General features: G+C 31.9%; 2 pseudogenes; both read right to left on the bottom strand.

Moving 5' to 3' along the window:
- Positions 1-22,948: 22,948 nt before the first annotated feature.
- LOC146872124 (rab GTPase-activating protein 1-like) lies at positions 22,949-25,456 on the bottom strand (annotated as a pseudogene).
- Positions 25,457-25,591: 135 nt separating this feature from the next.
- Positions 25,592-34,657, bottom strand: LOC146872123 (rab GTPase-activating protein 1-like; annotated as a pseudogene).
- Between the last annotated feature and the right edge of the window lie 37,432 nt (positions 34,658-72,089).

The following is a 72,089-nucleotide window of genomic DNA, read 5'->3' as shown; positions in this document are numbered from 1 at the left end:
AAAGCACAGAGACAGACCTGATGAATATCAGTGCAAACGTCACGCAATCCATTTCTCAAATGACCTGTCCGAGAATTATATTTAATAATTTATAAGCGAGTAGATGTGAAAAAAAATAAATTACAAGTAGAAGTAGTGATGAAAACGAAATAAGTGCGACATAAAGGATTTCTAAGAAAATGTTTTAAATTAGCAATATATGAAAACTTTTATCTATTGAAGTATGATTAGCAATATGATAGTTACATACATCGATATATTCGAGTTAGAACATGATTCTATAATATTTCTGAAATACCGCAACTATGTATAGACTCTACAAATACAGACTCAACAAATCGTATGAGAGATGCAATTGTTACTCTTACTGATGCTACGAACTAAGTAGAAAATTACAGATTGCTAGAAGGCATCTAAAACACATGAAGACACATCTGAAACAAGTGAACACACACCAGTCGCAGAAAAGACACAATACAGACGCAAATCACAAATCAACTCCAAACGATACGCAACTCAGTTATCAAAGGTTCTACACGAGATATAAATAATTATTAATGGGAGAGCAAGTCGAATAAATATGAATGACAACGAAACTAGTGCGATTGAAAAGTTTTCTAAGAATTAATTAAAATTTTACTATTTCATCTATTCATCTGTTGAAGTAAGATTAGAAATTTCAAATGAACGTACACCGATATATTCGAATTTGAATCAGATTCAAAATATATTCTGGAAGCAACGCAACGCAGACTCAAATTATCCCATGTAAAATACTTCTATGACGCATACAGACGTAAGTAATACGTAATAAAGTGTTAACAAAATAGCAACTGGAACGGACGCAGATTCAACAAATAGAATCAAGCGCTTCCCGGAAGCAAACCAAACGCAAACATGACAAACCTTATTCCCTAATTTTCTAACCGAAACTTATAAATAATAATTAACAGGTGAATAAATAAATATAAATTCGAATGACAACGAAATGAAAGGGATGGTAAAATTATCCTAGAAATTATTTTATTATTTTCGTATATATTTCATACTTTCATCTTAAAGAATAACTAGTAATGTAAACTACATCTACTTCGACATATTCAAGTTGGAATCAGATTGAAAATATAATTTTCGCATTATGCAACGCGGAAAAAACCAAGGAATGTAAAATCCAAAGGGAGGCTTAAAGTAAGAAGAAGGTAAGAGCTATCCAAAAGGTACTTGAAATGCATGCAGACACAAGTAATTCGATAAAACGAACAGCTGAAACAAACCAGATGAAGACGGAGAGCAACGCTAAGCACAAAGCTCCTACCCGAAAGTTACAAATATTTATAAAAAGAAGAACAAATAAGAATAAATAGGATGGCCAAAGAAATAAGTGCTATAGAAAAGTATTCCAAGTATTAATTTGCAAGTAAACTATGCCATATACTTTCATCTGTTGAAATATGATAAACAGTGTACTATATACGTACTTCGTTACTTTCCGATTGGAATGAGATTCAAATGATACTCTTGGAAATAAAGGAACCCACGCAACCCTGGCTCAACAATTCGAAAGTAAAATGAAACTAAGACAAAATCTGGCTCATCTAAAATGAAACTAAGTGGTGAATAAAAGGCATCTGGAACGCACGCAGACAAAATTATAACAAGCGATCGCTCTTTAGGCGCAAACCAGGCGAAATCCTGACTCAAACCATAGGTAAACCTAACGCAAAAACAGTGTAAACCTATTTTCAAAGTTCAGCCTGATATTTATAAGTAATAATTAATAAGATAGTAAATAAGAATATAGGAATAATAAAGAAATAAGTGCGATAGAATAGAACTCTAAGATATTATTTTAGAATTCCACTATCTATTACATCTATATCTGCGACCTGTTTGTACGTCGGTGAAGTTTGAAAATACGTGTAAAATATACGTTCTTACATATTTTTGAGATTGAGTCAGTTTTTAAACTTATTTTCAAAATAATGCAACAAAGAAGCAAATCAAACTTAATCAATCGATTGTAAAATACAAAAGGACGCTCACCGATGGAACTAAAAAGAATCCAAGAGGTATCTAAAAGGCAACAGAAACGCATGCAGACAAAAATAAAGCAACACACCTGTCGCAAACCAGACGCACACATGTAGTAACCCTTTTCTCAAAAGTCCCACCCCAAACTTACAAACTATAATTAATTGAAGAATAAGTATGTTAATATAAGAAAGACAACAAAATAAGTAGGATAGAAAATTTATCTGAGTAATCATTATGGAATTCTTCTATTTCCAGCATGTTATATGGTTAGTTATGATTATCTATGAAAAATGTTAAAAGTATAAATGGATAGTATATAATAGAATTCTAAAATTATTTCTTAAAAGATATTTCTGTCATTTTTATTTTCTTCTCATTCATATTTACTACTATTATTTAATACGTATAAGACCTAGAAGATCCTATGAGAACAGAGTTTGATCACGTTTTGCGTTTTGCTTGCGTTTGGATCGTTTCTAATTTGCGCCTAGATTGGGTTTGACAGAACTATTTGTACCTGCGTACGTATCAGTTGCCTTCTGGTTACCTCTTAGTTACTTCTTAGTTGCGTCTGGAAGTATCCTGATAGCATTTTACATACTACGGTTGAGTTCGATTGAATCTTTGTTGGATTATTTAAATAAAATTTTTTTTAAAAATCGAGATTTGATAAAATGAGATTTGAAAATCATATTCAATTAATTCATGAAATAATGCAACGAATACGATCTGAAGTGATGTACAATTTTATCATAACAGAAGAATTAGTAGTAAATAAAAGGCAACTGATGTGAATGCGGAAGCGACTAGGTACAAACAAAACTGAACACAAAAATCAAGCTAAACGAAACTAAACGCAACCGTGACGTAACTGTTCATAAAATCCTACCTGCAATTTATAAATAATAATTAAATACTAGAAAATAAGTGTAAGTTGGAATGACAACATTTTAAACGATATAGATAAGTTTTCAAAGTTTACTTTAGAATTCTACTATATCCAACCTCTTTATCTGTTGGAGTATGATTAGCAGTGTAAAGTATAAACTTTTTATATTTTTTGTACTAGGATCTGACTCAACATATATACTTAAAGTAACGCAATGCAGATGCAATCTAACAAATATAAATGCGACTATTATCTTTACAGAGGCAACTATGAAGTTACTAAGAATTAGGAGAAAGGCAAGTAAGACGCATACAGGTACTACTTAAGCAAGCAAACAAACTCCAAAATATGCAAAACGTTGTTGCGAGAAAGACCTCAACTAAACGCTACAATATTCTCAAAAGTTTTCAAAAAGACTAATAAATAATAATAAATAGCAAAAAATATAAAAATATACAGAAAATATAAATCTGTACGGTAGAAAGTTTCTCTTAGGAATTATAATAAAATCATAATACATCCAATCTATTTATCTGATGAAATATGATCAGCAACGGAAAATGTACGTACATATATATATTCGAGTTGGAATCAGGTTCAAAAATAATTTTTAACCCTTTACACTCAGTTGTCCCATCTCAGGGGACATCGTAATTCTAGCGTATCACTCGGATGTCCCCTCTCGTGAGACATTAAATTTGATTAGTCATTACGGGTAATTGAATTATTTCAGCGCAACTTTTTAAAACATTCATGCATCTTTGAAGTTTTCTCCTAAAATGGCACAAGAAATCAAATTAAAATATAATAAAATTACTAACATATATACAAAGAAATGTCAGCGAGTTTTATGTCATTCGAGAACGCGTTATGCGTGCTCACTACGGTCCAAGCACTTCAAGCGCCACTTGAAAAAAGGGATAAGGCAAGTTTGTAGAAAAAATGTCGGTATACAAACATAGCACGCACTGTAAAGTGAAATTTATAATCATAAATATGATATCGTCCAAGCAACAAGGCGATGAAGAGCGTGCATAGATATCGATAGAGACGAAAGTGGTACGGAAGAACACACACCGCAACATGACGGATTTCTTGGGAGTTGGAAATGTGTGTCATTAACTCATACATTAATTATCGTATCTCAAAACAAACAAATTATGAAATGCCAATTACGCACCACAAGTTTGTCAAGGCCAGTTGAGTGGTGATTTTCGTGAATCGAGAAACCCGTCCATCCACATCGTCTGTAGACAATAGATTAGAGAATAAACTACATATTCCTGATGTGGGGCAAAAAAAGTGAGATTACATTGTTTGTTCTGATAGGAAAACATCTGGTGACAGGGGTCAAACTACTTATTATTGTCAAACGTGCACTAATGAGCCTGCAATGCATTTTTGGAACAGTTGTAAAGTTTATCACACTGTACAAAATTATAACAAATAAAATATTAATTGTTTTGCAAATATACATTTCTCGATTTCAACCAATTCATGTAAGTCCAATGTCATTATAGTATGTTAATTAGTACCGAAACCATACTAAATAATACGAGGGTCAGTAAATGCACATTTCTGTCACAAAGTATCGCTGACTAACTGGTAGCTAACGTCCAGAATTGTTCGGAGTGCAAAAGATTAAAATAAAAGAGCAGACACAATTTAGAGTCAACCAATCGGATGCAAAATGAAACTGTGTTGCTAACTGGCGCAACTAAGGAGCAACTATGAGAAAATTAAGAGGCAACTGAAACGCATGAAGAGAAAACTAATCCAAGCAAACACATATCAGACACATAACTGTCGAAAAAAAATTGTAAACATATTCTCAGAGCTCCTACCCGTGACTTTTTAATAATAATTAATGGGAGAGTAATTAAGAATAGGTAGGAATGGTTACGACATAAGTGCGATAGAAAAGTTTTTCAAGAAATTATTCTAGATTTCTACCATATCCAATCTATTTATCAGTTGCAGTATGATTAACAATGTAAAATGCACTTACTTCGTTATATTTCAGTTGAAATTAAATTTAAAAGAAATTCTTCAAGTAATGAAACAGAGACGCAATCCAGACTCATCATTTTAAACATAAAATATAACCGTGACGCTAACACACGTAATTAAGAAGTGAAAAAGAAATAATTTAATAGCAACTAAAACGTAGGTGGACACAACTAAACCAAGCAAACACACACTAGATGCTAATCAATGGCGAACATGTCGCAATCAAATTTACAAAGGTCCTACCCCAGACTTATTAATAATATTAACCATTTGGCTGCTGACGTATTTTTTCGGACAAATGCCAAAACTGCGGCACTAATTGCGCGTGTATGGGAAAAAATGTAAAGCACTTTTCATACAATGAACTCACTTCTATTGCAGTCCAACAAGAAAAATTATGAAATACCATTTATTTACATAAATTTGTTCTAATTAATTTTGTGATTAAAATTGGTAATAAGCTCTTATAATTCATCAAATTAACACAAAAAATTTCCTATAATCTCTTGGCATAAAAAAATTCTTAGCATTTTTGGCACAACATGAGTAGAGTGCAAAAGCATTTCTCAGCAGTCAAACGGTTAAATAGGACTGTAAATAAGATTAAATAGCCATGACAACGAAATAAGTGCGGTAAAAAAGTTTTCAATGGGATTATTTAAAATTACTACTATCGATAAAGTATTTATTTGTAGAAATGCGATTAGCACTGTAAAATATGCGTACTACAATATATTCAACATGAAATCAGACTAAAAATACCTTATAGAAATAACGCAACGCAGAAACAAGCAAACAAATGTAAGTGTAAAAGTGACACATCTAGACTCTCCTAAGGAACATTTACGAGGAAACTAAATGGCAAAACAAACGCACGTAAACATAAAAGTAGCAAGCGATAGCACACCAGACGCAAATCAGACAAACAAGTTGCAATAATATTCCCGTAGGTCAGAACCGATACACATAAACAATTATTAATAGGAGAGTAAATATGAATATGAAAAGAAGACAGCGAAATGTATTCGACAGTATAGGTCCCTAAGAAATTATTTTAGAATACTAATATATACAATCTATTTATCGGTTGAAGTATGATGTTCACAGCTATGTGTAATGTGTGTTCTTCGATGTATTCAAGTTGTAATCAGACACAAAATATATCATAAGAAGAACGCAATCCAGATGAAACAAAACGGATGTGATGTGTAACTGTGATGATTCCAGACGCACTTAAGAAACAATTAAGGGGTAACCAAAAGGCAACTAAAACGGATACTGGTACAGCTAATACTGGCAAGGCCATTCCAGTCGCCTAAAAGATGCAAACTAAACGCAAACACATTCAAACGTGATGCAACCCTATTCTTATAGATCCTACACGAGATTTATAAATAATAATTAATAGGACAGTAAACAAGAGAAAGTAGGGATAACTACGAAGTAGTTGCGTTAGAAAAATTTTCTGAAATATTATTTAAGAATACTACTATATCCTATATATTTATCTGTTTAAATATGATTAGTAGTTTAATATGTACGTACTATTATATTTTCGAGTTGGAAGCAGATTCAATAAATATTCTTAAAATAAAGCAACCTAGATGAAACGGGACACAGCCATTTGGATGTAGAATGCAAATATGACTCTAGCACAAGCTAATACGAAGCAAATTATACATAACTATAAGCAACTGAAATTCATGCAGAAACAAATATAGCAAGCTATCGCAGAACAGATGCAAATCAGGCGCACAAATGTTGCAATTCTTTTTCAACGGTTCTACTGGAGAATATGGTCCTACTCTGGTACAATTGGAAGTAAAATGTAACTATGAAGCTTTGAGACGCAATTAAGAACTCACTAAGAAGTAACTGAAAGACACCAGAAAAGCAATCAGACAAAACTACAACAAGCGATACAAAACCAGACGTAAATCAGACGCCAATCAGACCCAAAGAAATCGTTACCCTATTCACAATGGTTCTATCCGATATTTAAATACAATAATAAACAGGTTAGTAAATATGAATGATAAAGAAGTGCATACGAAAGTGTTTTCTAAGAAATATATTTAGAATTTTACTATACCAAATGTATTTATTTGTTGAAATGTGATTAGAATATTTAAATGAACGTACATTGATATATTCGAACTAGAATCAGATTCAAAATATATTATAGAAAATGCCATGTATACACAAATAAACGGATGTAAGATGTAACTGTGAGGATTGCAGACGCAAATGAGAAGCTAAGAGGTAACTGAAAGGAAGCAAACTCATGCAGACATAATTAATATGAGCAAACGCACCCCAGACGCAAACTTAACTCATACAATATCCGGATGAAAACGTACTACAGACGCAATACTGACGTAAAAGTGACGTAACACTATTTTCAAAGGATTTATCCGAGACTAATAAACAATAATTAAAAGGTGACTAAATAAAACTGATTAGGAATAACAACTAAATAATAGAGAAAAATGATTTAAAAGATATTATTTTAGAAATCTACCATTTCTAAACTATTTAGCTTTTGAAGAATGCATAGAAATTTTTAATATATATCTTTTGATATATACGTGTTTGAATAAGACTCAAAATATAATCGTGAAATAATGCAACCTTGAAGCGATTAAATGTTTGTAAGATGCAACTGCGATTTTTAGAAACGCAACTGAGAACCAACTAAAAAGTAACAAACAACAACTGAAACTTATGCAGACAAAGATAATACGAGCAAGCGCACACAAGACGTAATTGTGACTCATCCCTATTCCCAAAGATCCTACCCGAGAAAAGTATATAGTAATTAATAGAGGAGAACATAAAAATAATTAGGTGTGACAAGGAAATAGTGCGATAGAGAAGTTTTCTAACAAATTATATTAGAATTCTATTATATCCAATTTATTTATCTGTTGGAGTATTATCTGCATTGTAAAATGCGAATTGTAATTATATTCAAACTCTATTCTTAATAAAACGCAAACCCGACGCTACCCAGACGCAAATTTGTCACTACCATATATTAAATAGGTAATACCCGAGTCTTATAATAATAATAAATAAGTTAATAAAAAAGCATAGAAAGGAATGACAATTATATGAGTGCGATAGAAAAGTTTTTTAGTAAATAACTTTAGAATTCCTTTATTTTCATTCTATTAATCAGTTGATGATAGATGCAAAATATAATTACTTGAATATGTTCGATCTGAAATCATATTCAAGATAAATACTAAACATAATTCCATCCTTGAGAAACTCTAATGAATCCCAGATGCAATTCTGAAGCTACACTATCTCAACACTGATGCAATCCTGACGTATCCGAGACGCAGAACTAACAAAAACCAAGCGCAAATGATACCCAATACTCAAAGTACTTTCCCGAGACATTTAAAAAATAATTAATTGAAGATAAATGAATAAATGTGTATGACAAGGAAATAAGTGCAATAGAATTCGTAAAGTAGAAGCAGCCCTTCCCTCAAAAGTCCTACGTGAGAATAATAAATAAAATTTAATAGGGTAGTAAATATGGAGAAATTAGTTACATGGAGAAGCTTTTTAAGAAATTAGTTTAGAATTCTACTAAAGCACATCTATTTATTTGTCGATTTTTGATTGGAAGTGTAAATGTAATGATTCTATATATAGAATATGAGTCGGTATGAAATTCAATGAAAAACTTACAATAACACAACACAAATACAATTCGGACTCAACCAAACAAATGTAAAGTTCAACTATAACGGTAACAATCGCAACTAAAGAGCAAGAAAAAGGTGATTAAAATGCAACTGAAATGAACCCAGATATAATTATAGCAAGCAAACGCACACACCAGAAGAAGCACAGAGACAGACCTGACGAATATCAGTGCAAACGTGACGCAATCCATTTCTCAAATGACCTGTCCGAGAATTATATTTAATAATTTATAAGCGAGTAGATGTGAAAAAAAATAAATTACAAGTAGAAGTAGTAATGAAAACGAAATATGTGCGATATAAAGGATTTTTAAGGAAATGTTTTAAATTTCCAATATATGGAAACTTTTATCTATTGAAGTATGATTAGCAATATGATACTTACATACATCAATATATTCGAGTTAGAACATGATTCTATAATATTTCTGAAATACCGCAACTATGTATAGACTCTACAAATACAGACTCAACAAATCGTATGAGAGATGCAATTGTTACACTTACTGATGCTACGAACTAAGTAGAAAATTACAGATTGCAAGAAAGCATCGAAACACATGAAGACACATCTGAAACAAGTGAACACACACCAGTCGCCGAATGGACACAATACAGACGCAAATCTGAAGCAAATCAACTCCAAACGATACGCAATTCAGTTATCAAATGTTCTACATTAGATATAAATAATTATTAATAGGAGAGCAAGTCCGAATAAATATGAATGACAAACAAAACTTGTGCTATTGAATAGTTTTCTATGAATTAATTAAGAATTTTACTATTTCGAATCTATACATCTGTTGAAGAAAGATTAGAAATTTCAAATAAACGTACACCGATATATTCGAATTTGAATCAGATTCAAAATATATTCTGGAAGCAACGCAACCCAGACTCAAATTATCCCTTGTAAAATATTTCTATGACGCATACAGACGTAAGTAATACGTAATAAAGAGTTAACAAAATGGCAACTGGAACGGACGCAGATTCAACAAATAGAATCAAGCGCTTCCCGGACTCAAACCAAACGCAAACGTGACAAACCTTATTCCCTAATTTTCTAACCGAAACTTATAAATAATAATTAACAGGTGAATAGATAAATATAATTTGGAATGACAGCGAAATAGAAGGGATGGTAAAGTTATCCTAGAAATTATTTTATTATTCTCGTATAAATTTCATACTTTCATCTTAAAGAATAACTTGTAATGTAAACTACATCTACTTCGACATATTCAAGTTTGAATCAGATTGAAATTATATTCTTCGCATTATGCAACGCAGAAAAAACCAAGGGATGTAAAATCCAAAAGGAGGCTTAAAGTATGAAGAAGGTAAGAGCTATCCAAAAGGCAATTGAAATGCAAGCACACACAAGTAATTCGATAAAACGATCAGCTGAAGCAAACCAGATGATAACGAGGCGCAACGCTAAACTCAAAGCTCCTATCCGAAAGTTACAAATAATTATAAAAAGTAGAACAAATAATAATAAGTAGGATGGTCAAGGAAATAAGTGCTATAGAAAAGTATTCCAAGTGTTAATTTTCAAATAAACTATACCATACACTTTCATCTGATGAGATATGATAAACAGTGTAATACATACATACTTTGTTACTATCCGATTGGAATGAGATTCAAATGATACTCTTAAAATAAATCAACTCACACGCAACCCTGACTCAACAATTCGAAAGTAAAATGAAACTAAGACAAAATCTGGCTCATATAAAATGAAACTAAGTGGTGAATAAAACGCAACTCGAATGCACGCAGACAAAATTATAACAAGCGATCGCTCATTAGGCGCAAACCAGGCGAAATCCTGACTCATACCATAGGTAAACCTAACGCAAAAGTGATGTAAACCTATTTTCAAAGTTCAGCCTGATATTTATAAGTAATAATTAATAAGATAGTAAATAAGAATTTAGGAATAACAAAGAAATAAATGCGATAGAATAGAACTCTAAGATATTATTTTAGAATTCCACTATCTATTACATCTATATCTGCGACCTGTTTGTACGGTGAAGTTTGAAAATACGTGTAAAATATACGTTCTTACATATTTTTGAGATTGCATCAATTTTTAAATTTATTTCTAAAATAATGCAACACAGAAGCAAATCAGACTTAATAGTTCGATTGTAAAATACAAAAGGACGCTCACGGATGCAACTAAAAAGAATCCAAGAGTAATCTAAAAGGCAACAGAAACGCATGCAGACAAAAATAAAGCAACACTCCTGTCGCAAACCAGACGCAAACGTGTAGTAACCCTTTTCTCAAAAGTCCTACCCCAAACTTACAAATTATAATTAATTGAAGAGTAAGTGTGTTAAAATAAGAAAGACAACAAAATAAGTAGGATAGAATATTTTTCTGAGGAATCATTTTGGAATTTTTCTATTTCCGATATATTTATATGATTAATTATGATTATCTATGTAAAATGTTCAAAGTTTAAATGGATAGTTTATAATAGAATTCTAAAATTATTTCTTAAAAGACATTTCTGTCGCATTTATTTTCTTGTCATTCATATTTATACTACTATTATTTAATACGTATGATACCCTAGAAGATCCTATGAGAACAGTGTTAAGTCAGGTTTGCGTTTTGCTTGCGTCTGGATCACTTCTAATTTGCGCTTAGATTGGGTTTGACAGTACTATTTGTACCTGCATGCGTATCAGTTGCCTTCTGGTTACCTCTTAGTTGCTTCTTAGTTGCGTCTAGAAGTGTCACAGTTGCATTTTACATACTACAGTTTGAATTCGATTGAATCTTTGTTGGATTATTTAAATAAATTTTTTTGAATAAGATTCCAAAACGAGATTTGAAATCATATTCAAAATAAATTCATGAAATAATGCAACGCATATGATCTGAAGTGATGTACAATTTTATCGCTAAAAGAAGAAACAAAGTAGTAAATAAAAGGCAACTGATGCGAATGCGGAAGCGACTTGTACAAGCAAACGAACTCAAAAAGCAAGCCAAACGAAACTAGACGCAACCGTGACGTAACCCTATTATTGAAAATCCTACCTGCAATTTATGAATAATAATTAAATACTAGTAAATAAGTGTAAGTTGGAATGACAACATTATAAAAGATATAGATAAATTTTCAAAGGATTTATTTTAGAATTCTACTATATCCAACCTCTTTATCTGTTGAAGTATGATTAGCAGTGTAAAGTATAAGCTTTTTATATTTTTGTGCTAGGATCTGACTCAACATATATACTTAAAGTAACGCAATGCAAATACAACCTAACAAATATAAATGCGACTATTATCTTTACAGAGGCAACTATGAAGTTACTAAGAGGTAGGAGAAAGGCAAGTAAAACGCATACAGGTACTACTTAATCAAGCAAACAAACTCCATATTAAAACGTTGTTGCGAAAAAGACCTCAACTAAACGCTACAATATTCTCTAAAATTTTCAAAAAAATTAATAAATTATAATAAATAGCAAAACTTTTAAAAATACAGAAAAGATAAGTCAATATGTACGGTAGAAAGTTTCTCTTAGGAATTATAATAAAATCATAATATTTCCAATCTATTTATATGTTTAAGTATGATAAGCAAAATGTATGTACATATATATGTTAGAGTTGGAATTACATACAGAGAATGTTATCAAAATAATGCTACCAGGTGCAAGCCAACCTCTGTCAATCGGATGAAAAATGTAATTGTGGCAAATACAGATGCAACACCGTAGTAACTAAGAGTAACTGAAACGCGTGCTGATACTAATAAAATATGTAAACGCACACCAGTAGCAAACTTGACACATTCTATACGCAAAAGTGATGCAAACCTATACACAAAGATCCAACCTGATACAAATAAATAATTATTAATAGGATAATAATTTAATGTACATAAGAAGGACAACTAAATACGATCGATATAAAAATATTCATACGAATTATTTTAGAATTCTACTATATACAATTTATTAATGTTTTGAGATATGATTAGGAAAATGTACGTAAATATATGAATGTGAGTTCGAATCAGATACAGAAGATATTCTTAAATTGACACAATACAGATGGAATTGCAACAAAGAAGCGACTGAGAAGAAAAAGAAATGTAAGTGTAACAAACCGGACACAAATAAATCAGGCAGACGCACCCGAAACGCAAACCAGATGTAACCCTATTCTCGAATATTCTAACCGAAACGTATAAATAATTGTTAATAAAAGAGTAAATAAGTTTAAATACGAATGACAACGAAATAAATGCGATGATAAAGCTGTCAAAAAAATTAATTTATTAATCTACTATACTTATTCTATTTACCTGTTTCTGTATAACCGGAAAAGTAAAATGTATGTATTTTGATATATTCAAGTTGGAATACGATCCAAAATATAATCCACTGATTACGCAACGTATACATAAACAAGTGATATAAAATACAACTGTAAAGCTTAAGACGCAACTAATAAATGATAAAGAGTTTTCCAAATGGCAATTAGATAGCATGCAGACCCAAGAAATTCGGTTAAACGTAGAGCAGACGCAAATAAGAAGCAAACAAGATGCAACGCCACTCTCAGAGGTCCTATCCGAAAGTTATATATAATTATAAAAAGGAGAAAAAATGGGAATAAATTGAATAGGAAACGAAGTAAGTGCTATAGAGAAGTTTTCTGAGGATTAATTTAGAAATCTAAATAAATATCCAAACCTTTTATATGCTGAAATATAATTAGCAGTGTAACATGTTCGTATTTCGTTATATTCGGATCGTACTCTGGTTCAAATGATGCTCGTAAAACAACGATACACATATTCAACCCTAAATCAACAAATCGAAGGTAAAATGCAACTATGACGTTTCTAGGATCATCAAAGAAGCAACTAAAAGGTAACTAATATGAAACTGAAAGGCATGCAAATACAACTAAAGCTGGCAAACGCACAACAGGCAGAAAATAGACGCGAGAATGAGGCTAATCTGATGTAAAATAAATGTAATCCTATTCAAAAAGATCGTACCCGAGACTTTTAAATAATAACTATTGAAAGGGTAAATAAGGATAAACAGTAATGATAACGAAATAGGTGCGATAGAAAAGTTTTCTAAGAATTTACTTTAGCATTCTACTATAATCAATTAACTTATACGTGGAAGTAGGCTCTGGTCTTCTTCTTTTCTTTGTTTTTTTTCTATTTACACTTAACGCAATTATAAAAGATTCACTGTCACATCTTTGTTGGAGAAAGGATGGTCTGGCTTTAACGAAGGGTGTCTCATATCCTGCATGGAAAGCGTGTTGTCACGTATTGTTTTATTAAACACATATTACACTTCTTAGTATCTTTCGTATTGCTGAAATTAAACAAGAATAAAATATGTACTAATTATTGCATTTCTATTACGAGGTCTACGTGATATTCTTCTCAATTGGAAAAATGTTCAGCAAACCGATTACATTTTCCTGAATATATTTTAAAAGCAACCATGTCTAAATTTGTGATCGTAACTTCTTATATGTTGTGTGCTTAACTACGAATTGTTATATGAAAACTGTTTATAATGGAGCAATCTACCAATTAGTTGAAATCATCGAGGACGGCACAAATGCTTGTCAATCTGGTATCCAATGTACGAATATTTATCGTTGCTTGTCTATTCTCTGTACACCGCAAAAACGTCTGGAATATTATTCACCGTGCATACTCTCGATATATTTCTCGATAAACTTCGCGCCAATATTTTAATGTATGTAAATATCTAATATAATTAGAAATAAATACTATTTAATAAACGGTTATTCACTGAAACCATGTAAGAACGAACAAATTTTAGCGAAGGTAAAAGCAGAACATACGATTAATAAAATATATATGATTATGCTGAACACTTTCAGATAAGAAGAAATGTAACGTAAATGAAAAATTAAATTATCAGTACTCTTCGGCAAAAATTCGAAAGGTGAATATTAAGAACAGCCGTTGACAGGGTCAAATGCTGAACACAACTGAGAACGATGGTAGGTCATATTCATTCTATGTGGCAACAACCCGAGCGTCGAGCAGTCTCGTCTTCGCTTTTCGTTTCTCTTAACTTCGTCTTATTCTCTCTTACACCGATTCTGAAAGTTTCATTATCTAGTGTTGGTGAAAAAGAGATGGTCGTGCTGTGACAAAGGAAATCTTATTTCACACAAGGCAAGCTTGGAGCAACGTTTTGTTTTAATTTTTTCCACAGTGGTCCTTTAACGAAATAATTTTTTATACGATCAAGATATTAAATTAATTACTAAGATAATTAAGAGCACATTAAAATGAATAAAACTAATAAGATGACGCAACTTTTCAGAGTATTTATCTAAGAAGTTATTTTACAATTCTTTTGCGTTTAATCATTACTTAACTTAATGTAATATGATTAGATTTGTAAAATAAGAGTACTTTAATGTCTCTTAAGATATTAGAAGGAAAAATTATGAAAACGCGTAATGACATGCAACCATTGGCACGATAGTACTTTCATTACATAATTTACGATTAGATTTCCCAAGAAATAACGACGTTAATCTCACTACGTGTATGTTGCTTTATATGGAGTTTCACGCGCTAACGCTGACTCAACTCTAAAATCCACCTACCGCGATATCGATGCTCGATGCCTTTCTGATTGGGGTGCTTTCGATTTGCCCTACTAACAGGAAATGTAGTGGACCGCTCTTTCTGATAGCTGTCCGATATCCTCACCGTCAGATATAACGGATTATTAAGCACGACCGTTCGTGCTTTTCGAATTTCAGGCAATGAAAGTATAATCCTTGTTAGGATTTTTAAACACTTCAGCGATACTGACGTGTGTGTTAAAATAAAGCTGACTCTACTATAAAATTAGCGTTGGCGAGATAATCTAATCGAAATTTCAAGGAAATAAAACGAAGTCCACGATAGATCCTTCAATCGCATCCGAACGCCCAACCGATAGTTACAATAATATTGATTCTACTCCATAATAAGCTAATAGTAAAACTGAAGATAATAATCACCATTTATATTTGGAGACATAATAGGTGATGAACTTGAAGTATATTTTAGGGAATATTGCGTATTTCTGAAAGGATCTGTAAACAATGCGAATAATATGATTCAAGACATTGGGAATAAGATAAATATCGTTGTTTTGAGTTAGTTAGCAATTCGTGCCATTATGTCGTACCAAAATTCGCACAAGCAATCATTATTTAGCAGAATTTTCTTTTCCTAGATTTGTATTGAAACATTAATTCTATATTTTCTATCGTTTTAACATACTATGAATGAATTCTCATCGTGACTGTGATAGAATTACAAAATTCTCTTTGTCTCATCGTATTTATTTACCTCCAATGAATGTCGAATCCTACACCATAATGTTTCATTATGTTTTTTTATGGACTTTTAAGCCTAAAATATTAAAATTCTGTCTAAATAATTAGGGAGTTATATTATCACCATGTTCGAGTAATAATATAAATAGAGGCATTTCTCTTTGCCCTGTTTTCTTCCACTTTTATTCATTTTTTTACATAATATTTCATTTAATTCCAGCCAATTGAGCGTAATGCTTTATCTGGTTTTACAATGTGAATATAATATGTAGAACACGTTCATTCCAGATATAAATATGTAGTTTAGTATTATTGTCAAGACTGTGGAGTCAGTTGGTAGCAGCGATGAATAGGAATTGTTGAGTTAACAAAGTACAATGAACGTTTCTAGCCAAACCAATGTTAAAAATTGTCAATAACAAAAATTTCGATGATCTGCAATATAATCTTCATAAGGTATGAAAAGAGAGTTAATCATAAGAAAAATTACAAGATATATGATTATTTATTTACTCATTCAAATGTCTGAAGGTGTTAAGGGAAGATTCAATAAAGGTGTGTAGAGATTAAAATGTAACGTATCCTGTTCCACAAAATGATAAGAAAGGTGAGAGAGGAAATTTTATAATGTTAGTTCCTGTATAAATGCTACAGGAATGCAAGACTTTATGAAACCAAATGATTTTAAAGAGGCGGAATGGTAGTATATGTATTTAATCTACGACTAAGCAGATTCAGTAGATTTGATATAGAAGTAAATTTAAACATAGCAAAAGGAAAATATGTTTGTTTTAGAATTATACAAATTACAGTATGATCAACAAAAATGCATAATTTTCAATCGTGATACGTTTCTGGGAGCTGTAGCAGTGAATGCACCAAAATCATAAAGTGAAATACAACGTAATATGAATATTTAAAATGCCGAACAATATCTTAAATTGGGTATCAACATTTCAGTCTTTGTACAAAGTAGGTCCCAAGGAACTTTTTAGGATAAAAATTCGATATGCTAAAGATGAAAATTGAAGTGGAAGTTCTTTTTTTAATTACGATATAATAAAACGTACTTTACCATTGATTAAAATACATAATTATCTTGTTTTTTCTAGTTTATACGATGTTGTCATTTAGCAAATAATTGCCCAATATGAAATAATATTAATTTCATTTTATACACGTGGAGAAAGTTACGGAATTTGTCCCGCGTGCTTTGCTCTCAGATGGGCTCATTGTAAAAGCGTGGAAACTGCTATTTATCAATATCATGTTTTTAGTTGTGATATACCAAGCGCAGTAATTGTCATATTAAAATCAATTTCATTGCTTTTCTCGATTACCACAAAATCCATTATTAATTAATCATTTGTACGCAGGATGGACAAGAGTCAGATTCTTTTTTTAAATCCTTCCACTGAACACAACGATCAATGATAAATTCATTAACAGTGATTGACCATAATAATTATGACTCAGGCGATGAAGCATTTAATTCTCATGTATTTATTCATGAAATTATCGTGGAAGTAAAGGGGGAAGATGGCAAAAATGAAGTAGTACAGTTCCTAAGGATAGGAAGTATTTCAAAGGTAGGATTAATTTAGTTACGCATAGTTGTTTGATTATACAACTAGTATCCAGTAAGCAACGCTGTATAATTATTGTAGATGAAACATTTATTGGTTTTCCTGATAACACTATACATGAGGTGAAACATAGCAATATGCGTTAATTTGAAATGGTATACAGTTTTAATATGACAATAAATTGATATAAAATTGATATAAATAATTATACGACATCAAACCATTTCTTCTGCCTGTTTATCTACTAAATATTTTTAATGGACATGTATATCGTATTTATAATAGTTGTTGTTGTTACATCAAGTTAGCACTGACTCATCATTCCAGGATCGATTTTACCATATATGTGACCAGGGAGATCCAGCTAACCCAGTTTTGGAAACTCTTAATATAGGGTTATCAAGAGAGGGCAAAATATTCATTAAAATAGCAGTTGATTCAGTTATAAAAAGTACCAGGAAATTAGTTTGATTCGATTCTCCTGTTGAAGTATTTCCAAAAATGATAGATTTTGGTACTTTAATAAGAGATATTTAGTACAATAATTGTTCTTATCTCTAAAAACGTAAATTGCTTTTCACATCCAATAGTATTCTTATCATTACACGAATTATTAGCATTATAAATTTTTTAAGACTGACTTTTTTCATACAGATAATATCTGGCGATGGAATTTCATTACGACGTACAAGGTATAGAAACATCAGAAGAATTGATTAGGAGCAGAAAAAATATTGCTCTTTAATGAGCTTCAAAAATATGCGTCGTCACATTAAATCTCACGGTGAGAATAAATTCAGGTCTTTAAAATATTACGATATAGTATTCAAATTTTATTATAATATAATGTAATAAAATTTCCATAATGTCAAAAATATATATTTTTATTTATGCACCCATAGATGGAAATGAACAAATGTTATGCTGAACAGGAGAGGTATCGAAAGATTTTTCTGCAGATGAATTGGCAAGCCGTGGAGATGTTGGAAAAAAATGATAACCGACCGATTTTTTAATATTACTTACAAAGCAAGGAATTTATGGAACATAACGCATAGAGGTATGTCAACTTTTAAGTAATTGATTCAATTCCCAAGAGATGATGTACAAATATAGAACGATGATTACTAGGTTTATCATATTAGATTAATTTCCCACCATACTCCACCACTTTGTTTTTACCTTGTTAATGAGACATTATGTATGATATATAATGAAATGCGATAATGTTAACGAAACGTATATGAAATAAATTAACAGAAATGTTACTGTGAATGTGTTATATGGAGGGACATAAACGAAATTATTCCAGTGCATGATTTTCTCAAAGGGACTGATGGTTTAGGCCAGGATTCTTTGAACAAAATACATAAAGTTTATGCAGCATTTAAACTAGAAGTTGCATATTGCCAAAGTTTTAATTCTTAAGTTGCTAGTTTATTGTAATTTTTGTTAATAATTAATTAAAGCAACCTAAACATTTTTGCATCATACATTTATCATAATATTATCGATTAATTTTATTGCTTGATATTATTTTACATTAATTAACAAAATTTGCGCTTTTACAAATGCCGAAAACAAACATTTGGCATCCTGATAAGGTGAAAGTACAATTATAGTATACGAGATTAATCTTAAGACAGATATGATAATCTTAACATGTAATTTTATCAATTGAAACGTTTGATAGAAGTTAGTCAAATCATTTTCATACCCAATACCGTGATATAAACATATCTTCTCTAATTGTGGTTCATTAATACTTTTCTCTCTTCAGGACCAACTTTCCGAACTTTATATACATTTCTGCATTCTTGGTGTTGAAACAGATATATTTGCAGCACAATGGTTATTGACTCTGTTAACAACGTGATTTCCATTGTATCTTGTAATCCACATTTTAAATGTTTTCCACTTTCAAGGACTCGACATTATCTTCCATGTAACTTTAAGTGCATTGTTTATAGTAAGTTGTTCTTCGCTTATACGTCTAGATAAAATAATCATTTTTTATTGCAAATACGATTATCTTTTGTAATCTATTTACTGTTATCCAAAAAGGAGTTATTACAAATGGATTTTGAAAGAATTTTAAATTAGTTTAAAGTGCATTAACCTAACCGTTGCAGAAATGTAGAAATAACACGTTATCTAATGGAAATGGCCTATTGCGTTATATTCAAGAAATTGGAGACATACGAAGCAGAATTCATAATATTGAAATGTAACTTTATACATTATGCTTGAACGAATTGATTATGTATATAGATATTTATTAATATTTCTACAACACTTTCGAGCAATCATACTTGTTTTACACATTACTACAAAGCCAATATCTGCCAGTATGTATGTCATCTCTGAAAATACTGAATTGTCGTCGCAATTATTAATTAATACTCGACTGAGGAAGAACCGGGATAGAATCAACAAGTAATCACTTTGTACATTCTATAAGTAAACAAGAAGTTCGTCTGACCTTTTAAACAGTTTTCTTCCAGTTGACAATTCGGTCTCGACATTTTGGTACCATTATTATCTAGATGCATCTTCTCAATTCTTCCAAGAGACCAATATAGAAGTGATACATTGTCCTATTTCAATAGTACAAATGTGCCTGCTATTTTAAGATTTTTAATTCTAAATCTAAATATTTCATTAATTCCACCCCGATGGATGTTTATGTCATAGGCTTCCGACGCATCGCGCGTATCTTTAATATTACTTTTACATTATATAATGATAAAATATAATGGATATTGTACAGTTTTTGAACTTTTACTGACCATCCTAATTAATATGTGATGTTTTCTAACTTAAACTAGATTAATATATTGTCTATTAATTGGAATATTGGATCACATTATTTCGAGTATAGTGAGTATAATCTCAGAATATAGAGTACTAACCGATTGTTCGCAATATCTAATACATTTCGCTTGCGTATTAAATAATATAGACTTATTTGCTATTAGCGACATCTCTATTACATATTATATAAGGTGTGTCTAAGCAAAATGTTTCCGATCAAAATATATTACTTACCGGGGATAGACATTCATAACTTAGAACGTGGATCATAGTGGATCATCCCTTGTAGTAGCAATTTCAACGAAATATCATTTTGGACAGCTATACTTTAGTAATAATTTTATGTATAATATTTTCATATTAATATCCATACACTTAATTAAACTAATTCTTCCTCTCATTATATATTTTTACTTTACATAAATAATTATACATTCATATTTAATAATATTTTTACACAAACTAAAAATAATTATTTTATTTATCCACTGCATTATAATATTAAGCTCTTAAAATATAAATTAAAAATTTAAATTACACTCTACTTCACTTTAACTAATATAGATTATTTTTACTTTTATATTATAATAATTTTATATAAAACATATTATAATATTATATTTCATTCCTTTTATTTTATTTATATAATTACCAAAAATTAACTATACTTAATTTTTATTAATAATTTTTATTTATTTATATAAATTAATACCCTAAATTTTTTATTAATATATCAAATATAAATAATATTTAAAAATAAATAATAAAAATAAATCTAATATTATTAACTTTAAAATATAATATCAACAAAAATATATTAAATTATCATATCGTATTCGAGGTAAACACCCTCGAATTCAAATTATTAAAATTATAAACATTAAAACTAAAAATACTCTTTTTAAATTTAATATTATATATCCAAAAAATATTAATATAAATAAAATACCTAAAATTATAATTATTATATATTCTCGTAAAAAAATCAATTTAAATCTACTTCTTATATATTCTATATTAAACCCAGAAACTAATTCTGATTCTCCCTCAATAAAATCAAAATGTATTCGATTGAACTCAGCTTCTATACTTAAAAATAATATAATACAAACTATAAAATTTACATATCAAAATTTTAAAATTTCCTCCTGAATCTTTAAAAAATCAATCAACTTAAATCTTTCAACATAAAAAAGTTTAACAAAAAAAATTAAAATTATTAAAACTTCATAAGATAAAGATTGTGCAACAGAACGAACTCCTTCTATAATTACATATATTGAATTTGAAGATCAACCCCTTATTATAATAATATATACTCCTAAATTTAAACAACTTATTATATATAAAAAAAATAAATTCATACAAAATAAATTTTCATTAAAAGGTAGCCCAATCATTAATATCAAAACTATAAAAAATCCAATCATAGGTCTTATATAATATAGTAAATAATTTAATTTATATAATTTTACATTTTCCTTAACAAATAACTTAATTGCATCTCTAAAGTACTGAAAAATGCCTAAAAATAAAACTTTATTAGGACCTTTCCGATCCTGAATATACCCTAAAAATTTACGCTCTTATAATACAAAAAATGCAACTCCTACTAAAATACCAATTGTTATCAAAAATAATATTATTAAAATAAAAATACGTCTTTTATAAGAATTTAATACCCCAAATATTTTATAAAACTATATATTTTATAAACATTTTTATATTAATTCTATTTATAATTATACTATTAATATAATTTAATAATTTTAATAACCTACCTAAATATTATAATAATTAACTTAATTTTATTCATTAAAATTAATTTTCTATATTTAATTTTATAAGAAAATATTTAATATTTTAAGTCCTTTCGTACAATAAAATATATTTTTTTTTATAAATAGAAACCGATCTGGCTTTCACCGATCTGAACTCAAAGCATGTATGATTTTAATAGTCGAACAGACAAAAAATTTAAATTTCTCCATTTAATTTTTATCATAATATGTACATGGATAAGTGTGTATGTGTGTGTGACTGTGTGCGCGTTTGTTTGTCTGTGTATATTTATTATTCGTTTATTGATTTATATGAATTTAAGGAGGTATAGATTTCCATCCATTCTGCGGAAGTATCATGTAAATTGAAACAAACCTTATATTATTCTCAAGGATTTAATCATCGTGCCTATTTCCAGAGTGAGGTTAATTCGATTTTTCAAAATATTTGCTTTAGCTTTTAATATACTGGACGAATTCATTATGCATGATCTGCATTTGTAACATCTTGATTCATTAGCTTGTAGAATGTGTCTTATGCTTTATTACGATTTCTACATTTACCAAATTAAATAGTATTTGAAAAACATTATGGACACGTAATTGAATTAATATTGCGTTTGCACCTTTATAGGCATCTTCCAAACGTTGACAAATTCATTTACAAAAGATTCATCATTACTCAAATGTATTTAATCATTTTGAAAAATGATTAATTCAATATTAGTATTGAGCAATATTAATATTACTACAACAACACTTGGCATCGGCTCATTTTACGTCACTTTCCAGGATTTCTTTAAATTGAGCAGCCTCGGGATATAAATTTTGCCTTTCTTCTTCATTTTTTGCAACTATATCTTTCAGTTGTGCCACATCATTATTGCATTCATCTGCATTTTCTTGGCTCTTTGAATGAAAATAATTTACGTAATTTTTATTTTTTTTTTATCTATGTAGTGTCTATGATTCTCCTCTATATATAATATTTTAAGATAATATTCTTGAAACTGAGATAAAACTTCTTCAACATTATCTATATAATTCTAATAAATAATATAGAAAGTTATTATGAATTATTGTAGAACTTATTTTTGAAAAATTACATTCATTACCGATATTCAATCGATTACAATAAAGCATCTTAACGATGATGCAATTGAATAGCAATATCATTAGTCTACATTATAGGGGCATTATTGATTCTTAATTTTATCAAGGCTCATGCGGAGAAAGATTAGATTAGATTATGTAACGCTACCCATATATTTCCACTTCTTCCTTTCTATCTCCATAATCCCATATTTAAAATTAATAATATTCAGTTAATTATATTTTTTTAAGGGATATAATAAAAGGAATATTATGGACGTAATTTAAAATAATTTTGCAACAAATCAGCTAGTAAAGTGTTAATGCTTTAATATAATCATAAACTTTCATGCAGCTATTTGTGTAGTAAATTAAAGCTTTCATATCTTAATTGTAGGATAACAAGGATGATAGAAGTAAACAAAATACTAAAACGATAATTTATTTTTCAGTTATGATAAATAATTTATAATATGATAAATAATACATAAATATGAAGCAGTAGTAATCCTGCGTCAAAATATTAACAATGATAAGTATGTTGTAAGTATAAGCACACAAAATGAAACATTATAATATAACAAATATTCAACATAAAAGAAAAATGTCTTTCCCAAAACCAAACTTGCTATAACACCATGTGCATTAAGTGGAAATTTATATGTATATATAAAGTATGGATAATATGATTATATAATATTTATTGAAGAGCACAGAGATATACATTGACAATGGCAAAACATTTGATTATGCAAAGTAAGGTTAAAAAAGAATTACCACAACCAGCTTTTTTAGAAATTATATATAAAGTTCACTTTGGATACTTATCATAAATTGATGTCGAAATTCAACTGTTTCCCTTCACAAATAGCAACTTAAAAAATATATAAAATATATCAATATAAACAAAACTTTTTTGATGTTTTGTCTGTAGATTTTTATGTCACATAAAAAATATATTATTACGTGAATAAAACCATAACTTTCATTTTAATACATTACCTAAACCGCGTACAATATATGCTTACGCGCACCTACAAACATAAACGTACGGATAAACTCCCACATATGCACAGAAAATATATCAATTGAATCAGTAGAATTACTACAACAAGATTACGTGCTACATACGTTATACGTTATATTTGAAAAAAAATATAACATTAAATTTATATTCTAATTCAATACGTTGGTGGGGGTCCTTAATTAATATTTATCACATCACAAATATTGTCTGACAAGTTTCTTGAAAAATTGTCTTCATTAATAAAGTGCTATATTAAAGAAACTATTTGTACATGTCAAACCTATCCAATAAACAATTCTTTATTCATTATAGAGTGGAAATACACACTGACAGATATTGGCTTTGTGGTAATGTGTAAAACAAGTATGATTGCTCGAAAGGACAGTAGAAATATTAATAAATATCTATATACATAATCAATTCGTTCAAGCATAATGTATAAAGTTACATTTCAATATTATGAATTCTGCTTCGTATGTCTCCAATTTCTTGAATATAACGCAATAGGCCATTTCCATTAGATAACGTGTTATTTCTACATTTCTGCAACGGTTAGGTTAATGCACTTTAAACTAATTTAAAATTCTTTCAAAATCCATTTGTAATAACTCCTTTTTGGATAACAGTAAATAGATTACAAAAGATAATCGTATTTGCAATAAAAAATGATTATTTTATCTAGACGTATAAGCGAAGAACAACTTACTATAAACAATGCACTTAAAGTTACATGGAAGATAATGTCGAGTCCTTGAAAGTGGAAAACATTTAAAATGTGGATTACAAGATACAATGGAAATCACGTTGTTAACAGAGTCAATAACCATTGTGCTGCAAATATATCTGTTTCAACACCAAGAATGCAGAAATGTATATAAAGTTCGGAAAGTTGGTCCTGAAGAGAGAAAAGTATTAATGAACCACAATTAGAGAAGATATGTTTATATCACGGTATTGGGTATGAAAATGATTTGACTAACTTCTATCAAACGTTTCAATTGATAAAATTACATGTTAAGATTATCATATCTGTCTTAAGATTAATCTCGTATACTATAATTGTACTTTCACCTTATCAGGATGCCAAATGTTTGTTTTCGGCATTTGTAAAAGCGCAAATTTTGTTAATTAATGTAAAATAATATCAAGCAATAAAATTAATCGATAATATTATGATAAATGTATGATGCAAAAATGTTTAGGTTGCTTTAATTAATTATTAACAAAAATTACAATAAACTAGCAACTTAAGAATTAAAACTTTGGCAATATGCAACTTCTAGTTTAAATGCTGCATAAACTTTATGTATTTTGTTCAAAGAATCCTGGCCTAAACCATCAGTCCCTTTGAGAAAATCATGCACTGGAATAATTTCGTTTATGTCCCTCCATATAACACATTCACAGTAACATTTCTGTTAATTTATTTCATATACGTTTCGTTAACATTATCGCATTTCATTATATATCATACATAATGTCTCATTAACAAGGTAAAAACAAAGTGGTGGAGTATGGTGGGAAATTAATCTAATATGATAAACCTAGTAATCATCGTTCTATATTTGTACATCATCTCTTGGGAATTGAATCAATTACTTAAAAGTTGACATACCTCTATGCGTTATGTTCCATAAATTCCTTGCTTTGTAAGTAATATTAAAAAATCGGTCGGTTATCATTTTTTTCCAACATCTCCACGGCTTGCCAATTCATCTGCAGAAAAATCTTTCGATACCTCTCCTGTTCAGCATAACATTTGTTCATTTCCATCTATGGGTGCATAAATAAAAATATATATTTTTGACATTATGGAAATTTTATTACATTATATTATAATAAAATTTGAATACTATATCGTAATATTTTAAAGACCTGAATTTATTCTCACCGTGAGATTTAATGTGACGACGCATATTTTTGAAGCTCATTAAAGAGCAATATTTTTTCTGCTCCTAATCAATTCTTCTGATGTTTCTATACCTTGTACGTCGTAATGAAATTCCATCGCCAGATATTATCTGTATGAAAAAAGTCAGTCTTAAAAAATTTATAATGCTAATAATTCGTGTAATGATAAGAATACTATTGGATGTGAAAAGCAATTTACGTTTTTAGAGATAAGAACAATTATTGTACTAAATATCTCTTATTAAAGTACCAAAATCTATCATTTTTGGAAATACTTCAACAGGAGAATCGAATCAAACTAATTTCCTGGTACTTTTTATAACTGAATCAACTGCTATTTTAATGAATATTTTGCCCTCTCTTGATAACCCTATATTAAGAGTTTCCAAAACTGGGTTAGCTGGATCTCCCTGGTCACATATATGGTAAAATCGATCCTGGAATGATGAGTCAGTGCTAACTTGATGTAACAACAACAACTATTATAAATACGATATACATGTCCATTAAAAATATTTAGTAGATAAACAGGCAGAAGAAATGGTTTGATGTCGTATAATTATTTATATCAATTTTATATCAATTTATTGTCATATTAAAACTGTATACCATTTCAAATTAACGCATATTGCTATGTTTCACCTCATGTATAGTGTTATCAGGAAAACCAATAAATGTTTCATCTACAATAATTATACAGCGTTGCTTACTGGATACTAGTTGTATAATCAAACAACTATGCGTAACTAAATTAATCCTACCTTTGAAATACTTCCTATCCTTAGGAACTGTACTACTTCATTTTTGCCATCTTCCCCCTTTACTTCCACGATAATTTCATGAATAAATACATGAGAATTAAATGCTTCATCGCCTGAGTCATAATTATTATGGTCAATCACTGTTAATGAATTTATCATTGATCGTTGTGTTCAGTGGAAGGATTTAAAAAAAGAATCTGACTCTTGTCCATCCTGCGTACAAATGATTAATTAATAATGGATTTTGTGGTAATCGAGAAAAGCAATGAAATTGATTTTAATATGACAATTACTGCGCTTGGTATATCACAACTAAAAACATGATATTGATAAATAGCAGTTTCCACGCTTTTACAATGAGCCCATCTGAGAGCAAAGCACGCGGGACAAATTCCGTAACTTTCTCCACGTGTATAAAATGAAATTAATATTATTTCATATTGGGCAATTATTTGCTAAATGACAACATCGTATAAACTAGAAAAAACAAGATAATTATGTATTTTAATCAATGGTAAAGTACGTTTTATTATATCGTAATTAAAAAAAGAACTTCCACTTCAATTTTCATCTTTAGCATATCGAATTTTTATCCTAAAAAGTTCCTTGGGACCTACTTTGTACAAAGACTGAAATGTTGATACCCAATTTAAGATATTGTTCGGCATTTTAAATATTCATATTACGTTGTATTTCACTTTATGATTTTGGTGCATTCACTGCTACAGCTCCCAGAAACGTATCACGATTGAAAATTATGCATTTTTGTTGATCATACTGTAATTTGTATAATTCTAAAACAAACATATTTTCCTTTTGCTATGTTTAAATTTACTTCTATATCAAATCTACTGAATCTGCTTAGTCGTAGATTAAATACATATACTACCATTCCGCCTCTTTAAAATCATTTGGTTTCATAAAGTCTTGCATTCCTGTAGCATTTATACAGGAACTAACATTATAAAATTTCCTCTCTCACCTTTCTTATCATTTTGTGGAACAGGATACGTTACATTTTAATCTCTACACACCTTTATTGAATCTTCCCTTAACACCTTCAGACATTTGAATGAGTAAATAAATAATCATATATCTTGTAATTTTTCTTATGATTAACTCTCTTTTCATACCTTATGAAGATTATATTGCAGATCATCGAAATTTTTGTTATTGACAATTTTTAACATTGGTTTGGCTAGAAACGTTCATTGTACTTTGTTAACTCAACAATTCCTATTCATCGCTGCTACCAACTGACTCCACAGTCTTGACAATAATACTAAACTACATATTTATATCTGGAATGAACGTGTTCTACATATTATATTCACATTGTAAAACCAGATAAAGCATTACGCTCAATTGGCTGGAATTAAATGAAATATTATGTAAAAAAATGAATAAAAGTGGAAGAAAACAGGGCAAAGAGAAATGCCTCTATTTATATTATTACTCGAACATGGTGATAATATAACTCCCTAATTATTTAGACAGAATTTTAATATTTTAGGCTTAAAAGTCCATAAAAAAACATAATGAAACATTATGGTGTAGGATTCGACATTCATTGGAGGTAAATAAATACGATGAGACAAAGAGAATTTTGTAATTCTATCACAGTCACGATGAGAATTCATTCATAGTATGTTAAAACGATAGAAAATATAGAATTAATGTTTCAATACAAATCTAGGAAAAGAAAATTCTGCTAAATAATGATTGCTTGTGCGAATTTTGGTACGACATAATGGCACGAATTGCTAACTAACTCAAAACAACGATATTTATCTTATTCCCAATGTCTTGAATCATATTATTCGCATTGTTTACAGATCCTTTCAGAAATACGCAATATTCCCTAAAATATACTTCAAGTTCATCACCTATTATGTCTCCAAATATAAATGGTGATTATTATCTTCAGTTTTACTATTAGCTTATTATGGAGTAGAATCAATATTATTGTAACTATCGGTTGGGCGTTCGGATGCGATTGAAGGATCTATCGTGGACTTCGTTTTATTTCCTTGAAATTTCGATTAGATTATCTCGCCAACGCTAATTTTATAGTAGAGTCAGCTTTATTTTAACACACACGTCAGTATCGCTGAAGTGTTTAAAAATCCTAACAAGGATTATACTTTCATTGCCTGAAATTCGAAAAGCACGAACGGTCGTGCTTAATAATCCGTTATATCTGACGGTGAGGATATCGGACAGCTATCAGAAAGAGCGGTCCACTACATTTCCTGTTAGTAGGGCAAATCGAAAGCACCCCAATCAGAAAGGCATCGAGCATCGATATCGCGGTAGGTGGATTTTAGAGTTGAGTCAGCGTTAGCGCGTGAAACTCCATATAAAGCAACATACACGTAGTGAGATTAACGTCGTTATTTCTTGGGAAATCTAATCGTAAATTATGTAATGAAAGTACTATCGTGCCAATGGTTGCATGTCATTACGCGTTTTCATAATTTTTCCTTCTAATATCTTAAGAGACATTAAAGTACTCTTATTTTACAAATCTAATCATATTACATTAAGTTAAGTAATGATTAAACGCAAAAGAATTGTAAAATAACTTCTTAGATAAATACTCTGAAAAGTTGCGTCATCTTATTAGTTTTATTCATTTTAATGTGCTCTTAATTATCTTAGTAATTAATTTAATATCTTGATCGTATAAAAAATTATTTCGTTAAAGGACCACTGTGGAAAAAATTAAAACAAAACGTTGCTCCAAGCTTGCCTTGTGTGAAATAAGATTTCCTTTGTCACAGCACGACCATCTCTTTTTCACCAACACTAGATAATGAAACTTTCAGAATCGGTGTAAGAGAGAATAAGACGAAGTTAAGAGAAACGAAAAGCGAAGACGAGACTGCTCGACGCTCGGGTTGTTGCCACATAGAATGAATATGACCTACCATCGTTCTCAGTTGTGTTCAGCATTTGACCCTGTCAACGGCTGTTCTTAATATTCACCTTTCGAATTTTTGCCGAAGAGTACTGATAATTTAATTTTTCATTTACGTTACATTTCTTCTTATCTGAAAGTGTTCAGCATAATCATATATATTTTATTAATCGTATGTTCTGCTTTTACCTTCGCTAAAATTTGTTCGTTCTTACATGGTTTCAGTGAATAACCGTTTATTAAATAGTATTTATTTCTAATTATATTAGATATTTACATACATTAAAATATTGGCGCGAAGTTTATCGAGAAATATATCGAGAGTATGCACGGTGAATAATATTCCAGACGTTTTTGCGGTGTACAGAGAATAGACAAGCAACGATAAATATTCGTACATTGGATACCAGATTGACAAGCATTTGTGCCGTCCTCGATGATTTCAACTAATTGGTAGATTGCTCCATTATAAACAGTTTTCATATAACAATTCGTAGTTAAGCACACAACATATAAGAAGTTACGATCACAAATTTAGACATGGTTGCTTTTAAAATATATTCAGGAAAATGTAATCGGTTTGCTGAACATTTTTCCAATTGAGAAGAATATCACGTAGACCTCGTAATAGAAATGCAATAATTAGTACATATTTTATTCTTGTTTAATTTCAGCAATACGAAAGATACTAAGAAGTGTAATATGTGTTTAATAAAACAATACGTGACAACACGCTTTCCATGCAGGATATGAGACACCCTTCGTTAAAGCCAGACCATCCTTTCTCCAACAAAGATGTGACAGTGAATCTTTTATAATTGCGTTAAGTGTAAATAGAAAAAAAACAAAGAAAAGAAGAAGACCAGAGCCTACTTCCACGTATAAGTTAATTGATTATAGTAGAATGCTAAAGTAAATTCTTAGAAAACTTTTCTATCGCACCTATTTCGTTATCATTACTGTTTATCCTTATTTACCCTTTCAATAGTTATTATTTAAAAGTCTCGGGTACGATCTTTTTGAATAGGATTACATTTATTTTACATCAGATTAGCCTCATTCTCGCGTCTATTTTCTGCCTGTTGTGCGTTTGCCAGCTTTAGTTGTATTTGCATGCCTTTCAGTTTCATATTAGTTACCTTTTAGTTGCTTCTTTGATGATCCTAGAAACGTCATAGTTGCATTTTACCTTCGATTTGTTGATTTAGGGTTGAATATGTGTATCGTTGTTTTACGAGCATCATTTGAACCAGAGTACGATCCGAATATAACGAAATACGAACATGTTACACTGCTAATTATATTTCAGCATATAAAAGGTTTGGATATTTATTTAGATTTCTAAATTAATCCTCAGAAAACTTCTCTATAGCACTTACTTCGTTTCCTATTCAATTTATTCCCATTTTTTCTCCTTTTTATAATTATATATAACTTTCGGATAGGACCTCTGAGAGTGGCGTTGCATCTTGTTTGCTTCTTATTTGCGTCTGCTCTACGTTTAACCGAATTTCTTGGGTCTGCATGCTATCTAATTGCCATTTGGAAAACTCTTTATCATTTATTAGTTGCGTCTTAAGCTTTACAGTTGTATTTTATATCACTTGTTTATGTATACGTTGCGTAATCAGTGGATTATATTTTGGATCGTATTCCAACTTGAATATATCAAAATACATACATTTTACTTTTCCGGTTATACAGAAACAGGTAAATAGAATAAGTATAGTAGATTAATAAATTAATTTTTTTGACAGCTTTATCATCGCATTTATTTCGTTGTCATTCGTATTTAAACTTATTTACTCTTTTATTAACAATTATTTATACGTTTCGGTTAGAATATTCGAGAATAGGGTTACATCTGGTTTGCGTTTCGGGTGCGTCTGCCTGATTTATTTGTGTCCGGTTTGTTACACTTACATTTCTTTTTCTTCTCAGTCGCTTCTTTGTTGCAATTCCATCTGTATTGTGTCAATTTAAGAATATCTTCTGTATCTGATTCGAACTCACATTCATATATTTACGTACATTTTCCTAATCATATCTCAAAACATTAATAAATTGTATATAGTAGAATTCTAAAATAATTCGTATGAATATTTTTATATCGATCGTATTTAGTTGTCCTTCTTATGTACATTAAATTATTATCCTATTAATAATTATTTATTTGTATCAGGTTGGATCTTTGTGTATAGGTTTGCATCACTTTTGCGTATAGAATGTGTCAAGTTTGCTACTGGTGTGCGTTTACATATTTTATTAGTATCAGCACGCGTTTCAGTTACTCTTAGTTACTACGGTGTTGCATCTGTATTTGCCACAATTACATTTTTCATCCGATTGACAGAGGTTGGCTTGCACCTGGTAGCATTATTTTGATAACATTCTCTGTATGTAATTCCAACTCTAACATATATATGTACATACATTTTGCTTATCATACTTAAACATATAAATAGATTGGAAATATTATGATTTTATTATAATTCCTAAGAGAAACTTTCTACCGTACATATTGACTTATCTTTTCTGTATTTTTAAAAGTTTTGCTATTTATTATAATTTATTAATTTTTTTGAAAATTTTAGAGAATATTGTAGCGTTTAGTTGAGGTCTTTTTCGCAACAACGTTTTAATATGGAGTTTGTTTGCTTGATTAAGTAGTACCTGTATGCGTTTTACTTGCCTTTCTCCTACCTCTTAGTAACTTCATAGTTGCCTCTGTAAAGATAATAGTCGCATTTATATTTGTTAGGTTGTATTTGCATTGCGTTACTTTAAGTATATATGTTGAGTCAGATCCTAGCACAAAAATATAAAAAGCTTATACTTTACACTGCTAATCATACTTCAACAGATAAAGAGGTTGGATATAGTAGAATTCTAAAATAAATCCTTTGAAAATTTATCTATATCTTTTATAATGTTGTCATTCCAACTTACACTTATTTACTAGTATTTAATTATTATTCATAAATTGCAGGTAGGATTTTCAATAATAGGGTTACGTCACGGTTGCGTCTAGTTTCGTTTGGCTTGCTTTTTGAGTTCGTTTGCTTGTACAAGTCGCTTCCGCATTCGCATCAGTTGCCTTTTATTTACTACTTTGTTTCTTCTTTTAGCGATAAAATTGTACATCACTTCAGATCATATGCGTTGCATTATTTCATGAATTTATTTTGAATATGATTTCAAATCTCGTTTTGGAATCTTATTCAAAAAAATTTATTTAAATAATCCAACAAAGATTCAATCGAATTCAAACTGTAGTATGTAAAATGCAACTGTGACACTTCTAGACGCAACTAAGAAGCAACTAAGAGGTAACCAGAAGGCAACTGATACGCATGCAGGTACAAATAGTACTGTCAAACCCAATCTAAGCGCAAATTAGAAGTGATCCAGACGCAAGCAAAACGCAAACCTGACTTAACACTGTTCTCATAGGATCTTCTAGGGTATCATACGTATTAAATAATAGTAGTATAAATATGAATGACAAGAAAATAAATGCGACAGAAATGTCTTTTAAGAAATAATTTTAGAATTCTATTATAAACTATCCATTTAAACTTTGAACATTTTACATAGATAATCATAATTAATCATATAAATATATCGGAAATAGAAAAATTCCAAAATGATTCCTCAGAAAAATATTCTATCCTACTTATTTTGTTGTCTTTCTTATTTTAACACACTTACTCTTCAATTAATTATAATTTGTAAGTTTGGGGTAGGACTTTTGAGAAAAGGGTTACTACACGTTTGCGTCTGGTTTGCGACAGGAGTGTTGCTTTATTTTTGTCTGCATGCGTTTCTGTTGCCTTTTAGATTACTCTTGGATTCTTTTTAGTTGCATCCGTGAGCGTCCTTTTGTATTTTACAATCGAACTATTAAGTCTGATTTGCTTCTGTGTTGCATTATTTTAGAAATAAATTTAAAAATTGATGCAATCTCAAAAATATGTAAGAACGTATATTTTACACGTATTTTCAAACTTCACCGTACAAACAGGTCGCAGATATAGATGTAATAGATAGTGGAATTCTAAAATAATATCTTAGAGTTCTATTCTATCGCATTTATTTCTTTGTTATTCCTAAATTCTTATTTACTATCTTATTAATTATTACTTATAAATATCAGGCTGAACTTTGAAAATAGGTTTACATCACTTTTGCGTTAGGTTTACCTATGGTATGAGTCAGGATTTCGCCTGGTTTGCGCCTAATGAGCGATCGCTTGTTATAATTTTGTCTGCGTGCATTCGAGTTGCGTTTTATTCACCACTTAGTTTCATTTTATATGAGCCAGATTTTGTCTTAGTTTCATTTTACTTTCGAATTGTTGAGTCAGGGTTGCGTGTGAGTTGATTTATTTTAAGAGTATCATTTGAATCTCATTCCAATCGGATAGTAACAAAGTATGTATGTATTACACTGTTTATCATATCTCATCAGATGAAAGTGTATGGTATAGTTTATTTGAAAATTAACACTTGGAATACTTTTCTATAGCACTTATTTCCTTGACCATCCTACTTATTATTATTTGTTCTACTTTTTATAATTATTTGTAACTTTCGGATAGGAGCTTTGAGTTTAGCGTTGCGCCTCGTTATCATCTGGTTTGCTTCAGCTGATCGTTTTATCGAATTACTTGTGTGTGCTTGCATTTCAATTGCCTTTTGGATAGCTCTTACCTTCTTCATACTTTAAGCCTCCTTTTGGATTTTACATCCCTTGGTTTTTTCTGCGTTGCATAATGCGAAGAATATAATTTCAATCTGATTCAAACTTGAATATGTCGAAGTAGATGTAGTTTACATTACAAGTTATTCTTTAAGATGAAAGTATGAAATTTATACGAGAATAATAAAATAATTTCTAGGATAACTTTACCATCCCTTCTATTTCGCTGTCATTCCAAATTATATTTATCTATTCACCTGTTAATTATTATTTATAAGTTTCGGTTAGAAAATTAGGGAATAAGGTTTGTCACGTTTGCGTTTGGTTTGAGTCCGGGAAGCGCTTGATTCTATTTGTTGAATCTGCGTCCGTTCCAGTTGCCATTTTGTTAACTCTTTATTACGTATTACTTACGTCTGTATGCGTCATAGAAATATTTTACAAGGGATAATTTGAGTCTGGGTTGCGTTGCTTCCAGAATATATTTTGAATCTGATTCAAATTCGAATATATCGGTGTACGTTTATTTGAAATTTCTAATCTTTCTTCAACAGATGTATAGATTCGAAATAGTAAAATTCTTAATTAATTCATAGAAAACTATTCAATAGCACAAGTTTTGTTTGTCATTCATATTTATTCGGACTTGCTCTCCTATTAATAATTATTTATATCTAATGTAGAACATTTGATAACTGAATTGCGTATCGTTTGGAGTTGATTTGCTTCAGATTTGCGTCTGTATTGTGTCCATTCGGCGACTGGTGTGTGTTCACTTGTTTCAGATGTGTCTTCATGTGTTTCGATGCTTTCTTGCAATCTGTAATTTTCTACTTAGTTCGTAGCATCAGTAAGTGTAACAATTGCATCTCTCATACGATTTGTTGAGTCTGTATTTGTAGAGTCTATACATAGTTGCGGTATTTCAGAAATATTATAGAATCATGTTCTAACTCGAATATATTGATGTATGTAAGTATCATATTGCTAATCATACTTCAATAGATAAAAGTTTCCATATATTGGAAATTTAAAACATTTCCTTAAAAATCCTTTATATCGCACATATTTCGTTTTCATTACTACTTCTACTTGTAATTTATTTTTTTTCACATCTACTCGCTTATAAATTATTAAATATAATTCTCGGACAGGTCATTTGAGAAATGGATTGCGTCACGTTTGCACTGATATTCGTCAGGTCTGTCTCTGTGCTTCTTCTGGTGTGTGCGTTTGCTTGCTATAATTATATCTGGGTTCATTTCAGTTGCATTTTAATCACCTTTTTCTTGCTCTTTAGTTGCGATTGTTACCGTTATAGTTGAACTTTACATTTGTTTGGTTGAGTCCGAATTGTATTTGTGTTGTGTTATTGTAAGTTTTTCATTGAATTTCATACCGACTCATATTCTATATATAGAATCATTACATTTACACTTCCAATCAAAAATCGACAAATAAATAGATGTGCTTTAGTAGAATTCTAAACTAATTTCTTAAAAAGCTTCTCCATGTAACTAATTTCTCCATATTTACTACCCTATTAAATTTTATTTATTATTCTCACGTAGGACTTTTGAGGGAAGGGCTGCTTCTACTTTACGAATTCTATTGCACTTATTTCCTTGTCATACACATTTATTCATTTATCTTCAATTAATTATTTTTTAAATGTCTCGGGAAAGTACTTTGAGTATTGGGTATCATTTGCGCTTGGTTTTTGTTAGTTCTGCGTCTCGGATACGTCAGGATTGCATCAGTGTTGAGATAGTGTAGCTTCAGAATTGCATCTGGGATTCATTAGAGTTTCTCAAGGATGGAATTATGTTTAGTATTTATCTTGAATATGATTTCAGATCGAACATATTCAAGTAATTATATTTTGCATCTATCATCAACTGATTAATAGAATGAAAATAAAGGAATTCTAAAGTTATTTACTAAAAAACTTTTCTATCGCACTCATATAATTGTCATTCCTTTCTATGCTTTTTTATTAACTTATTTATTATTATTATAAGACTCGGGTATTACCTATTTAATATATGGTAGTGACAAATTTGCGTCTGGGTAGCGTCGGGTTTGCGTTTTATTAAGAATAGAGTTTGAATATAATTACAATTCGCATTTTACAATGCAGATAATACTCCAACAGATAAATAAATTGGATATAATAGAATTCTAATATAATTTGTTAGAAAACTTCTCTATCGCACTATTTCCTTGTCACACCTAATTATTTTTATGTTCTCCTCTATTAATTACTATATACTTTTCTCGGGTAGGATCTTTGGGAATAGGGATGAGTCACAATTACGTCTTGTGTGCGCTTGCTCGTATTATCTTTGTCTGCATAAGTTTCAGTTGTTGTTTGTTACTTTTTAGTTGGTTCTCAGTTGCGTTTCTAAAAATCGCAGTTGCATCTTACAAACATTTAATCGCTTCAAGGTTGCATTATTTCACGATTATATTTTGAGTCTTATTCAAACACGTATATATCAAAAGATATATATTAAAAATTTCTATGCATTCTTCAAAAGCTAAATAGTTTAGAAATGGTAGATTTCTAAAATAATATCTTTTAAATCATTTTTCTCTATTATTTAGTTGTTATTCCTAATCAGTTTTATTTAGTCACCTTTTAATTATTGTTTATTAGTCTCGGATAAATCCTTTGAAAATAGTGTTACGTCACTTTTACGTCAGTATTGCGTCTGTAGTACGTTTTCATCCGGATATTGTATGAGTTAAGTTTGCGTCTGGGGTGCGTTTGCTCATATTAATTATGTCTGCATGAGTTTGCTTCCTTTCAGTTACCTCTTAGCTTCTCATTTGCGTCTGCAATCCTCACAGTTACATCTTACATCCGTTTATTTGTGTATACATGGCATTTTCTATAATATATTTTGAATCTGATTCTAGTTCGAATATATCAATGTACGTTCATTTAAATATTCTAATCACATTTCAACAAATAAATACATTTGGTATAGTAAAATTCTAAATATATTTCTTAGAAAACACTTTCGTATGCACTTCTTTATCATTCATATTTACTAACCTGTTTATTATTGTATTTAAATATCGGATAGAACCATTGTGAATAGGGTAACGATTTCTTTGGGTCTGATTGGCGTCTGATTTACGTCTGGTTTTGTATCGCTTGTTGTAGTTTTGTCTGATTGCTTTTCTGGTGTCTTTCAGTTACTTCTTAGTGAGTTCTTAATTGCGTCTCAAAGCTTCATAGTTACATTTTACTTCCAATTGTACCAGAGTAGGACCATATTCTCCAGTAGAACCGTTGAAAAAGAATTGCAACATTTGTGCGCCTGATTTGCATCTGTTCTGCGATAGCTTGCTATATTTGTTTCTGCATGAATTTCAGTTGCTTATAGTTATGTATAATTTGCTTCGTATTAGCTTGTGCTAGAGTCATATTTGCATTCTACATCCAAATGGCTGTGTCCCGTTTCATCTAGGTTGCTTTATTTTAAGAATATTTATTGAATCTGCTTCCAACTCGAAAATATAATAGTACGTACATATTAAACTACTAATCATATTTAAACAGATAAATATATAGGATATAGTAGTATTCTTAAATAATATTTCAGAAAATTTTTCTAACGCAACTACTTCGTAGTTATCCCTACTTTCTCTTGTTTACTGTCCTATTAATTATTATTTATAAATCTCGTGTAGGATCTATAAGAATAGGGTTGCATCACGTTTGAATGTGTTTGCGTTTAGTTTGCATCTTTTAGGCGACTGGAATGGCCTTGCCAGTATTAGCTGTACCAGTATCCGTTTTAGTTGCCTTTTGGTTACCCCTTAATTGTTTCTTAAGTGCGTCTGGAATCATCACAGTTACACATCACATCCGTTTTGTTTCATCTGGATTGCGTTCTTCTTATGATATATTTTGTGTCTGATTACAACTTGAATACATCGAAGAACACACATTACACATAGCTGTGAACATCATACTTCAACCGATAAATAGATTGTATATATTAGTATTCTAAAATAATTTCTTAGGGACCTATACTGTCGAATACATTTCGCTGTCTTCTTTTCATATTCATATTTACTCTCCTATTAATAATTGTTTATGTGTATCGGTTCTGACCTACGGGAATATTATTGCAACTTGTTTGTCTGATTTGCGTCTGGTGTGCTATCGCTTGCTACTTTTATGTTTACGTGCGTTTGTTTTGCCATTTAGTTTCCTCGTAAATGTTCCTTAGGAGAGTCTAGATGTGTCACTTTTACACTTACATTTGTTTGCTTGTTTCTGCGTTGCGTTATTTCTATAAGGTATTTTTAGTCTGATTTCATGTTGAATATATTGTAGTACGCATATTTTACAGTGCTAATCGCATTTCTACAAATAAATACTTTATCGATAGTAGTAATTTTAAATAATCCCATTGAAAACTTTTTTACCGCACTTATTTCGTTGTCATGGCTATTTAATCTTATTTACAGTCCTATTTAACCGTTTGACTGCTGAGAAATGCTTTTGCACTCTACTCATGTTGTGCCAAAAATGCTAAGAATTTTTTTATGCCAAGAGATTATAGGAAATTTTTTGTGTTAATTTGATGAATTATAAGAGCTTATTACCAATTTTAATCACAAAATTAATTAGAACAAATTTATGTAAATAAATGGTATTTCATAATTTTTCTTGTTGGACTGCAATAGAAGTGAGTTCATTGTATGAAAAGTGCTTTACATTTTTTCCCATACACGCGCAATTAGTGCCGCAGTTTTGGCATTTGTCCGAAAAAATACGTCAGCAGCCAAATGGTTAATATTATTAATAAGTCTGGGGTAGGACCTTTGTAAATTTGATTGCGACATGTTCGCCATTGATTAGCATCTAGTGTGTGTTTGCTTGGTTTAGTTGTGTCCACCTACGTTTTAGTTGCTATTAAATTATTTCTTTTTCACTTCTTAATTACGTGTGTTAGCGTCACGGTTATATTTTATGTTTAAAATGATGAGTCTGGATTGCGTCTCTGTTTCATTACTTGAAGAATTTCTTTTAAATTTAATTTCAACTGAAATATAACGAAGTAAGTGCATTTTACATTGTTAATCATACTGCAACTGATAAATAGATTGGATATGGTAGAAATCTAGAATAATTTCTTGAAAAACTTTTCTATCGCACTTATGTCGTAACCATTCCTACCTATTCTTAATTACTCTCCCATTAATTATTATTAAAAAGTCACGGGTAGGAGCTCTGAGAATATGTTTACAATTTTTTTTCGACAGTTATGTGTCTGATATGTGTTTGCTTGGATTAGTTTTCTCTTCATGCGTTTCAGTTGCCTCTTAATTTTCTCATAGTTGCTCCTTAGTTGCGCCAGTTAGCAACACAGTTTCATTTTGCATCCGATTGGTTGACTCTAAATTGTGTCTGCTCTTTTATTTTAATCTTTTGCACTCCGAACAATTCTGGACGTTAGCTACCAGTTAGTCAGCGATACTTTGTGACAGAAATGTGCATTTACTGACCCTCGTATTATTTAGTATGGTTTCGGTACTAATTAACATACTATAATGACATTGGACTTACATGAATTGGTTGAAATCGAGAAATGTATATTTGCAAAACAATTAATATTTTATTTGTTATAATTTTGTACAGTGTGATAAACTTTACAACTGTTCCAAAAATGCATTGCAGGCTGATTAGTGCACGTTTGACAATAATAAGTAGTTTGACCCCTGTCACCAGATGTTTTCCTATCAGAACAAACAATGTAATCTCACTTTTTTTGCCCCACATCAGGAATATGTAGTTTATTCTCTAATCTATTGTCTACAGACGATGTGGATGGACGGGTTTCTCGATTCACGAAAATCACCACTCAACTGGCCTTGACAAACTTGTGGTGCGTAATTGGCATTTCATAATTTGTTTGTTTTGAGATACGATAATTAATGTATGAGTTAATGACACACATTTCCAACTCCCAAGAAATCCGTCATGTTGCGGTGTGTGTTCTTCCGTACCACTTTCGTCTCTATCGATATCTATGCACGCTCTTCATCGCCTTGTTGCTTGGACGATATCATATTTATGATTATAAATTTCACTTTACAGTGCGTGCTATGTTTGTATACCGACATTTTTTCTACAAACTTGCCTTATCCCTTTTTTCAAGTGGCGCTTGAAGTGCTTGGACCGTAGTGAGCACGCATAACGCGTTCTCGAATGACATAAAACTCGCTGACATTTCTTTGTATATATGTTAGTAATTTTATTATATTTTAATTTGATTTCTTGTGCCATTTTAGGAGAAAACTTCAAAGATGCATGAATGTTTTAAAAAGTTGCGCTGAAATAATTCAATTACCCGTAATGACTAATCAAATTTAATGTCTCACGAGAGGGGACATCCGAGTGATACGCTAGAATTACGATGTCCCCTGAGATGGGACAACTGAGTGTAAAGGGTTAAAAATTATTTTTGAACCTGATTCCAACTCGAATATATATATGTACGTACATTTTCCGTTGCTGATCATATTTCATCAGATAAATAGGAAGGGATTATTAGGAGTCTAATAATATTACTTAGAAAACTTTTCAAACGCACTTATTTTGTTTTCATTCCTATTTACTCTGATTTATCTCGTATTAATTTTTATGTATAAGTCTCGTTTAGGAACTATAAAAATAGTATTGCGTAGGGTTGCGTCTGATTATCGTCTAATTTGCGTCTAGTTTGTGTCTGTTGTGTTTGCTAGGTTTAGTTATCTATGCATGCGTTTCAGATAACTTTCAGTAACAACCTTGTAGCTTCATAATGACTCCTGTAAGCATCACATTTGCATATTAGAGCAAATAGACTGAATCTGAACTGCATCTGTATTATCTGATTTGAAGAATATCTTTTTAATTTGATTCTATCTCAAATAATTCGAAGTAGGTACACTTTACTTGTCAGATCTTATTTGAGCAGATTAATTGATTGGATATAGAACATTCAAAAATAATTTCTTATAAATATTTTTTGCGCAATCATTTTTGATCATTCTTATTTTGTCTTATTGACAATTATATGTAAGACACGGGTAGGACCTTTGTGAGTGGGGTCGCCTCATGCTTCCATCAGGTTTGCATCACTCTTGCGACTTGATTGGATCTGGTGTGAGGTTGCCTGATTTTTATCTGCATGTATTTCAGTTGTCTTTTAGTTACCTTTTTGTTGCTTCTTACTTGCATCTGTATGCGTCAAAGTTGCTTTTTACATCTGTTCAGTTGCATTTACGTTGCTTTACTTCAAGAAAATATTTTGAAACTAATTTCAACTGGAGTATAGCGAATTACGTATATTTTACATTGGAAATCTTACTTCAAATAAATTCTATTATAAAAAATAAATCTTACTTCATCAAATATATCGATTTGATATATTAGAATTCTAAATTACTTTAGTAGATACCTTTTCTGTCACATTTGTTTCGTTGTCATACATATTTATTCTTTTTGAATCTCCCACGGATAATGCTTTATACGACTAGAGTAGGATTTTGAGAACATGGATGAATCTCGTTTATGTCTCGTATATGTCAGGATGCCTCTGATTTGGATCTGATTTGCATCTGGACGTCATCTGCTTGCTATAGTTTTCCCTGTATGCGTTTCAGTTGCCTTTTAGTTACTTCTTTGTTGCTTCTTAGTTGCATGAGTGAAAGTCACAGTTGCACTGTTCAATCGATTGGTTCAGTCTAAATTGCCTCTGTGTTGCGATATTTTAATAGTATCTTTTGAATCAGATTTCAACTCGATTATATCGAAGTACGTACATTTTACTTTGCTATTTATACTTCATCTGATAAATAGATTGTTTAAAGTAAACTTCTATAATAATTTCATAGATGGCTTATCTATCGCATGAATTTCGTTGTCATTCTTATTTACTGTCATAGTTATTATTATTTGTATATCTCGGGTGGGACGTTTGAGCAAAGGGTTCCTTCAAGATTGCGTCAGATTTGCGCCTAGTTAGTCTTTGAGTTACTTGCTAGTTGCTTTTTAGTCGCATCTTTATGTAAACATCACAGTTGCATTTTAATTACATTTATTTTTGTCCGCCTTGTGTTATTTCCATAATATATTTTGAATCTGATTTCAATTCGAATATATCGAAATATGGTCATTTTATATTTCTGTTCATTCCACTTTATTTATGATGATTGGCTATAGTAGGATTCTAAAATCACTTCCTGGGATACTTTCCTACTGCATTTATTTCGTTGTCATTCATATTTATTCTTATTTATTCTCCGATTAGTTATTATCTTAAATCTCCTGTGTTACTATTGAGATTAGGGTTGTGTCTCATTTGCAATTGTTTTGCGTCAGGTTTGCTTCTTGAAAACCCTAAAAAAAATATGATTAATAATTATATTACATGAAAATATGGGAATAAATAGAGTGACTGAATGAAGTGAAAAACTATATGTAACGCTACATAATCTTATATAACCATTAGTTGCATGAGCCTTGTTAGACTTAAAAATCAAAAATTAATATATATAAATATCTTATATATAATTTATAATCAATGAATAATTTATATATGTAAAAATCAATAGTTTATAATGTAGATTAATGTTACGGATTAACAATTGCTGCGTGATTATGATGCTTTATTGCGATTAAATGAATATCGGTAGTGTTAATATTCATTTAAAAATAAATTCTATATTATTCTTAAAAATTTCTTAATTATTTATAAAAATATATAGATAATGTATCAAAAACTTTAATCTCCGTTCAAGGATTATTACCATAAGATATTATATATTAACACAGCTCATAGACACTGCACATATAGATAAAATAATCCTATATAAGCAAAATATAATAGATAATATAATAGAAATACAATATAAGGATTCATGATTTATTTGTATAAATTATTTTCATTCAGATGATCAAGAAAATGCAGATGAATGCAGTAATGAGGTGGTACGATTAAGATATACAGGTGCAAGTAATGAGAAAGAAAGACATAGGTGATTGAATGCAAAAAGTTAAAGAAAATGCTGCAACGTGAGGTAACAGGAGCCGAAGCAGAGGGCTGTCAAAGTAATTTAATTATTGCTGAATAAAAACACTGAATCTGTCATTTGCAAAATTTTTAAGTGCATCGGTATCATGGTGAATCTTTTGTAAATAGATTTGTCAACGTTTGTAAAATGACCATAATGCTGCAGGAGCAACTTTAAGTGAAATACTGGTAAATAATTTTTTTCAAGTACTATTAAATTTGTTACATATAAAAATCATGGTAATACATAAGACACTTTCTATACTCTAATATATCAAGATGTCACAAATGTAGAGCACGCATAATGTATAAATTTAGTATATTACCAGATATAATACATCTTTTAGAAAATCGAATTGACCCCATGCTGGGTAGAGCACAAGAAAGTGTAAAATAAATAGAATTGGAATTGGTACAGATCAAATTAGCGTATGTGGAAACAGAAAGTAAAAATCAGATAAAATTAAGGGATATATATATGTATGCGTATGTATAAGATATATAATTAAATATTATTGTAGAATTGTAATAAAAATATAATCTAATATAAAGATAATATAATATAGGATTTGAAACGCCAATTACATGTAATTACTACTGAACTGTAAGTAGCACGTAATAATTGGCCATGAATCAGTGAAATTTTTTTATAAAAAAAAGCAGCAAACTAGTCGGAAATTATAGACCCATCGTCATTAGAAGATTTAAGACGCGAAAGTACTCTAGGAAATAGCGTATATCACCATATAATAAATGCACGTAGTCACTATAGTCTTAAGGAAATAGTGTAATATGATAAAATATCTTATCCCGACGTCTGCAATTATACTTGAATACTGCATTTGAACATTATGATTATTTCAATGAAAACATCACAATAACAATTTTTTTTTAAGTAAAAAAATTAGTAATGGATAAAATATATAAATACACGATCACACACGTTTAATGAGATATTTATATATATTTGTTATATTACATAACGCATGCATAATGTGCCCACAAATAATGCATTTGTATTATCTCTTACACTAACATCGTATTAATTCTCTTCTTCTTAAGGAATGGTTTTTTTAATATGTACATTTATTTTTATATATCCTGAATATGTTAGACCCTAAAAATGAAATTCCTTTTATTTTTATTTTTTACAAAATTTCATAAAAAATATGGAACAATTTTTCAAATAATCCTTAGTTAATCTAATTTAATACAGTGCATTCATCTTGCGATTGATAGAAATGACCAAAATCTAATGAGAAGTAATCTAAATAAGCAAATTATTAAGATTAACCGAGTTTGTATATTACTGCTTAAAGAAATTTCATTGTAAATGTACATGAAGATACTGTTTATTATTATAAATTATAAAACCGAAAATATCTATGCTTTCTATGGCATTTATGTAATATTTGAAAAATGTAAAGGTGAAATGCTGAGCGAAATGTTTGCCCATATGTATGTGTATACTACATGTCTAAACTAAAGTTTATATTCACACAATTATTTCCTAGGCTATTAAGGGCATTTAAAAACGAAAAGAAAATAAGGAATACAATATAAAGAAAACTGTACTTATGCATTGTTGTCGTTTACATTTTAGTTAATTTGCATAGCTCATGTAAATACTTTAAGATGAAAAGTACTGAAGATTTATAGTGCAAAAGTTAATATCTATATTCCCTTTAACGTGGTTATAATAATAAATGAAGAAAAGTAAAAGGATTATAAAATAGTAAAGAAAAATAAATTAATAAATAGCAATGGTTCAAGTAAGAACTACTAGCGATTATATATGCACAAGTACCAGTTGAATTTAATAAGATGACTTTTAAAATCTTTGTTTATAATATTTATTTCGTAAACAGTACATTGTTATATTTTTTAAGTCATATAAAACTTTTGCGTATTTTTTTTCTTTTCATTCTTTCAATAACTTAAAAATTAACTACATATATGCAACATGGACTTATGTGTATATATACATAATCAATGATTGAATAGATAAAATTACACATTTATACAATTGATATTTAACGTATAAAACTAATAAGAAAAGTAAATCACTTAATCTACATTTTGTACTGATTAATATTAAATGTTTTGAACTTACATTCCAATACTTTATGAAAAGCAATATTATATTTATTTTATTTCAATTTGTTTTAAGTGAAAGTAACTGGTTCATTCATATGCTAAAATATTTATATAGATATCTTAAATTAATATATTTCCTTAAAAATTATGGCAATCGTTATCTTCTTTTATATCAGAATGAAACAAATTTCCATATATCTTATAAGCATTTCGAAATATAAATTTATTAATATCATTTCATTTTGCGTGTATTAAATATAATCAAATCAAACAAATCGCTTCGCTTTCATAATTATATAAGTGAATGAAGAATAGTATTAAAATCTAAGTAATTGTAATCACTGCTGAAAGCACCAGCAAAAAACACGGCAAAAATGTTGTAAGAGAGAATATTGAGTAACGAAAGAAATATAATTTTACTATACATTTAATTAAATGTTCATCATATGTTTGTTGAAAGTCCACAGGGATAAGTATAATACTTATCTGCGCAAGAAGGTAAATCGATTCTAAATAATAGACGAATGTATATATTTATATATTAGAATTTATTACTCATAATGGAACGTAATGTTATTCTTTTTTAACGTATGTTAAATTGGCATTGTATATTCTTTTATTATTTACTTTTAATTTCCACTTTTTTAGCGAAATAAATAAAACGAAATATAGAAAATTCTTTTCTTTCCTAAAAACAGAAATAATCCTTTTCCCGCAAAAAACCTGAACATATTTAGCTTCTGGAAATGTATTTCTGAATTTATCGACAACTAACAACGTGCAATGTATTGAAAGGAAATACTGAGATGCAATGTTGCAATTAACAAACAAAGTAGAAATTTATTATATGATACAAAATACCATTTATACTCATTAATTAAGATGCACAATAAAAGTTCAAGGATTATATAATATTATATTTTAACGATATTATATAATGTGAGAATAATATTAAAAATACATGCGATGAGATAGAAGTATTTTAAATATATTTAATCGGACTGAATTTAATAAAATATCCAGATTCAGGGATGAGAATCTTAAAATAGTAGGCCAATTTGTACTATTGATACAGAATAAATTATCAGTACTCAATTGGGCTCTTGGTAAAATCGAGAAGATCAATTCAGGGACGAATGATGTTGTCGGATTGTTGTAACAATTTCAAATGTAAGAAGACTTCCTAAAATATCAGTCGAATACATTTCGTTGTTACCTAGAGAATGTGGAAAGTGATTAATTATTGATTATATTGCAATTCTCTCTCATTCGAGTATAAGTTAATATTTTTAATAAATGTGCGACTAGAATTATTTTATTATATACCTTTTACATACTATCCTTCATTTACATACTATATAGCATGCTATATTGCTCAGTTTGACATTTATATATCTTGCTAGGTGGTTTGATTATTTCATTCTGAGTTGCTATTTAGTATTACAAATAGAATGTAATATATTCGAAAGAAAGTCTATAGAAGAGTATAAATGTCGATAGAAATTTCATTAGTGAAAACATAGAATTATGAGAATGCAAGGACTTGAAGTAAATGGATACAGAAACGTTTATTGAACATATATTCCAACTACAATAAACAATACTGTCAACGTTGCACGCAAACGTTAAGATAAATAATATTCCCTCGTAATGACAATTGTTAAATTATCTATTATAAGCGATGATGATTTTATTCGCCATGCCTATAGATTAATTCGCAAATTTCAATCTCTTATTTGAAATAAACGTAGGTACTTCACGTCCCAACTCAAAAAAAATAATTTCTTTTCGTTAATGAAATTTGTTGTTGCCATTAGAGGAGAATACGTCGAGTAGTATCTTCTTACCATCTTTCTCCTCCATCGCCATCCTACTCTATCTTTTTTTTCTTACCCTCAATTTCTCACAGACCTTCTTAGATGCTGGGAGGAGTAAAACAGAGAAGGTCGATATACAAATCACGCACGTATAAATAAGATTGCGGGGTGTTGGTCAATCATGAAATTAGGTTCACGTAAATTACCTGATGGAGTACACCGTATGATATGTCTTAATACAGATCCCACAGGGTGCTACCTTGAATTCAAGAAGAAAGTATTCGTCATCCTTCCCTTCTCTTTCAAGCTAGCCTAAGCGAAAGAGATGGATAGAACATTAGATGGATAGATAGAGGGAGGAACAGATAATTGAACAGAGATGAAAAGAACGGAAAATCAAATTTTCTATATTCGTGCGAAAAAATGATTGTGAGAAGGAGAGAAGAAATATTACAGATGTATCTATCGATCCAAGTATTCAACATTGTTACTTTCATTATTGGTATAGCCCAGAACACAACTTTCTCCTCATATATATTTCTTTCTTTTATATTTATCTTTTCATTTTTATCTTGTATTTGCGTAATTGCTGAATATAGTAAAAAGGGAGACAACAATTAAAATTAATGAAGAAGAATTTATTTTAGAAACTTTCTGAAACTGTTATGTGAATGGAAATAATCCTTAATAAAATTGAGAAATAGTGGACTAATAAAACTTTTGGATACCTATTAAAAGTAATTAAATTTAAACTTACTATTAAATAAATACACTTTTTCAAAAGCGGCATGTAAATAATCTCTCTTTTTCCTTCTCCTTCTCTCTCTTTCTTTTTTTTGCGTTTCTATACTCAAGCGTTTCTATAATACATCACCGCTTAAAGAAAATGAAGTAGGCGATAAATTTTCGTTCAATGATGACCAGACGAGTGCATGAACATGTATTCCTGTTAGTCCCTACGAAAACGGTACGTAATATTCAAAAGCGATGATGCAATATTCCGGCAGTAAGGAGGGAGAATATGTATTCTGTACTTCGCGCAATTAATTACTTTCCCATGAGATGCACAATATGTGTATTAAACAGAAACACACAGTAATCCGTATATTCTTAAAGATCTCACCAAGTCGATTTTCAATTTTTTGACTTTGACTCAACGCTCGTCTTTGGAAGAAAGTAAAAGTGTCGTTAGCATTTTAGCAGTATGAACAGCACTACATTCATTTTCCACACGACTAGCGGTAATAAAACCGACTTTTCTTTTGTTAGATTATCGCAGTTTGTTCTTGCATCTTTTAATGTGGCTTGGAAACGTAAAGTAGTGCCATGAAACGAATAAATGCGTAGAAAATGTCAAAGTAAAAAAGGAAAAGAAAGAGCGAGAGAGAAACCTTTAGGACATCGTAGATTCGCATTGTTAATTACTTGTAATTTCCACCTCTGGCCAAGAACTCGATATAACTGATTTCTTTTCCCTTCCTTATCTTTCGCGATTTATTCTCGATACGGCCAATATGTAACCTATCACGATAGATAATCCTGTATTAGTTATTTTAAGCTTTACTTGAATGTCATAACTACACAGTAACCGTGGGATGAGCATTCAATATGCATGCGGTTACCCTAACTTTTTCTTGCTTTTTCTCTTAGGCTTTGCCACTTTTATTGGACAGTTGTCTCATCGTTATTTTTTAACCGTAATAAGGTACTAGCCCTTCGCATAAGAAAGGTGCAAAATGGAATCTATTTGTATACAATCGAATCCGTTCTCTTTCTTTTATTTCTCTATGTAGTATCTTTCACTCTTTCTCTCTATCTCTCTTTCTCCCTCTTTCTTTCTGTCATTCTAAAATTGTACATGATCTTACTAATTTTTCCATATCTATGGCAGAAAACAACTTATCGTTGGCAATTTTATTTTCGTTCTATCAGCACGATATTGCGACTATTTCTCGATCATAAACTTCTCTGTAAAATAAAGTTCATTTTAGCCCATCTCCGTAAAAATCTACTTAATTAGCAATCTATATTGTCTATATAGAATTTTTGAAAACTATTATTTATCAGTTGAGCCATTTTCGATCGAGTGCGAACATAGAAATGGTAAAAGGCTTTTTTATTATCATCTCATGAAAGCTTTCGTTTACTGGTAGATTCGTGTTATGTTTGAGAACCATTACATTCATCTTAATAGCGGAATTAAATAGTCACGTGTGCCGTAAATTCATTTCATGTATATGTAGGCACATACGTCATTAGGTATAAGCTCACTGGTATCTACGATGAGTTAACGAACAGTGGGATAGATCTGATTATCATAGAAATCATCGCTGAGATATATACTTCCTTTATATACTACCATTCACCGGCTTTAATTCGTTACGCGAAAGCAAATGTCGAAATGAGAAATGAGCTTTTTTTCGTTTCCAATGATTTTACCATAAATGATTTTACCTTATGACAGTGTTTGCTGTTATGTCCTTTTTCTATTCTTATCTCTTTTCTATATACTTCTACTCATAATCTATCTTTTTTTAATAGCCTGCAATGACTTTCTTTCCGCGATAGAATTTACATATGCATTAGAAATTAGCACGCGTTATTTGCTATTGACACCCACAACATCGACCAAACGACTTTCCAGATGGAGGTTAATTAAGCTTTGGCGCCGTGTTTGCGCGAGTTTCATCGAGAAAATAATGTTGGTTGTTTAATGAACGAGGGAAATACATTTACTATCAACGCTAAATCGAGTATATACTTCGATCCAAGAATTCAAGAGTAATTAAATAGCATAATGACCTGAGCGTAAGCAAATATAAAAAATTCGTATTGTGTATGTGTATTAATACTAACAATAAAAATGTAAAAAAGTTCGTAAAGCAAAATTTTCAAAAAATATTGTACAATTTTAAGATTAAGTTTTCAAGCGCTTCTTTATAATGCGCGCAAGAGTGTCTTACGATGATCACTCAGGACATATCGTTAGTTTCGAAAACACAACATTTTTCAAAACACGAACGTTCTCTATCCAAGCGATCGAGATTCACCTTTTCAGATAGATTCTCCTATCGTTAGATAACGCATACCCACTTGTCCTTAATTTTCTTTTTATTTCTTTACGATCTTGCAACGTGGTAAGCGTCGGTCGAGAATATAACTTTCCAGGAGCGACTGACTTTTGATCTAGATCTATTTCAGATTATGGTAGAATATCGACTTAGATGATAGGAATCCGATTCTCATATAACATAATGAGTGTTTTACGCTCAACCTACATATTCTTGTTTCGATGCAATTGGTTATATTTTCTTTGGTGGAAATGTTATAAGTATTCTTTATAATGTCTCTGTAAAACAGCGAGGAAAAATTTGTAAGTCACAAAACTTCTTCTTTAACTTTCCGTCCTTTAAAAACACATACCATGCTAATTAATGTAAATATGTACCTACTCCCAAAACAATTTGAAGTTATGCAATTAAGTTAAACATGATATTAATTTTAACAAGTTAATCGATCGAAAATGAAAAGCAACCAGATAAATGTAAGTTTCTAAAAAGGATATTCGTACATTTAGGCCATGTCAGCAAGGAATGTGAAGTTATCCCGGATCCAAAGAACCTTGAAACGATCAGAGTATTCCTTGGTCCGCCAAATATTAAAAATTATCCCCAATTTTTAGGTCTTGCTGGATAATACAGTAGCTTTATCACATTATTATCGGAAATAGCGATCGTATTATTAAAGAAAGAGTCAACATTCAATCAGAACAAATCACAAGATAACTTCTTTGTTACTCTTCTAGATGCGCTGTGTAAGAAATCAGTTTTCCACTATTCTAACTTCAATAGAGAATTTAATGTTACTACTGATGGGTCAGTATATGCCATGCGAATAGTTTAATTCCTGGGTCTATAAGAAATGACCTTAAAAATTCGTATTGTTCGAAATTATTAAACAGAGCATAGAAACGTTATTTCATTTTAAATAGTAAATATTTGGCGATTGTTTATGACGTACATTATTTCCGACTTTATTCAAACAATTGGAAATTTACGATAGAAATGGAACCATTGATCTGGTTACATTTTTTCAAAGAACCAACACTAAAATTAACCAAATTGAAATTAGTAGAATACACTAATGAAATATTGTATAAGACCAGAACACAAATGCCGAACCATTATGAAAGAATCGGAAGGAAAACAGATGTTATCCATTCGTAAATCAAATGATAGTTTTTCCAGCGAATCGTTGTACTGTAGTCGTTTGTATGCTACAGATTTAGAAAATTTGTTCAGATGAATTGATTCAAATGATCAATAGTCAGGATTAGAGAAAGAAACACGTAATTAATCCTCGGTACCTTTAGATAATATCGAAAAAGTAACATATGACTATTCAGAATCAAGTAATCGAAATCAGGCATCTTGCGAGACGTTAGACAATGGCTCAGAGAGCTCACTTATTCTCCAAAAAGAATATGAATCGTAAATGAAGATTTTGATATAAATAAAATGAATTCATGATTTTTGTCATCTTTGCAAAGAATTGATTTCCAATCAAATCCTCCCTTTCCAACGTGAAATAAGGATAATTCATCGGGCGAATGGTCGTGTTAAATGGACAATTTGTAACGACCATCTTCAGTACTGTCGACCCTCCAACCAAATAATCGATAACACATTTACCTGTATCCTTGAGAAGACCTATTATAGGGGTTTTTGAGACGATCTTTATGTCATTACTTTGGTGCTCTGTATGGCATTAATTTGCTTAACCTCAGCAATTTTTAAATAACAAAATATTTACATGCACATTAACTGATACGTTTAATTGTATAATAATACGCAACAGTTGACGATATAATAAAAATTCTTTATTTCTATCGGATATGCTATTGTGTCAGCAACGCCTGAAGTAACTTTTGCTTTCAGTTGTTAAATCATACATAATAAGAGATGTTGTTTATCTTCTGTCTGCTGTTCTTCTATTGCAGCAAAATTTATGATAAAGTATAACTTCCTAGGATTACTGTTAAAGTCACCAATCAAAGCTTGGTTTTCCATTTCTAACTTTAAATATTCGATCATTTCTCTTAACTTATTGCATTCCTCCTTTTGATTATTTTACAGATTCCAGATTTGATTATAACTTGGCAACAAAGTTTCGACTTAATCATGACATAAAACTATCGTTCTCCAGTTCTGCGACATTCATCCTATTTATATGTATTATTTAACGATTATATTTGACACCACGTCAGGGTTGCGTAAGGGTAGCATCAGGGTCCCCCCCGTCGGTAGAGGGTCAGAATACTCCCACAGTATTCCCTGCTTGTCGTATGAGGCGAATAAAAGGGATTGTATTAATTGAATATGAGTGTTCTCGTATGGCTATTCCTATCTTTGCACTTTTGTCACATTCTTTTCAACACTTTCCCTCTCTTCATTCCTTTCCGTCTGCTTGCGGTCCTTTCCCATCCTTTGTGGAGCCTGGCTCCCACCCATTAAAGAAAAAAATATGGATAGTACGACCAGTGGGATAAGCCGGCATGGGAGGGATTCCCATGCCACAACGGTGTCAGGTGGTGGTAGGGCAGACCACCCGCCGTCGTCAACCAACGTCTGCCATAAGCATGGGATAGGCAACCTGGCCCCATCTCTGGATAAAGCGTCAGAAAGGGCATCATAGGTAGGCGACCTGGCCTGCGACATATCTAATGCGCCAGGATGTGTAGGTAGGGATGAATACCACTTGGAGAAGTGGCAAAAGGCTGCCAAGGCCGCTGAGTGCATGCGGTTCCCGGCCTGACCATTAGAAGGCAGACACGGAAGGCTAAGCGTGCGAGGCCCGTTGTGTGCTCGTCCGAGAAGGTTGAGTCGGTGGTAGATTGGCCCCTGCTGGGTGAAGGAGGATCGGCGGAGACCCCTGCCTTGCCTCAGGTGGAGACTGGTGGGTGATCGATACGCTGAAAGAAGACTCCATATATGCCGAAAGCGCCAGGTTGAAAGGTCCCAACCTGAAGGGAGACATCTCGGAGGTCATGAAACGAACGCATAGAGTAACTATGGAGGGGCTCAAGAACCTAATAGTAAGTCTCCAAACCCGGGGAGATGATCCTCCGTCGGTGATGGAGCTAATTGAGCAGCTGATGGCTGAATTGAGATCCATGGATCTGCGCAATAAAGAAATCCCGGAGAAGGACATCCGGCTCAAGAAGGTAATTAGGAAGAGGGAGACTCTCTTGGCTGCGAAAACCAAGGAAAGGAGCCCGGACGCAATCCACTCAGACGGGTCCGTAAAGGCATTCGCGGAGGCTGTCCGCAGTGTACAGCAACAGCTGCAGCAAGTACAACTGCAGCAGCAGCAACATCTGCACCAACAGCGGCAGCGAAAACAGCGGCATAAGATGTTGAGTGGTGCAGCGACTCGGGCTGGTGGACCACACAAGGGCCCCACACTCCGTGCTGAGTCCACTACACCCCCTGCGAGGAAGGTAAGTACAGTTAGGTTACTAACCCCGCAGGATGATTTTGTACAGCTGCTTGGCCGAAAGAAGACGCTGGTCCAGTTTGAGAGAAGCAAATGTACTCTCCCTGGCTACATTAAAGAATGTAGTCAACGAACCTCAACACTTGCGGGGACATGCGCCCCTTGGAAAAGTAGGAAGGTGAGGAGCCGTGCGCAACGACGGAAGAAGAGGATGCAAAGGGAAAGAAAAGTGGCTGCAATTTCCCTATCCTGTATCGAGGAAACGACGTACAGTGATGCAACATTGCGTGCCATTGAGGGAATCAACCTCAAAAACCAGGGGATCGATAGCATGTCGTGTAGAAGAGACCTCAAGGGTGCTTTTATATGGCAGGTACGAATCAAGGAGACAAATGAGAAGGCCGACAGGGTGGCGGAGGCCTTGAGGAGTGCCGTCCCTGGAGTGCGCCCCTTCACAAGAGCACCATAAGTTTGGTGGCGATGGATGCGGCCGCTAACGGGACCATCATCAGGAACGTGCGGCTGGAGGTGCAATTAAACAAAGCATTCCTCATTAAGGTAGGAGAGATTAGGATTGGCAGGGGTAGACTTAACGAGACCACTGTCTCGGCACCGGTGTCCGTCATCCGGGCGGCCCTTGTGAGGGACAGAATAAACGTGGGGTGGTCATCAGTGAGGGTGAATGGACGCAGGCAGCGGCCCCTCAGATGCCACCGGTGCCTTGTGCGAAGACATGTTAAGTCATTGTGCACTGTTACAAGCCCTAGTATAGACCTATGCTACGTCTTTGGGAAGACGGGCCACTTGGCCAAGACGTGCACGGATAAACCTGAGTGTCCGGATTGGGCGAGTTCCATCATGGCTGTGATAAGGGAAAGATGCATCGCCAAGTTTTCCCAGTTTTTGTCAATATTCTCCTGTCCACGCCGCTAGCCAGTGAAAGGTTCATAACCAAATAGTTATTCAAATTGCAGGAACCTAAAAGATATGTAAATCAAAAGTGGTGATCGTTTAGTTAGTGCATAATTAATGAAAAGTTTGCTACATTACTTCGCGAAGGATATGTTCACTTACCCGGAAGTGTATGTCATTCATTCTTTATGGACGAATGTGGAGCCACCTGGCGATCTGAACTACAAGACGGAACAGGCTTTGCAACTAAATTCACGCTGCGCTTCTATAGGCAGGGGGTTTGGAGAAGAAAAATAGTATTGGAACGAGTACAAATTATTCATTAACCGATTATAAGCACACATGCTCACTCCTAGCCTTAAAAACAAGAAGCGTGAGAAACGTACTTAGACCGGTCTATGTTTCACATTCCTTGACACCCTGGAAAAGTAATTAAATTTTCCGTTATCCGAAATTCGAATTTTCAAACTGCTCTAAGTACGGAACTGCGATAATAGAGCCATAATGAAGCTCTTCCAAGCTGATGGTGGTGTCCTCTGCATGACCGTATACCTAACAATGAATAATCAATGAATAAAAAATTTTTAAAAACAAAAGGCGTTCTATTGAGAAACCGTCATTAGGGTGCTTAGATCAGATTAATTATGTTCTCCTAACTTACCCAAGTCCCCTCCGCTAAAGGACGTTTACAAGGATACCTTGATCATTCCTACCCATTATTACCGATCTCCCATGTCGTGTCATTAAAGGCAACATGACAAAAACCTGGATCACATTTTGCTAGGTTATGTTCCCCCTTCCATCCAAGACTCCGTAGCACCTTCAGAATACCTCGATGATATGTTCCTTCCATGAGTAAATTCCTCTCACATATGATAGTCCAACTACAGACCTCAGCTAAATGATCTCCTTCCAACCTTATAAGATCGTTCTCCATAACGAAACAACTAATACATACTCACTAAAGCATACCGAATATACGTTTTTGTTATATTCCCCCTTTCAAAGTTTCCGCATGAAAGCACCTTGCTGAATTCCCCACTTCATCTAATCTCATTAAGATGCTCTTTTCGCATATTCCCCGTTTAGGTTAGGTTGCCTAAAATAGTTTTACAATGACACTAACTAAGATTTTATTCTTCCCCTTAAGTGCTTCTCTGGAGCACCTACTAAATTAACTTGATTGTCTGCTCCATCTGGCCACTTCAAACCCTGTCACATGGAGAGCCTTGGTAAAGCACTCAGATCATGGGAAGTAGTGAACACATTTTCCTTCTCCGGACCCTCTTACCCAAAGTCACTTACTAGAGCACGTTGGAAATAAGTTTTCTACCCTTTCTATACACATTTCTCTACAACGTATTCTAACCGTGGAACAATGACCAAATGTATATCCATTTCCCAGAGTCTCGTAACTAAGTATCCCTAGGGAAAATTATTGATTAATTGTCTCAATTTTTTTTTATTAGTAGCTCCACCTAAGGTAACTTCATAACTTATCGTGCTAGAATGTTATCTCCCCCGCTCTCGAGCACATTCACTTAAAGTAGTCCCAAAAAAGTACAATGATACAATTCACTGATATTCTCAATCTCTAATCCCTTTTCTTTTAAGTCCTGCCACACAAGACGTTTTACTAAAACACGCGAGCATATCTTCCTTGGTTTTGTTCCCACTTCTTTCCATTATCCTCCTACTCAAGTTCTCTGATGGAGGGCATTGTTCATACCCCACCCTGTCTATAAGTCTTATTTATGGTGCACCCACTATGTAATGTGCGCTAAATTCTCTTATTTCCTCCTGAGAGATAACATAAACGTTTCAGGCGAAGTACGTTATCAGATGAACTTTCTCCTCTTCTCCAAGTCCTTCCACCTAAGTACCTTAATGAAAGCAAAGTTTTATACGTCCCACTCTATTTTCTTAACACTAGAACTTAGAGTATTCTTACCATAGATCTTTGACAACGCGTTCTTCTCCACAAGTACAGAGTAGAGAGCACTAGGTTTTTTCCTCAGAAGCCCATTATTTGAAAACACAGCCATTAAAGAACTCTGGTTCGAGTTAAGAAATCGCTTCTGAAACTAATGCGGCTGTCGGATTTTGAAACTTTCCGAGTATTCAAACGAATAAAATGCGAGTAACTTGTTATCGGATATGACTGTCTGACTTGGAAATATATATACTTGTCGAAGGAATGTTATGAGAGTGACTCTCGAACAAATGCAGTTGCCGGACTTAGAATCATTCCAACTTGCCGGAGAAATTTTGCAAGTGAGTTGTGAACCTATACTACTGTCGGCCTTGGAAATATTCCGAATAGGCGAGGGACAGTTATTCGAGTGCCTCTCGAAACTTTAATATTGTCGGACTTAGAAATATTCTGGTAAGTAGAGGGAATCATATGCATGTGGCACTAGAAACAATGCAACTGGATGACTTGGAGGTATTCGAACTAGACCAACAAAGTTATGCGAGACACTTCAAAACCAAACCGATTGTTGGACTTGGAAATATTCAGACTTTACTCGGGACATTTATACGAGTGACTATGGGATCGATACAGCTGTGGGTCTTGGAAATATTCCACTCAGACGAGGGAATGTTATGCGAGTAACATATGAACCAAAGCGAACGTCGTGCATCGAATTATTCCGACTAATCGAGGGAAAGATATATAAGAACCATTCGTACCAACACGGCTATAGGAACTGAAAATATTCCAACTAGTCCAGGAAAAGTCATGCGTGTATTGTGATCCAATGCGACAGTCGGACATGGAAATATTATGAAATCAATGGAAAGATTTGTGAGTGCTTCTCGAGCCAATGCATCTGTCGGAATTGTATATATTGCGTCTGTTCTCGGTTAAGTTATGCAAGTGCCTCTCTAACAAGTATGGCTGTCGGACTTGTGAATATTACATCTTGCCGAGGCTATCTCATGCGATTGCCTATCGAACCAAAGCGGCCGTTGTACCCTGAAATGTTCAGGCTAGTCGATAGAGAATTATGAAAGTGACTCTTGAACCCATATGGATATTTGACATGGATATTTCCAAAGTACTCGAAAGAAAAATATGCGAGCAACTTGTGAACCAATGCGACTGTCTAACTTGGAAATATTTCAACTAGACCGGGGAAACGTATGTAAGTAACGTGAGATCCGTTATAACAGTCGGACTCAGAAATATTCAATCAAGAATAAGGAAAGTAAAGCAAGTACCAATAGAACCAATACCACCCTTGGACTTCGAAAAATATCATCAAGTCCAGGGCAAATAATACAAGTGGAATGTGTTCGAATGCGATTGGCAGACTTGGAAATAATCCAACTAGACGAGGTCGAGTTATGCGAATGAACTGTCCTCCAAAGAATCTGTTTGAAATATTGATACTCCCGTAAATTGAGGGAAATTTATGAGAGTGTCTCTCGAACCAATGCTGCTATCGGACTTGGAAGTATACCGACTAAGCGTAGGAATATTATGTATATAACTCTAGACATAATGCGGCTGTCGGTCTTGAAAATATTACTACTATTGGAGGGTATTATATGTGAGTGTCTCTCCGAATAATAGGACTGTCAGATTTGTATTATTTCGAATAGTTGGGTAAGTTGTGCGAGTTATTTTGGAACCTGTGCGACTGTCAGACTTAGAAATATCCCGAATAGTCGAGGGAGAGTTATACAAGTGAATCTCGAACCGAATCGACAGCTGGACTTGATAAATTTCCAACTACGCCGGGACAGTTATGTGAGTGCCTCTCGAAGAAATGCGAGAGTCAGCCTTGGAAATATGCCTACCAGTCGTAGGAAATTTATTCGAGTTCCTCTCGTACCATAGCGAATGTCGGTCCTAGATATATTTCAACTACTCAAGAGAAAATTATGCGAGTATCTTGTAAACCAATGCCACACCTGATTTTGAGATAACCCGATATGTCGATGGAATGTTATGCGAGCACTTCTCGAAACAAAACGATTGATGGTATTGAAAATATTTTGACTAGAAGAGGAAACGTTATTCGATTGAATAGTGAACCTAATCGGCTGTCGGATTTTGGAATATTATCAGTGGACGAGGGAACCTTATGAGAGTGCCTCTCGAAACAATGCGCATGTGGGACTTGGAAATATGCCAAATAGTCAGGAAATTTATGCGAGTGCTTCTCGAAGTAAAGCGGATGTCGGACTTGCAATGATTCCGGCTAGTCAGTGGAAAGTTTTGCTAGTCAATCTAGAAGAATTGCGACCGTCAGAATTGGAAATATTCCCACTAGTCGAAGAAATTTCTGCAAGTGAAAATAGAACAGATAAGGCTGACGGTCAAGGAAAGATTCTGATTCGAGGAAGAGATATGCAAGTGAATTTTTGCTAAGATCGGACTTGATAATATCTCGTCTAGCCGAGTGGATGTTATGAGGGTTTCTTGTGCACCTAAGCGACTGCCGGTATTGGGAATAATCCCATTAGTTGAGGGAATGTTATCAAGTAACTCTAGAACCATTGCGGATGTCGGACTTAAAAACATTCCGATGAGTCGAGGGAATTTATGACAGCAACTTCTGAACTAATGCGACTGTCTGGCTTTGAAATTCCCCGACTAGTCGGGAGAGAGTTATGCGAGTGATTTGTGAAGCGTTGAGCCTGTATGACTTTGAAATATCCCGACTAATCGAGGTAGAGTTATGCGAGTGTTTTGTGAACTATTCAGACTGTCGGTCTTGAAATATAACAATTGGTGGTGGTAAATTATGCGTGTGCATTTCGTTCAATTGCGGCGGTTGCTTTAGGAAAGCTCCCTATTTGTTATAGGAAATTTATACGAATAATTATCGCACCAAAGCGTCTGTCTGATTTGGAAACATTCCGACCAGACGAGCAAACGTTTTACGAGTGACATATGAACCAAAGCGACTGACGGTATAGGGAATATTCCCAGGGTACGGGGACTTTTACCGAGTGCCTCTAGCACCATTGCAGACGTCGGTTGAGGAATCATTTCAACAAGTCTAGGGAAAGTTATGGGTCTATCATGTGAACCAATGCGACTGTCTGGGTAGGAAATATAACAACGAGTCAAGGGAAACTAATGCGACTGCCATTCGAACCAAAGTTACGGACGAACTTAGATTCCACCCGACTAGTAAAGGGAACGCTATTAGAGCGACTTGTGTGCCATAGCCACTGTCGGAATTGGAACTATCCTGATTAGTCAAGGGAAGATTATACGAGTGTTTTGTGAACCCATTCGACTGTCAGTCTGTGAAATATTAAGGCTAGTCAAGGGGAAGTTATGCGAGTACTTTTCGAACCAATGTGGATGTCGCATTTGGAAACATTCCGACAATTCGAGAGAAAATCTTCCGAGTATCTTGTGAACCAATGTGACTTCGAAATATCCCGACATGTCGATGACAAGTTATGCGAGTGTCTCGTAAACCAATCCGACTGGTCGGGCTTGGAAATATTCCGGCTAGACGAGGGAAAGTTATGCGAGTTATTCTCGAACCAAAGCGGCTATCTGATTTGGAAATTCCGACCAGTCGATGGAAAGTTATGAGAATGTCTTGTAAACCATTCCGACTGTAGGATCTGGATGTATTTAGACTAGGCGAGGGAAAATTATGCAGATGCCTCCCGATTCAATTCAGATATAGGATTTGGAAATATTCCGTCTAATCGGGGAGAGTCATGCTAGTGCCCCTCGAACTACCGAACTTGGAAATATTCCGTCTAGTCGAGGAAATTTTATTCGAGTGACTTGTATACCAATGCGAATGACGGGTATGGAGATACAACGACTAGTCTAGTAAATGTTAAGCGAGTTACTTTCGAACCAATGCGGTTCCCGGTCTTGGAAACATTCCAACTAGGCGAGAAAAAGTATTGCTAGTTTCTCTCGAATAAGTGCGACTGTAGGAATTTGAAATTTCCAGCGTTTTTGATCGTTGTTAAGAGAGTAACTTGTGAACCAATGCATCTGTCTAAATTGAAAATAACCCGAATAGTCGGGGTAATGTTATTCGCGTTCCACTCTGAAAATAGAGATTATCGGTCTTAGTATTATTCCACATATACGAGGGAAATTTATGCGATTGCCTCCCATACCAATGCAGCTGTTCGACATGTAACTTTTCAGACTTATTAAGGGAAGTTATGCGTGTCATTTCTGAATCAAAGTGACTGTCGGAATTGAAAATACTCCGATTTGATGAGGGAAAGTTGTGTGAGTGGCGTTCGACACATAAAGATTTCCGGACTAGGAAATAATACAACAAGTCGAGGAAAAGTTATACGAGAGGCACTCCTCCAAGGCGACTGCCGGAATTGGAAATATTCCATTTAGTAGAGAGGAAGTTATGCGAAAGTTATATCGAAACAATGCAACTGTCGCACTTGGATATATTCCGACATGTTAGGCTAAGTTATGCTAATGACTCTGGAACAAATGCTACTGACGGAATTGGAATTATTCGGAGTAGTCGAGAGAATTTTATGTGAGTCCCTCTCGAGGAAAAGCGTCTATCGGACTTGAAAATATCCCAAATCGAGGAAAAGTTATAGCAGTGCCTCTCGTACCAATGGTTCTGCCGGACTTGGTAATATTACGACTAGTTGTGGGAAAGTTTTGAGAGTTCTTTACGATCCAATTCAGCTGCCAGACCTGGAGATATCACGACTAGTGGTGGGAATATTATTCGAGTGCGTGTCGAAATATTGCGCCGGTTGGGTATTTGAACTTCCGGACTAGTCGAGGGAAAGTTGCGAGTATCTTGTGGACTAATGCAAACGTCTTACTTGAAAATATCCCGAAATGTAGAGTCAAAATTATGCCACTGCCTCTCGAATCAAAAAGACTATCTGTCTTCGAATTAATCCCTCTATTCGAGGAAGAATTATGACAGTCATATTCGAACCAATATAAGGGTCGGAACAGGAAGTATTCTTATTAACTGAGGGAAAGACATGCTAGTACCTCTCTAACCTATGCGGCTGTCAGACTATGAAATTATTCCGACCAGTTAAGGGATATTTATTCGAAAGGCTCTGGAAAAAAGCGGCTGCCAGGCTTGGAAGTATTCCCGCAAGTCGAGGGGTAGTTATGCGAGTTCTTCTCCAACCAATGCTGCTGTCGGACTTGAATATATTCCAGAGATGGGAAAAATATGCGAATGGCATGTAATTCAATGCTAAGGTCGTTCTTGGTAATATTACAAGTCGAGGGAAAGATATGCAAGTACATCTCGAACCAATAAGGCTGTCTGACAAGGAAATATTACGACTTGTAGATAGTAATATAGACGAACACCTCTCGGACAAATACTCCTGTAGGACATGGGATATGCCGACTATTCGGAGAAAGTTGTGCAAGTTCTTCTCGAACCAATGCAGCAATCGAACTTGGATATCTTACAGACAGGCGATGGAAAGATATGCCAGCGACATATAAACCAATGCGCCCGTAGTTCTTGAAATTGTTACGAATAATTGAAGGAAAGACATTCAAGTGCTTCTCGTACTAATACGGCTGTAGGATTTGGAAATAATCAGACGAACCGTAGAAATTTATGCGAGATCCTCTCGAACAAATACCGCTGTCGGACTTGGTAATATTCCGACCAATCGGGGAAAGATATGTGGGTGCATCTCGAACAATTATGGCTGTCGGCTTTAGTACTATTCCGACGAGTTGAGGTAAGTTATGCGGGTAATTCTCGAGCGATTACGACGGTCGGACTTGGAAATATACCGATAAGTCGAGGAAATGTTATGCGAACAAATGCTGAAGACGGATTTGGATATCAGTATTAGTCGATGGAAAGTTATGCCTGTTCCTTTAGAAACATTACGACCCGCTTACTTGGTACCATTCCGACTAGAAAGGGAAAGTTATGCGAGTGAATCTAGATTTAATGCAACTGTCGGTCTTGGAAAAATCCCGAATAATTGATGGAAGGCTATGCGGGAAACTTGTGCACCAATGCAACAGTCAGGCTCGGAAATAATTAGACTAATCATAGAATTGTTACGCGAGTATCTCTCAAACTAGAACGACTGTCGGGCTAGGAAATATTCCTAACGGCCTAGGGAAAGTTATATGGGTGCCCCTCAAACCAGTGCGGCTGTTGTACTTTCAAATATACCTTTCGAACGTAAGCAACTATCGGACTTTGAAATATTACTACTAGTCGAGGGAAATGTATGCGTGTAATTATAGAACTAATGCATCGGTCGGACTAGGAAATAGTCCGAAAAGTCGAGGAATAGTAATGCTAATGACTATAGAGCCAATGTGGCGATGTCTTGAAAATATCACGAATTGTCGTGGGAATGTTATACGAGTGTTTTGCAAACTAATGCGACTGTCGGGCTTGGATATATTCTGACTAGCCGTGGGAAAGTTATGCTAGAAGTTCTCGAACCAATTCGGCTGTTCGACTCGCATATATATCGACTAAACGAAGAAAGATATGCGGCAAACTGGTAAACCAATGCGACTGGCGACAATGCAATTCCGATTATTCCGACTACACTGCGATAGTTATGTAGGTTACTCTCGAAAAAATGCGGCTGATGGTATTGTAAATATTCTGTCTAATCAAGGAAAATTTATGCCAGTGCCACACGAACAAAGGCGGCTGTGGAATTAGGAAATGGTCGGGGTTCTTAATGCGAATACCATTCTTATCAAAGCGAATATTGGAAGTGGAAACATTCGGCTTATCCAGGAAACTTTAATCGAGTAACTTGTAATGCAAAGCGAATGTCAATATTCGGTATATGCCCAGTAGTCGATGGAATTTTATGCTAGAACCAATGCGGATATTGGACTTGGAAGAATTCCGAACAGTCGAGGAAGAGTTACGCGAGTACCTCTGGAACGGATACGACTATCGGCCTTGGAAATATTCTGACTAGTCGAAGGGAATGTTATGCGAGATTGTCACGATCAAATTCGGCTTATGGACGTGAATTTATTCTGAAAAGTCGATGGAAAGTTATGCGAATACCTCTCAAAACATTACGACTGTCAAACTTGGAACAATTACTACTAGACAAGGAAAAGTTTGGCAAGTGACTCTCGAACCAATGCGGATATCAGAATTGGAAATATCCCGATTAATTTAGGAAATATTATGCAAGAGTCTTGTAAACAATGAGAATGTCTGGTTGGGAAATATTCCGACTAGTCGGAAGAGAGATATGCCGGTGCCTCAAGAACAAATGTGGCTGTTGGACTTGGATATCCACCGACTAGTGGAGGATAAGTTATGCGAGTGCTTCTCGAAGCAATGCAGCTGTCGGTCTTGAAGACATTCGGACTAGTCGATGAGAAGATATGCGATTGCCTCAATATCCACAGCGTCTGTTGGACGTGGAAATAATCCTCCATGTCGGTAAAAGCTATGCGAGAGCATCACGGTCAAATAAAGCTATCGGTATTGGAAATATTCTGACGATTCAAGGAATAATATACGCGTGCCTCTCGAACAAATTCGGATGTCGGCCTTGGAATTATTCCGACTTGACTTGGGGAAGTTATGCGAGTGATTCTAGAATTAATCCGACGGTCGGACTTGGAAATATTTCTACCTGTTTGGGAAAATTATGTGAGTGTCTTTCGAACAAATGCAGTTATTGAATTGGAAATATTACGTCCAGCCGAGAGAATGTTACGCGTGTTATTTTGGAATGAATGCGAAGGTCGGACTTGGAAATATCCCTTTTAGTCGATGGATATTCCAAAGGACTTGCGCGATAGCGGTACCAAAGAAGTGCACGAAACAGCAGAGGCGTCCTGCAGACTGGTGGACGAATAAGATCGCAGATCTTCGCAGGAAGTACTAAATGCTTCGCCGGTTAGCACAACGAGCGAAGAGACGCAACCTCGAGGCTGCTCTCTTTGCCGCATAGTTTCTTGCGGCCAAAAAAGCTTTGAAGAGGACCTACAAGGCCAGTCAACGCCGGTGCTGGAAGGAGCTGTGCCTCGATGTCGACCAGAATCCGTGTGGAATAGGGTACCAGATCACCACTCGCAAGATGTGGACTCACCCCCCAGGAATCCCTCAGGACGAGAGGACTTTGGATAACATCATTTATGCCCTATTCTACTCGCAGCCGAGGAGAGAGATTGGCACGGCTGCGCCTTGCAGCCCCGAAACTGAGCTCGCGATGCAAGTGGTCGCGGGTGTAAACCCGATCGATCTATTAACCCAGAAGAGACATTTCGTCCACCACAAAAGGCCCGTCCTGGGAAAGGAGGTGGCAACAATGTTCGCCTGGTCTACCGGCATTGAGACCTGGCAAAGCAGATGGGAACAGGAGCCTCGGGGCAGATGGACGGCCCGACTCATCACTCGGTTAACCAGTTGGCTAAACCGGGAGGCGGGAGGAGTCGACTTCTACCTTACCCAATTTTTGACAGGGCATGGTCTATTCTGCTCCATCCTCGCAAAAATGAGGAAAGTTGCAGATGATAACTGCCCATATAGCGACTCTACCGTCGACGACGCCCACCTCACATTCTTCTAATGTGCTCGGTGGAGCGTCGAACGACTTGCCTTGGAGCAAGTTTTCGGATAAATCTCGCCAGACAACTTTGTCAAGAAAATGCTCCGAGGTCAGGAGAAGTGGAACAAGTTGGCCTAGTACGTCAGGGCCATTTTGCACAGAAAAAGAAGGAGATGGGCGGTCCATCGAGCTGCCCCCAATGTTTCTCGTGGCTTCTGCCCCGTAGAGCCGACAGGAGAGTCCCGTAAATGGCTCTGATGCAGTGACGCAATCCTGAAGTAACACCACATGGTGATGCAGGGATGGTTTCACTATGCCTCTAGGATGGATATGAATTTATTCGGAAGTGCCTATTTCAACGGTGAGGGCGACACTCCAGGGACATTAATGGGGGAACATATAGAGAAGCGTTCCTATGGCAGGCGCGGTCACTGGGTTAGTGCCTAAATATTGGCAGTCTCAGACCATCAAAATAAAGAAAAAAAATTACTTTCGGTGTTATCGCTACTTTCCTGATATAGTTGTTATTATCGTTATTAAAGGTATTACAGTTATTATCGTTATTATCATTATTATCGTTTTTATTTTTATCTTTATTACTATTATTATTATTACTATCGTCATTATAATCGTTATTAACGTTAATATTGTTATTATTATAATTAACGTTATTATTTTTATAATCATTAATACTATCGTTAATAAAGTTATTATCGTTATTATCCTTATTGTTGGTATTATTTTTATAATCGTTACTTTTATTGTCACTAACGTTATAATCGTAATATTATTATTATTGTTATTATTATCTTATTAACCTTATTATCCTCCTTATCGTAATTATTGATATTATCGTTACTTTTATAGTTATAATAGGCATTATTGTTATCATTGTCGTTATAAACTATATTACCATTATTATCTTTGTTTTCGTTGTTATTATTATCATTATTGTTATTATTACCTATTATATCGTCTTTATCTTTATTATCATTACTATGAATGTTATCGTATAATAGTATTTATACGATATAATATATAATAATATTTATAGTTATTATTAATGGAGTTATCGTTACTATCATTATTATCGTTATTATTATTAGTATTATTGTTATTATCGTCATATTCACTATATTCGAAATTATTATTATTGTTATTATTTTCGTTATTATAGTCGTTATTGACGTTATTACAGTTGTTGACATTATTGTCGTTATTATCGTTATGTCTTTATTATCGTTATTTTCGTTAAAACCTTTATTATCGTTATTTTTATCATTTCTGTTTTAATTCTTATTCTTATTCTTACTATTAATATCGTTATTATTTTTGCTGTGTCCTTACTTTTATTATTATAATTATAATTATGATTAATTTCGTTATTAACGTCATTATCGTTATTAACGCTATTATCTTAATTAACCCTATTATCGTTATTATCGCTATTATTCCTATTATCGTTATTATAATTGTTATTATCGTTATCAATATTATTATTATTATTATTACTATTATTAGTTAAATCCATTAGAATTATTATTATAATTATTATTATTATATTTATTTTACTTTATTATTATTTATGTTATCATTATTATTGTCGTTGTTGTCGCTACTATTATTATTATCTTTATCACTATTGTTATTAATGTTAATATTTGTATAAGCCTTAATAACTTTATTTTTAATGTTAAAGTTAATATTATTATTATTAATTGTGTTATCGTTATTATAATCATTTTTATCCTTATTATATTCATTATCGTTATTTTTAATGTTATTCTTATCATTATTAATATTTCTATTATTATTATCGTTATTATTTTTATTGCAGTTACCGATATTACCGTCATTATTTTTCTTATAGTTATTATTTTTGCTATTCACGTTCTTACCGTTGTTATCCTTGATATCGTTATTATTGTTATTATTATTATTATCGTTATTATTATCATTGTTATCGTTATTATTGTTATTACCGCTAGTATCGTTATTTTCTTTATTATCGTTATTTTTATTATTACCGATATTATTTTTATTATTACTATAAAAATAATAATAATAATAATAATAATAATTATTATTATTATTATTATTACTATTATTACTACCAGTGTTGTCATTAAGTTCGAGGTCTGCGTTACTGTTAATACTATCCTTATTATTATCATTATTATCGTAATTAATATTGTAATTCATATTATTACTATTATCGTTATTATTTTCGCTGTTACCGTTAATATTTCCATTGTCGGAAACGTTATTAACGTTATTATCGTTTATTTCGTTATTATAGTTATTAATGTTATTATTATTATTATTGTTATTATTATTATTATTGTTATTATTATTACTGGCGATATTATTATCGTCGTTACTGTTATAAACGTTATTAACGTTATTATCGTTATTAATGTTTTTATCGTTCATATTATTATTATCGTTATTATCGTTATTATGGATAATATTATCGTCATTATCGTTATTACCGTTACTATCATTGTTACCGTTATTATCAATATTATATTTTTATTGTTATTAATATTATCGTTATTTGCATTATTATTGATATTATTATTGTTATTATCGACAATATCGTTATTACCATTACTATCGTTATAATCACTATTGACGTTATTATCGTCATTATTATCGTTTTTAACGTTATTATCGATATGAACGATATTGTCGTTCTTATCGTTATTTAAGTTATTATTGAAGTTAATATTTTTATTAATATTGTTTTTATTGTTATTAGCGTTATTATTATCGTCATTATCGGTATTTCTATTATGATCGTTATTATCGTTATTAACGTTATTATAGTTATAATCGCTATTATCGTTATTAACGTTATTATCATTATTAACGCTATTATCATTTTGTCGTTATTTTTATTATTACCCTTATTATCATTATTATTAATATTGGTATTATCATTGTTATCGTTATTATTATCGATGTTATCGTTATTACCGTTATTATCACTTATATTATTATTGTAGTTATTATTATCATTATTATCCTTATTAACGTTATATCGTTATTATTATTATTATCTTTTGGAACGTTATTATCGTAATTATAGTCATTATCGTTTCATTCTTAATTATTATTGTTATCGCTTATGAATATTAATATCTATATTATTACCTATAATAACGTTATTATCGTTACTATTGTTATTACCGTTATTATTGTTATTGTAGTTATTATTGTTGTATAGATAGCTATTTTCGTTATTATTATCATTATCGATATTATTACCGTTGTTACCTTTATTGATGTTATTATCGTAATTATTATTATTATCGTTATTAGTATGCTTATAATCGTTATTCCCTGTATTATTATTATTATCGTTACTATTATAGTTTTTATTAGTAATATTATGGTTATTATCGTTATTATCTTTATCATTATCGTTATTTACAATATTATTTTTCAATCGTTATTATTGTTAATTTCTCTAATATCGTTATTGTCCTTACCATTTTCATTAGAGTTATTATTATTATCATCATTATTACGATTAATATTATTATTACTATTAATATCATTAGTATTGATAGTAGTATTATTAACATTTTTATTACCGTTATTAACGTTATTATCGCTATTATTATTATTATCGTTATTATTGTTTTTATCTTTATTATCCTTATTACCCATTTTTTCGTTATTATCGTTATTATACTTATTATAGTCATTTTCCGTTAATATTTTTTTATTATTCTTATTATTATTATGTCCGTTATTATTATATTTATTATTATTATTATTGATCTTTATATTATCTTCGTGTTTATTTTCGTAATTAGCGTTACTACTATTATTACCGTTATTATTGTTGTTGTCGTAAATATTTCTATTGTCGTTATTTTTTTTATCATCGATATAATTATAGCTATTATTATTATTATTGCTATTATTTTTATCGTAATTGTTATTTCTATTATCGTTAGTTTCTTATTTTCATTATTATAGTTATTATTATAGCTATTAACGTTATTACCTTTATTATCGTTATTATATACGTTAATATTATTAATATCATTATCATTATTATTATCGTTATTTTTATTATTAGCATTATTATATAGTATTGACACTATTATTTGGTTTATTATAATTTTTATCGCCATTATTGTCGCTGCTATCGCTACTTATATTATTAGCGCTATTATTTTCGTTGTTAACCTTACTATGGTTTTGTTATTATTTTCCTTATTTTCGTTAATATCTCTATTATCTTTATTACCTTTATTATCTCTATTTTTTTATTCTCGTTTTTATCATTATTATTAATATTATTATTATTATTATAAGTGTTATTATCGTAATTATTATCGTTATTAGCATATCTTTAATAATCATTTCATTAATTATCTTTATTATCTTTATTACCGTTATTATCATTATTATTGTCATAATCTGTATTTTCCTTATTATAGTTATATGTATTATCATCGAAAGTATTACCGTTATTGTTATCATTGTCGTTATTATTATCGATATTATCGTAATTATCGTTGTTATCCTTATTATTTTTATTATCGTCATTACCGTCAATATCATTAATATTACCGTTATTATTGTTATATCGACCTACTATTACGATCGTTACTTTTATCGTTATTATCTTTATTTTAGGTATTATTATTATTATCATCATTTCCGTTATTATTGTCAATATTGTTGTTACCATTAAAATCGTCATTATTATGTTTAATAACGTTATTATCGATATTCTCGTTATTATCGTAATTATTGTCATTATTCCCGCTATCATTATAATTTACGTTACTATCGTTATTATTATCGTTATTATCCTTAATAACTTTATCATTATCGTTATTATTGTTATATCGTTCTATTATTATTATCGTTAATATTATCGTTATTATCGTTATTACCGTTATTATGGTCATTTTCTTTATTATTGTTATTATAGTTATTATTTTATTAATATCGTTATTATGGTCATTAACGTTATTATAATTACTATCGTTATTATTATCTTTATTAAGTTATTATCGATATTATCGTAATTATCTTTATTAACGTTATAGAATTATTTTCGTTATTACTTACGTTATTAACTTTATTATCAATATTATTGTTATTAGTTTTTATCGTTATACCGTCATTATCATTATTTTTATTCATTATTTATTTATATTTTATATATATTTTATTTATTACTGAATTATTCAGTTATTACCGATATTCTTAACGTTATTATAGTTTATATTATAATTATAGTGAAAATCGTTATTTCCCTTCATGTTGTTATTATTATTATTATCGTTAGTTTATCGTTTTTGTCGCCGCTGTTATAATTACTATTATTGTTATCGTTAATATTATCGTTATTAATGTTATTATCATTATGCTCGTTATTATAATCGTTATTATCCATTTATCGATATTATTATTATCTTCATCATTATTATCGTAATTAAAGTTCTTATCTTTATTATCATTATTATTGTTATTATTGTTATTTATATTGTTATGGTTACTATTATTATTAAAAAATTATTAAATATCATTATTATTATTATTATTATTATTATTATTATTATTATTATTATAACCGTTATTGTTATCGTTATTATAGTTATATTTATTTTTGTCGTTATTATTAATATTATTTTTATTAACACTATTATATTATTAACATTGGCTCTGTTAACGATACTATTCTTATTATAGTTACAATTATCGTTATTCGCGGTGTTATGGTTATTATCGTTAACAACGTTATTATTACCGATATTATAGATATTGTCTTTATTAATATTTTAAAATATTTTACTACTCTTATTGTTGTTGTTATCGTTATTGTCGATGTTACTATTATTACTAATAGTATTTTTATAAATTTTATTATTAATAATATAATTATTATTATTGTTAATATTATCGTTATTATTGTTATTATCGTTAACTTTATTATTATCGTTATTATTATAGTAATTAACTTTATCAACGTTATTATCGTTATTATCGTCATTACCGATTTTAACATTATTATCGGAATTTTTAATATTATGAGTTTTATAATTTTTGGTATTATCGTTATTATCGTTTTTATCGTTATTTTTATTATTATGAATAATATTATTATTATTATTATTAATACAGATATTACTTTCGATGTTATCATTACTATTTTTATTATAATTATAATTATAGTTATTAACATAATTATCGTTATTATCTTTATTGTCATTATTATTGTTTTTATCCTTATTATCTTTATTATCATTATTTTTACAATATGCTGTCCAACGACACCGCATTGGTGTCTTGCGCAAATTTGCGGCCAATGGCTAGTGACACAACATTGGTTTCTTGCCTAAAATAGCGACCAACGCGAACGTCTCGGCAGTGGTGTCGTGAGCAAATTATCAGGTAATGGACGGCGTTGTTACATTGTTGGGTGCATATTATCATTCTATGGTCCTCAACAGCACTTCAATATCTTTTGTATTATGTAGATGTTTAGTTTATGTAACAATAAG

Source organism: Vespa mandarinia, unplaced genomic scaffold (assembly GCF_050613455.1).
Source record: "Vespa mandarinia isolate Hongniang unplaced genomic scaffold, ASM5061345v1 scaffold_47, whole genome shotgun sequence".
Lineage (NCBI taxonomy): Eukaryota > Metazoa > Arthropoda > Insecta > Hymenoptera > Vespidae > Vespa > Vespa mandarinia.
This window is presented reverse-complemented; position numbering and strand designations above follow the sequence as displayed.